Source organism: Panicum virgatum, chromosome 1N (genome assembly GCF_016808335.1).
Source record: "Panicum virgatum strain AP13 chromosome 1N, P.virgatum_v5, whole genome shotgun sequence".
Classification (NCBI taxonomy): Eukaryota; Viridiplantae; Streptophyta; class Magnoliopsida; order Poales; family Poaceae; genus Panicum; species Panicum virgatum.
This window is the reverse complement of record NC_053145.1, coordinates 33,688,016-33,760,104: the sequence shown is the minus strand read 5'-3', so window position 1 is coordinate 33,760,104 and position 72,089 is coordinate 33,688,016. Positions and strand designations below refer to the sequence as shown.

General features: G+C 47.7%; 1 protein-coding gene across 1 annotated transcript; it reads left to right on the top strand.

Moving 5' to 3' along the window:
• Positions 1 to 60,411: 60,411 nt before the first annotated feature.
• LOC120653461 (translation initiation factor IF-2-like) lies at positions 60,412 to 61,150 on the top strand. The gene is made up of 2 exons (XM_039931209.1): positions 60,412 to 60,689; positions 60,772 to 61,150. Exons 1-2 carry the CDS (start codon positions 60,412 to 60,414, stop codon positions 61,148 to 61,150), a joined length of 657 nt encoding a protein of 218 aa, XP_039787143.1.
• Positions 61,151 to 72,089: the final 10,939 nt, after the last annotated feature.

Below are 72,089 nucleotides of genomic sequence, written 5' to 3'. Positions count from 1 at the left end.
CCTTTTGATTAGTGGGGTTACCTTGGTGGTTTCGGTGTGGTTCTCAGAAGTTCTTAATTAATTCTGATTAATGTCTATGTAACTGGGTTTATGGTAATTCATCCACTTGTAGTAATTAGCTTTAATAAAATTTTGCTAAGATTAAAAGCTAATGCAGTTGAGTCAGCCAACCTTAAAGCCTCATAGTTTGTGTTATACTTGTTGAGTACAAGTTGTGTACTCACTCTTGCCTACTCTACTCTTTTCCTCTTGTTCTCTTTGGGACATCCTACTGCTGCTCAGTTCCCGGCGACACGGCGGAGTTCACCCAAAGCTACCAGGAGTACGAGGACTTCTAGGCGGTCGTCTCCCAGTCGACGTCCCTGTAGCGCCCAGCTTCCGAGAGTTCCGTACCTGTTTTACGCTTCCGCATATTTTTGTACCAGACATTTTGTCATTTATGTAATAAATAACTTTTGTACTCGTTTTATTATATCTTTTTACGTGATATGTGCTGTGATATACTGTTCATTCTGTTGTATATACGTGTGACTTGATCCTGGCACGTATATGATTGCTCTGTTTATGTCCTTTTGTAAACTGGGTGTTATAGCCCAGGTGCAATGACCAAGTTGAAAGGGCCAACGGCTTGATCCTCCAGGGGCTCAAAGCCAGAATTTTCGACCCGATCAAAAAGTATGGTGCAAAGTGGCTCCAAGAACTACCCTAAGTAGTTTGGGGACTCTGCACACAAAGAAGCCGGGCTACCGGCTACTCACCATTCTTCATGGTGTACGGTTCTGAAGCAGTCTTGCCATCAGACATAGCTTTCGGTGCTCCACGTATCTAGAACTACGACGAGAACGAAGCCGAAGCAACTCAATGCACCGACATCGACTCGGCAGAGGAGCACTGCCTAACGGCCTCCATCCAGCATGCGAGATACGAGCAGCAGCTCCGGCGCTATCATGATCGCAACGTTCACGAGCGCGACTTCAACGTCGGCGACCTGGTTCTGTGACGAATCCAGTCGACCACCGGTGCTCACAAGCTGTCGTCCCCATGGGGGGGGCCCTTTGTAGTCAGTGGGATAGTGGTTCCAAGAACCTACCACCTACAGAGGCCAGACGGTATAGACGTGGGTAACCCATGGAATATCGAACACCTGTGTCGCTTCTATCCGTAGAAGCGTCGAAATGGAAAGCTATGTTCCCATCTACTCATTCAATAAAGTTTGTTATATTTCAAATATTGCGTTCTACTTACTCTTCGTTCTTTACCGAGTCATTTTCAACACGCTCGGGGGGCTGTGTCTCGGCCATCCAGCTAGCCCCCACTCGGAGTCCGACCAGTCGGACAAGAACAACCTGGTTCGTCTTTACTAAACACAACTGAGTACATTCAGGAAACACTCTGTGTCACCCTGACCAAACGTGGACATTGATGATCTGCTCTCAAGCGCTAATCAAAGGGCTCAGAGATCGCTTTCCACCTACTCGGCAAACTCAGAAAAGAACTCAGACCATGGGCATAAATTAACATTAAATTAAAAACATTATTTATATAAACATTGTTCTTAGCTAGTCCACTCTGACCAACTTTCTTTGCAGCAAAACAAATAAAACAAACTCCTGGAGACCGGCAGCCTACAGTTCGGCTACGACGCGCTCGGTGATCTCCAGGATGGAGGCGTGGTTGGCCTCCCACTCTGCGTCAGAGCAGTCCTCGGGGATGCCGTCTCCCACCAGGTCCAGATCCACTTTCGGGAGGTGGGTCTTCACAAGACCCAGGGTATGCTACACTGCATCCTTGGCAGCTCCCCTGATGCAGGCCTCCAGCCGGTTGCGGGACGCCTCTAGCCTCTCAGCTAGGCTCTCGGCAGCTGTTGGCGCTCCTTAAGTACCCATTTTATCCTCCTGTTTAACTTTAATAATGGCATGAATTTAATATCAAAATCACTAACCATCCTAACCTCGGCCCAATTATTGGTCGTTTTCACATTTGCACGTATATTTTGGAGGTACTTCATTTTTGCAAGTTTCTGGCCAATTTTGGAGCATGAAATGACGAGGCCCATAATCACGCGGTAACACGAAGAAAGACGAAGGCCAAAGCCCAAACAAAGGACCAAAGGCCATGATGACTAGAAGCCCGTTCATGCGCATCCACCCTCCAATGAAGCCCAAAGGACAATGCACACAAGATGAGATCAAGATACTTCGGGGCTAAGCAAAGCAAATAGAGACTTAAGGAAGGATTCTCTGTCCTATCCTTTCCATCGAAGATAACGACATCCAATGGGGTGCAATCGTGAAAGGGATAAACTCCAGAAGACTCTAGAAGACTTGGGGAGAAAGGAGAACGCGTTGCGGCGAAGGAATGGGCCAGGCCGGCCGGCCTAGGGCCTTTCCAAGGCGCCTCGGCCTCCCCTTCCACCTAGGGTTTCTTGGGGCTATTTAAAGCCCCCTCCCCGAGGCTAATGCATCAAGTCATTCGGGAGACGACGCCAAGGAGCAGAGAAGATAGAGAAACACCTTTCGGAGAGCCGAGGGTCGTGCTAGTTGTCTAGGGGCTTCCCTAGCTGACGTGGGAACCTTGCAAGGAAGACCATGTCGGAGTTCTGGAGCTAGGATCATCAAGATCAAGGTAGGGCCCCGGTTGTGATCTTGTGATGTACAATCATTCATGGTGAAGTTACTTGTGATTCCGAATCTTTAGTGACCATGTTCTCTCTTTCGATTTTGTTCTTTTCTTTGGGTTTGCTTCATCCTAGATCTATTATCGAGATAGATCGCTTAGCATGATCTTGTAGTCGTGGTGGCTAGAGGTTCATGGCGGAACTACCAAAGGGGGTTCGACTTGTTTATCATGCTTCGGGGTAGCTTAGTCCAAAAGGGGGTGTCGTGACAGGGCGTTGCTTTAGTAGACATGTTATCGAAGGATTGGATTGAAGAGTTTGGTTTAAAGATGCTTTTCATTGAGATTCACATCTATCTTGCTTCACTACATCTAGCTTTGAACTACAACATGTGCATGATCTAGGTGATCTAGATTGGTTATCTCTAGTGTTTGCTGCTTTTAGTAGATTAGATTCATTTTACACCATCTCAACACAAAGGATTCTCTATGTTAGTAGATTGTTTCTTGTATCTTTGGTTCCATGGATTGATAAACCTTGGGGGAATACACTAAGGGAAAAGCTACATGATCCGTGTGCTTGCGGTATACAAATTGTGGCGCTAAGGAGCGTCAACAAGCTTTTCTGGCGCCGTTGCCGGGGAGCCATCAATTTAAGATCCAATCTTACTTGCATTCGTAAATATTTCTTTTTTTTTATTTTTGATTTTTGACCTTTTTGTAGATCTCTTATTTTTTGTGCTAAACTAAAAAAAGCGGATCTATTCCACGAAAATCAATCTAATCTAGAGTTTGCTTTATTTTTCTTTTATGTTTCAGATCTTGTATATTCATCTTTTATATCTTGTATATATTTTTCTTTTTTTTCACTAACCCCTAATAGGAGATGGACGGGAGCCTCTCCAACAAACCCGAAAATTTTGTGGATGATCCAGGAAAACTTTACAGGCACAGGAGACGCGAAGCACGATCAAGGAAGTTGGAACTAGTAGATCCAAAAGACGAAGCCGACGGTTCGTCGTCTTCACCTCAAGCGACTCAACCAACAAGTCCTAGGGAGGTGCCACTTCACCAAGGGATGGCGCTACCGGAGCCGGAGCGTACGATCGGAGAGCTATGCACTCTGGACGTTCGGGACTTGCCGATTCAAAACCTCGACAACATCGGAGTTCCATTCGAGATCAAGACTTCAATCATAAGGATGGTGCAAAGCTCGCCCTTCACTGGAAAAGAAGATGCTAACCTTCATCTTCAAGCATTCCTCCAACTATGTCGCACCTTTGATATGCAAGGGATGACTCAAGATCAAATGAGAGCGAGGCTCTTTCCGTTCTCTCTACTTTGGAGAGCGTTGCAATGGTTTCATTCTCTACCGCCGCACACGGTGCAAAATTGGGAGTCCTTGATGAAGGAGTTCATGACGGAGTTCTACTCACCGGACAAGACCCAAGTTTTGCGCAACAAGATTGCTACATTCGCGCAAGCCCTGACGGAGACTATTGCGGAAGCCTATGAACGCTTCAACGACTACATCCGCGCCGTACCTCATCACAAGTTCTCAAGGGAGGATGTGGTCCAGAAGTTCTATCTAGGCCTCACTACTGCATCAAGGGGAATCATTGACGTGTCGGCAGGAGGTTCGATCATTGAGCTCATGCCGACTCAAGTTTTCAAGTTATTCAAGAAGGTGGCGGACAATAATGCATGGGAATCATCGGGGCGCCTACAACCACTCCAAGTCGTGGGCGCCGCGAAGAGTGTATTGCAAGTGGAACGTGAAGAAGTGCTAGAAGGGAAGATCGACTCGCTCATGAGGAGGTTGGAGAAGATGGAGGTGGAAAAGAGAGAAGCCCAAGCTATTGATTTGAAGGCGGCCAAAGCAAGGTTTACATGTGAAGAATGTGGAGAGTACGGCCATGTCCAAAAGAATTGCCTGGAGGAAGCCAAGATGCTCGACTACATGAAGAAGGGCGAATGGATCCCGCAATCCAACTTCCGTTACGGGCAAGGTAGACCCCAATTTAATGCAAGCTCTTCCATTAAAAACTCGGTGCCTCTTCTTATACAATTGAAGGAGTTCATGGAGGAGCAAGGCAAGATCAACAAGGACACCATCACCAAGTTCAAGGCTATGGACAAGGTCTTGGAGAACATTGATGACAAGGTGACGGAGGTTGGGAGCTCTAACCTTCAAGTACTCAACATGATGAAGATGCTAGAGACGCAAGTGGCCCAGCTCGCCGGACGCTTATCTAGCAATGAAGGGAAATTGCCCGGGCAACCTTAAAGTCCGGAGACGGCAAAGGCAATTCAAACTCTCTCGGGAAAGGAGATCGAAGAACCCGAACACGCGGCGGGAGCAGGGAAGCCTAAGCCAAGAGTTGAAGTGGAGACCATCATCAAGGAGAAGGCGCTTACTCCTACGCCAGAGATAGTCACCGAAGAGCCGGAGTTTGAGCTAGATGATAAAGACACCAAGATTCTTCCGCCAAGGCCACAATACCGCAAAGGTAAACATGAAGATGAGCATTTCGACAAATTTGTTGACATGGTACACAGGTTGAGCATCAACATGCCACTCTTGGACGCTCTACAAGTTCCAGCATATTCTCGCTACTTCAAAGACATCATGGGAAACAAGCGCGAGATACCGCCAAGCACCGTCAAGCTAACCGAGGAGTGTAGCGCGGCAATCGCTAATGAAGCTCCTGAGAAGAAGAGAGACCCCAGATGTCCTACCTTCCCGTGTTCCATTGGATCTCTTTTGTTCGAAAGAGCACTTTGTGATCTCGGCGCAAGTGTGAGCGTCATGCCAAAGAATATGTTCGAGAAGCTACGCTTACCGGAACCGGAGCCCACCGCCATGTGCCTAGAGTTAGTGGACAATTCCGTTCGCTATCCTTTGGGAATCGCCGAAGACGTGCCTGTGAAGATTGGAGAACACTTAGTCCCCGTTGACTTTGTGATTCTCAATATGGGAGAAGGGAGCAAGGCGCCTCTCATACTTGGGAGGCCTTTTCTCAAGACCGCAAGGGCGAACATCGACATTGGCAAGGGAGAGATCAAGTTCTACATCAATGGCACCACAAGCGAGTTCAAGTTTCGTCCATGCCTCGAGGTATGCAACATGATCAATGTCAAATATGTTCTGCCTCACCGCCGTGTCACAGAGGAGAAGCCGAAGAGAGAGGAGGAGCCGAACAAGAAGGAAGTGAAGAAGGAGAAAGAAGTCGTCGCGCCCATCGCGACAAAGAAGATCGCTGCACCTGTCAAGATAAAAGCTAGAAGCCCGCCTGTGAAGACCAAAAAGATGACTAAGCCGGAGGACAAACCCGCACCAAGGGTTGTGCGGAAGTGGGTACCCAATACTGTAGCGCCATCACCGAGTGTTGGTCTGAAGTGAAGAAGAAGAAAGTCTAGCTATAAACTATAAATGAAGCGCTTTGCAGGAGGCAACCCGTTCATCGAGACAAGAATAAAGCTGCCGGGAGTTCAACTCGTTCGTCAAGTCAAGAATAAAGCTGCCGGGAGTTCAACCCGTTCGTCGAGTCATGAACAAGCTGCCGGGAGGACAACCCGCGAGAGGTTTGGGTAAGTGAGTCGTGAATTTTGCTACGCAAGAACATGATAAACTTTTGAACAATTGGTCGTTCGGTCGAACAATTTGATTTGGATTTTATTCGCTCGGTCATTTCGATTCTGTTTCTTATTTTAAACCAATGACATGAGCCATCATATGATTTATTTGCCTCTTCTTGAGAAAGCCACATCCAAACTTCCATACCTATTTTTGGCGACCGTCCTTTCCATGATGGCCGGACCAAGTTGAGATAAAAAGACACGAGTAGAGCCGCGCTTTGTTTATATTATTTAAATTCTTGATGCGTAGGTTTGCGCAAACAGAGAGAGAATTGTCAGTTTTATTACCATAGCACTAGAATTTTCCTAACTTTAATTGTTCCCTTTTTCAAAATTTCTCTCATTTTGGCAAAATTAGAACCTAAACCCAAGACCCACGGTTGAATTCGAGACTGTTCACTATCAACTCATGAAAGTGAACGGTTCCGGTGCAACCAAAATTAATGTAGTCGGAAAATATTTTTCGACTTACAAATGTAAAGATGTTTTGATTCCCCTCTGATTATTTATTTAAGCTCATTGCATGCTTCGAGTTAATTCTGAAATTTCGAAGATAGAGGAGGATTCAACATCTAAGCATGATTTGGAGAAGGTTTATGTGCTTGATTAACATCTATTGATCAAAGTGAGTTCACGGGAAGAAATTGTGCTCTCTACCTATCACCACATGCAAATAATCCAAAGAAGGGAGCAGCCATGCATGGGAAGGACATGAAATTTTCAGCAAAGATGGCACCATGTGATAAATGATGAAGTATGGGACAAGGTGAATGACACAAAGTGAAGAAGTAATATTGCAAGTGGACAACAAGGACAAGGAAGGAATGGTGCACAGGTTTTGGACGGTGCAAAGTATAAAAGATGTACTGGACAGAGGCAAGGAATCGCACCAGGAAGTCACCAGAGAAATATGAAGTCGAGGAGGGCCAGGAACAACCTAGGCCGGCCGGCCCCATGACCCTAGGCCGGCTGGCCTGGCCTCTTTTTATGCCCTCTGGTGCTCCCCTTTCACAGTGTGTGCAGCAAAGAGTCACCATGAGTGGCTCCATGAAGTTCGTCACCGGGAGGAGAAGGACGCGTTCATCAACATCCGACGCATCAGCAAGTTCTTCACGGAGGCACTCGGTCGCCGAGTCTCCACGGGGCATGGAGGTAGACAACCCCACACCAAGGAGCGACATGTTACTCCTTGGTGTGATGAGAGACCCAAGAAGTTCCTCCATGAGATTCACCGAAGGCGCGCCACCTCCTCCACGGCGTTCGACAAGTTCATCCGCACCACCGCCATACAAGCCCAAGAAATCTGAATACGGGTTTACCATCTTGTCAAAGGAAGAAGAAGAAAAGCTCAAGTTCATGAAGGGAAGGCTGCGATCAAACTATGATTTTGATGATGAAGCATTGGAGAAGTTGGGATTCCATCATGACATCCACAAGCTCTTGGAGAACATCGGTTGAAAGCTATTTTCCGACGGTGTTACGGTAGACATGCAAGAAGAAGTGGCTTTGGAGATGTTGATGACACTAAAGAAAATAACAGAGGTGGTGGATGATGAAGAAGTGCCATGTCTGAAATTTTGGCTCAAGAATGAAGAAAAAGTCACCACTTATGGAGCAATAGGGAGTTTGCTCGGGTTCAAAAGCAATGCAAGTGAAATGGTGGAAGTCGAAGATGGAGAGCTCGATGAGTTTTGGATGAAGATAGCAAAAGATGTCAATCGCCAAAGGAAGAACATAAGTAATGTGATCCTCCAAATATTCCACTCTTGGGTGAGCAAAAGAATTCTCGGGAGGACGAGAGAATCAAAGGTCACCGACCAAGAATTGAATTGGATGTATGCAGCATTGGTGAAAAAGCAAGTGATTGATCCCACCTACATCATGGTTGATAGATGGGTTTGTGAAGCATCATCCGGCACGGGAGAAGTTGGTTCGGGGTGTTATCTTACACTAATAGCCTGAGCCATGAATCCGGAGTTAGGGGTGATCCAAAAATATTATGTCCCAGGAAGGGATATGGGGATTGAACATTTGAGGCAAGGCCATTATATTGGAGGGGATGAAAAGAAGGGATTCATTATTTCCGAGACGGATATTTCCCTCCCCGATCAAAGGCTAAAATTATTCACAAGAGGAAGGACCGATTGGCGAGTTGAAAACATTGGAGCAAAGGTGAAGAAAATAAAAAGTGGAAAGTTGATTGAAGGAACATCGGCATCGGCACAACAAGAAAATTTGAAGGTAAAGCTTCCACCACCAAGTTCCGCTTATTGGAGGAATGAATTTCAAGGTGCATTAAGTGGACAAGGACACCCGCAAGTATGGACGAGTCAATGGGAAGGAAACCAAGATCAAGCATGGGGGCATGGTGTGGCGGCGCCTCCACCGGCGTACCCGGCGCCCCCACCATTTAGCAACTATGGCTACCCACCCCCATCATACCAAGGAGAGATTCCCAACCCGTCATTTGGAGCACAATTTTTTGACCTCCCTCAACCGGAACAAGGAATGAGAATCATGGGTGCCTATGCAAGAAGAAACATGGAAGACATAGACGCCATCCGGAGGCACACAAGCCAATTAGAAGATGGAACCGCGGGAATTGCATATCAAATGGAACTTCTAGGCCTAGCACCACCGGAACAATTTGATGGAGAAGCATTTCAACAATATCATGACCAAGGATACAACGTAAGAGGCAATCAAGGAGAGTGATCGACGACAAGACCATGAATAAAATGCTCACACGTGTGGTTTGGATTTTTCTATTTCTTTTCATTTATTTTCAGCATGTGTGCAAGCTTGTGTGTCCGTAGCAATTTTCTGTTTTATTTTTCAGCATGTGTGCAATTTGCTTTCTTTCTCTTTCATCACCATGATAAATAAATACATCACCCACGCTTTAATGTTATGGTTAGTAATGATGATAGAAAGTTTGTGCCATGTTAAAATATGATGATCGTTGCCGCCTTGTCTACTTTCTTGTGCTTGGTTTAGGCATGTTTAAACTAATGCTCTCTCTAACATGATCTGAAAAATTAATTAAATGCCGGCTAATTCTTTTGTGGATGTTATGATTAATTAAGACCCATATCTTTTTATTCTTGCTCTCTTGCTTAAGCTTGTCAAGGAAAATTTAATTTGGATTTAATTTTGAGCTAACCTTGTCAATGATACCTTTTGCAATTGCTCTACCCTTCTAAAAGCCTAAATGTTATATCATGACAAACCATAGAGCAAGATTTATTTTCAGGTGAATTAATTCAAGATTTATCTTCTTTGGTACGTGACTAAGAAGCTGACCATTTCGTATTTTTGTGTACCTCTCTTTTGCTAGCCATTCTATCCATGCATTGTGAGTTTCTACACCGGGAACATCGCAAACATCGCTGGATATCCACCCTTAACCAAAAACATCTTTTTGTGAAACACCACCTTGACCACAACCTATATATTGAGTATGTATTATTATTTCGACGGCAAAACAGTAGAATCAAGAGCAAATTTTAGTAAAACATAAGATTGGGAAACATCAAAGAGTTCACAGCAGAAAAATACGAAGAAGTGGAGGCCTACAGGCAGTAGGCCAGCCGGCACAACACCCCTAGGCCGGCCGGCCTAGCCCTTTTCCTCCTCTGTTGGCTTCAATATTTTACGAGGAGATGCCCCCTTGAATTCCAAAGTTGAGTACAAAGAATTGATACAAGTTTTGTGCACTCACTCCATCAGATTATCATCACTTCATTGCTTGAGGACAAGCAAACGTTCAAGCATGGGGGGGAGGTGGAGTAAGTGCATTGTGTTGCCAATGGTTCTAAGGAGCAAAAAGAAAGAAAATAAAAAAATAAAAATGAATGATGATGAAAAGCTCCTCGGTTCCTTTAGCTTCATTAAACTCCAGGTACTTTGAAGATTATTCTATACTCAATTATTCCAACCATGTGCAATCCGATAACAAGGACTTCAGCTGTGCCTTGGGATCAACCGTTGCCATTTGCACATGTCCACCATCTAAAGTTTGTGTTCCATTCCCTCCCTCTCCACAAAGAAATTATTTTCCAATGGTCTTTTTGACGAGTCTCGGTAAACCCATAAGAAGTATTTCTTGTTTTGATAATATCTTGATTATAATATCTTTTGTTAGGACTAACCTTTCCAGAGCTCCAGATAAAGCCTCACACATACATATGAGAGAAAGAAAGGAGAAAGTTCTAGCAAGTTTGAGAGACAAGATGAGCTGAGAGTTTCCATGAGCAAATTGCAATGAGGTTTAAATTATTGATCTTGGTTTAGCATTACTTATGGAACTTACTTTCTTAATTCTGAAACTTGTTTAATTTTGAGAGCATGTGCTTAATAATTGTGGGGAAGCATTTAACTTGTATCTACCTTCCACATTGAAAAAGCTGGTTACAACTTGAACTATTAACTGCAAAATATTTTTGGGACCATTGTGTTTTCTCGTGTATGATCAAGTGCAGGGATTGGACACTGAAAGGCAACACTGATTTTTATCAAAGACTTACTCAAGGACGAGCAAGGTTTAAGCATGGGGGAATGTTGGGACTCCTTAAGTACCCATTTTATCCCCTGTTTAACTTTGATAATGGCATCTATTTAATATCAAAATCACTAACCATCCTAACATCAGCCCAATTATTGGTCGTTTTCACATTTGCACATATATTTTGGAGGTACTTCGTTTTTGCAGGTTTTTGGCCAATTTTGGAGCATGAAATGACGAGGCCCATGATCACGCGGTAACACGAAGAAAGACGAAGGCCAAAGCCCAAACAAAGGATCAAAGGCCTTGATGACTAGAAGCTCGTTCATGCACATCCACCCTCCAATGAAGCCCAACGGACAAAGCACACAAGATGAGATCAAGATACTTCGGGGCTAAGCAAAGAAAATGGAGACTTAAGGAAGGATTCTCCGACCTATCCTTTCCCTCGAAGATATCTCGAAGATAACAACGTCCAATGGGGTGCAATCGTGAAAGGGATAAACTCCAGAAGACTTGGGGAGAAAGGAGAACGCGAGGCGGCGAAGGAATGGGCTAGGCCGGCCGGCCTGGGCCCATTAAGGCAGCCGGCCTAGGGCCTTTCCAGGGCGCCTCGGCCTCCCCTTTGACCTAGGGTTTCTTGGGGCTATTTAAAGCTCCCTCCCCGAGGCTCATGCATCAAGTCATTCGGGAGACGACGCCAAGGAGCAGAGAAGATAGAGAAACACCTTTCGGAGAGCCGAGGGTCGTGCTAGTTGTCTAGGGGCTTCCCTAGCTGACGTGGGAACCTTACAAGGAAGACCACGTCGGAGTTCTGGAGCTAGGATCATCAACATCAAGGTAGGGCCCCGGTTGTGATCTTTTGATGTACAATCATTCATGGTGAAGTTACTTGTGATTCCGAATCTTTAGCGACCATGTTCTCTCTTTCGATTTCGTTCTTTTCTTTGGGTTTGCTTCATCCTAGATCTATTATCGAGATAGATCGCTTAGCATGATCTTGTAGTCGTGGTGGCTAGAGGTTCATGGTTGAACTACCAAAGGGGGTTTGACTTGTTTATCATGCTTCGGGGTAGCTTAGTCCAAAAGGGGGCGTCGTGACAGGGCGTTGCTTTAGTAGACAGGTTATCGAAGGATTGGATTGGAGATTTTGGTTTAAAGATGCTTTTCATTGAGATTCACATCTATCTTGCTTCACTACATCTATTTTTAAACTACAACATGTGCATGATCTAGGTGATCTAGATTGGTTATCTCTAACTTCCTCTTGCTACCTTCGGTGTTTGCCGCTTTTAGTAGATTAGATTCATTTTACACCATCTCAACACAAAGGATTCTCTATGTTAGTAGATTGTTTCTTGTATCTTTGGTTCCGTGGATTGATAAACCTTTGGGGAATACTCTAAGAGAAAAGCTACACGATCTGTGCGCTTGCGGTATACAAATTGGGGCGCTAAGGAGCGTCAACAGCAGCCGCCACACCCTCGGGCTCAAAAGCCCCAAGCAGCGCCTCCAGCGGCCTGCTTAGGCGATCCAGCGTCACCCGGCCCTACTGTAAGGATCGATGGACCAAGAGGGGGGGTGAATTGGGCCTTTTTCAAATTCTAAAACAAGGTAAAGCAACCTTATCCTATGCAAAGCTAGTAGGGCACCAATTCACCAACCGGATAACTAAACTACTAACACAAGCTAAGAGAGCTAAAACAAAGTAAAGCCTAGCAAGGTAGAGCTAAGTTATGATCTCTAAGTCAAGCACATGAGTAAATTGCATGAAAAAAAATGCTTGAATAAAAGGAATGGACAAGAGACAACCGGATTTTTTCCCGTGGTATCGATGTGTTGGCACACACCCCTAATCCACGTTGTGACACTCACAAAGAGTATTGTCACCTCCCAAGTCACCGAGACGAGGGCGCTCACTAAGAGTCTCCGTTCACCATCCCGGCATGGTGGAGATCAAGCCACGTACAATCTTCTTCTCCGGGCTCCCACAATCCTTGGCAAGCTCCGCGAGAAACACCTCGATCACCAAGATCGCCTAGGTGATGCCAATCACCAAGAGTAACAAGCTAAGGCCTTCACTTGAGCACGAACCGATCACCAAGAACGGATGCACACTAGCTTCTCTCTACTCAAGTCCTTAATCTTGCTTCTTGATTGATTGAATGCACAAGTATGTGAATGATGAAGCTCAAGGTGGCTCTTGACTATGGTATGAGTGTTTGGATGTTGCCTGGTGTCAAGAGTGGGCGAAATGACCCATTGGAGGGGTATATATAGGCAGCTCACACAAATAGAGCCGTTGGAGAAAAGCTGCCAGAAAACTGCGTAGCGCCGGTTAATCCGACGTCCCTCCATTTGTCATCGTCGGTTTAACCGGTGAATGTAAACTGCCTCTTCTGAAAACTAGCCGTTACAACTTGGGCAGATTGACCGACGTATCATCGGTTTAACCGGTGAGTGTAGTTGTCCACTGATCAACTGAAAAACCAAGTCTCTGGACAACTGCACCGACGTTAACTCAAACCTATCGTCGGTTTAACCGGTGAGAACAACTTTTAAATTCCCTTGAAAAACCATCTCACTGGTCAATTGCACCGACGTCTTGATTCAAACAACGTCGGTTAATCCGGTGAATAGAACTTGAATTTCCCTGGAAAAACCAACTCTGGACTAATGCACCGACGTTAAATTCAAACACGTCGGTTTAACCGGTGTATTGAATTTGTCCAGACTCTGCTGACTTCGTTTAACCGACGTATGGAAAATTGAGAGCGTCGGTTAAACCGGTGTATAGACTTTTTCTGATTTTGTCTTTTCTGATTTGAGTCTTGAATGAAATCCAAATATTCTTGAGATATAGTTTGAGAACCACTTATTTGAACTTCTAGAAACCTGAGTGACCATAGTGTGCATCCATTTTCAAATGATCATGTCCATGCTCAAGTTACTTAGCCTTAACCCCTCTTAATAGTGCGATCACTACAAAACTATAAAACCTATACTAACCTAAGTGTCCTTCTCAACCTTATGACACTTAGGACTAGAAAGATCCTTAGTCTTGACATAAAATTGAGTTGAATACCGAGATCGCCTTTTTGAATAATGAAATTGAGGGGTCTCTTTTGACATATGACCAAATGAGCGATAATGATCTATTAAGCTGCACAAACTCATTAGTCACAATAATGGTTGTCATTAATCACCGAAACATACCTTGAGGGCCTAGATGCTTACAATCTCCCCCTTTTTGGTGATTGATGACAACACAAACATAAATGACGAGAGAGCGAGAAAGATAAAGCAGGATAAACACAAGCGAACTCGAAAAGAAGGACCAAAGAGCTCAACGGCTCAAACGAAATTCATAGATATGTCTCAAAGCACGGTATACTCAAGCGACAAAAGTACATATCCATGAACTAACACCAAATGTGATACAAAGAATCAAAGTCCTGATAACTACGAGCTCTCTCTAGCTCTACCCTCCCCCTAACTCTGTGGCTCCCCCTAACACCTCTCCCCCTTTGGCATCAAAGCACCAAAAAGGCGAGCTACTGGTCCGGCTGTCGTGGTACTGCAAGGAAGCGGTCCGGGTCATCATCGTCGTCGTCGTCGTCGGACGGTGTACCCTCGGTGACAGACGGGAGCTGCTGGTCAGAACTGCCTGCTGGATCTGAAGTGACTGGGGGTGTAGCTGTGGTAGAGGCTCGCGTGCTGGCACTGCCTGGAAGAGGGTCCGTAGAAGTAGTAACCGGCTCAGCAGAAGATGTGTCAACATCTGAAGTAGTGAGTGCTGAAGCTGCCGGCTGTGACGACTGCTGAAGCAAGGAACCCTCTCCTCCTCCCCCTGAAAGTAGTGACTGTGGTACGACGGGGAGGGCGACTGACTGGACTGCTGAAGGAGACTCCTGGAAGAGTGAAGTCGCTGGCAGTGGTGAGAACAGTGGACGACCGGCAGACCCAAGTAATGCGGACATCGAGAACGTGGTCTCCGGTGTCGCTGAGGTGGCTGGAGCTGCAGTAGGGGCTGGAGCTGGTGTAACGGCAAGCTGAGGTGCTCCAACACCCTGAAGGCCTGGCTGTCTTGGCTGCTGCGGGGCGAGTCCGGTGTGAGAGTAAAGCTGTGAGATCATCCCGAACATCGCCATCATCCCCTGCTGCATCTGCTGAAACTGAGCGTCTGTCCTCTGTGAAACTCTGTCAATGAGGCCGACAAAACGCTCCTCGGTCGCAGCCCGCTCTCGGGCGGCCTCTCTCTGTATAGCAGCAAGCTGAGCCTCATGGGCTCTCCTGGCCTCCTCCTGAGCAAGCCTGTCCTCTCTCTGCTGAGTCACGAGCTGCTGTAGAAGTGCGGTGAGCTCGGACGGCTGAGACACCTGGGACTCAGAGACTGTAGTAGGTGCTGGTGACTCTGGAGCTGGCTCTCTAGACCCCCCTGCCTCGTGGTCGTGACTAGCTGGGGCTGCTGCAGGGAAGTACTCTACGTCCTCGGAGGAGTCTGACTCAAGCTCAGACCAGTGTATCTCATCCTCTCCTCCGGGAAGCTGTGCCTCGGCGGCAAGCAGTGCCTCGTCCTCCTGTGCCACACGGGCCTGTGCCTCTGGTGACAACTGTGCCATGGCAGCTCTCTCTGCCTGTCTGCCCCTCCTCCGGTCCTGTGGAGCTGTCGGTCGGTAAACTGGGAACCGGGGAGCCTCGTCGTGACGGTAGGGAGCGCTGATGGGTGACTCTGCTGGCACAATCATAGAACATATATAGCTGATCCAGTGTGCAAAGGGAAACTGTCGCACCACACCCATCCCATCTGTGATCACATCCTCTATCTCAGCCAGAATAAAGTCAACTATGTCAAACGGCTCGTGAGTGAGGATGTGTAGAAGCAGGAGCTGCTGCAGTCCTGTAAACCCCTCTGGGTAGCCACTCCTCAGTAGCAAAGTCCTCCGGAGTGCCATGTGTACTGCGTATGCCTCTGGGGTCAGCAGGCTGGGAACTCTGGCGTAGGAGGCAGGGAACGGCTGGCGGAAACACTGAGAGATCGCCTCATGAGAGGGTGCAATCCCGCCAATCATCGCTCTGCGCGGTGGATCTGCATCTCCGTAAACCATCTCGTGCAGGGAGACGTCAACTAAGTCAACTCCGAGAATCCCTGCTATCGTCGCTCTCGACAAACCAAAGACCTGGCCTCCATAAACAAAGTGTACTGCTCGACGCTCGGGAGCAATCCAGGCCGTGGCATAGAAGACTCTGACCCAGTCCTCAATATATCTGTTCTGCTCAATCTGGAGTAACCTGGGCAGGCCCCTGAAGTGAGCGAAGTGCTCTCTGACATCTGCTCCCCCTGCGGCTGTCCTCAGAGACACCCAGTCAAGCACTCTGTGCGGGAAGATCCTGTGACCCCGCCTCTGGTAGGTCTCGTAGAAACTGGCCTGAAGAAGCGTCCAGAACCTACGGTCGACTCGGCTGTCACGGGTCACGGGGAACCAGTCCTCCTCCTGAACACTCCACCTGAGCCTCTTGACCTTCGCCGCATTGGCCTTGGTCAAGTTCTGGAGCAGCACACCTGGCTCCAGACGCACAACAGTGTCCATACGGAACACTGCGCGCTCGGCCTCTAGGGCCTCGGCTCTACGAGCTACTGCTGCTGCAGCTGTGGACCTGCGAGGCTCCTGTGGCTGGTGACCTCCTCGCGTCCTTGGTCCAGTGCGACGCTCGGTCGCTGGTGAAGTCTCTGCTGCTGGGGATGTCTGCCGAGTGCGGCCAGACCGTCGTAGAGTCGGTGACTCCTGTGTGCTCTGCCCCTGAGACTGCTCGGACTGCTCTGCCTCTGAATCTGAATCTGCAGCTGTATCTGACTGATCTAACTCTGCTGCTGCTGCCGTCGCGGCTCTGGTGGCCCTGGCACCTCTGACTCTACCCATGCCCCTGCCTCTGCCTCTGCCTCTGGGGTCCTCCCTGATCTGGAACGGACGAGCGCGGTCTGATGCCTGCTCCTCGGCGGCCTTGGCCACCATCTCGGCCCTCTCGGCCTCCTTCTCTGCACGAGTCCGCTTGCGAGCGGGCTTCTCGACCACGACCTCCTTTCCCTTTCTCTTCTCGCGACCCATCTCGAACAGGCAAACGATCGAACACTTGGCGTGCACGGATCGGCTGCGGCTGCGGCGTGAAAAAGCGAAGGCGGCGCGGCTGCGTGGGCTGCTCGATGTGTGGAAGCTGCGGCTCTGAGCACGTGGATGGCGTGGAGTACGGCGGCACTTGGCGATGGAGACTTGTGCGGGCGGCGTACGGTGCAAGCGGCGGCGGCGGCGGCTACGCGCGCAGGCGGCGCAAGCGGTTGCGCGGGCGGCGCGGTGAGCGTGCGAGACCGGCGCACGGTGGTGGCAGCGCGAGCGCACGGCGGCGGTGCGGTGGTTCGGCGGCGGTGCGGAGGGAAGGCGACGGCGCGATGGGAGCGAGTCGGGCGGCGGCGGCGTGAAGGAGTCGGGCGAAACAGAGGAGGAAGGAAGCCAGGCGTCCGCGGGCAAGACACATATATGACAGGTGGGCCCGCGATTTTCCTTAACGCCGGTCGATCCGATGCCTAGGGTTTGAACGCCGGTTGATTGCGTCGGTGTAGTTCACCCGAGACTCTACCAGATCTGTTTTTGAACGCCGGTTGAACCGATGCTGCCAAAAGTGACCTCGTCGGTTGATTGATAAAAACACCGGTTGATTGCTAGGTCTGATTTGTATTTACTATCACCGGTTGATCCGATGATGTGACTTTTGTATACGCCGGTTGAACGCCTGAAACTTGACTGAGCTGAGACAAACTTTAGTAACGCCGGTTAATCCGATGGGTATAGATCCTTTGAACGTCGGTTTAACCGGTGAAGGCAAAAACCCCACACTCAGCTCACTCTTCTATGCTAAGTCCAATAAACTTATAAAACTCAAATAAACTCAAGTTAATGGACTTGCATAGGCGACTTTACCCCTCAAAAAAAAAAGGATAGCACACTTGCTTAAATAAATTTCTTTTTAAACACAAGGAAAAGCCGCAAGAGAGACAAAGCGCCAAATGAAATGTATGAGCCATGTCATAGGAATATTGAAGATAGAAAGCTTCAAACTCATCATGACATTGCTCACTAGGCAATAACGCACCTAACACTTTGCTCTTTTCACTTTTCATGAATTAAGATCTTGTATATGAAACAAGTCTCATTTTCATCAAGTGATCTCCTTTGTGACCCTTACGCATGCAATGATGATGCAAACTACAATCACATGCGAAAGTAAAATAAACATGAAGTGCACATCTATATGACAAGAAATGCATAACAAGAAATTAAGATCTACTTGTCAAGTTTGAACCCACGGGAAGCTTCTTCATGATGAGCCTTTCTACAAGCCTAGAGGAAAACAAGTGGATCACCACCTCTAGCTAAACCCTTGCTCATCACTATCTTACCATGGTTAGACAAGTGTCCTATATGTATGCATTTTTCTATATGACATGGCAACTTACATGACGTTTGCCGCATCTAACACATTAAGCTCATTTCTTAGCCTAACAAAGGTACTCTCGTCTAATGGTTTTGTGAAGATATCCGCCAATTGCTCCTCGGATCTCACACCTTGAAGAGATATGTCTCCTTTGGCTTCGTGATCACGCAAGAAGTGATGGCGAATATCAATGTGCTTTGTGCGAGAGTGTTGAACCGGATTCTTAGCAATTTTTACGGCACTTTCATTGTCACAAAGGAGTGGGATCCTATCTAGTTTCACACCAAAGTCCAAAAGGGTTTGCTTCATATATAGGATTTGGGCACAACATGCACCGACCGCTATATATTCCGCTTCCGCGGTGGACAAAGCCACGGAATTTTGCTTCTTACTCGACCAAGAAACTAGAGAACGCCCAAGCAAGTGGCAACCCCCGGAGGTACTCTTGCGATCCACACGGCTTCCGGCAAAATCCGAATCCGAGTATCCCAAGAGATCTAAACTAGCGCCTTTGGGGTACCACAAGCCTATGCTAGGAGTGTGCTTGAGATACCGAAGGATCCTATTCACAGCCGAAAGGTGTGACTCCTTTGGGTTAGCTTGAAAGCGGGCACACAAGCACACACTAAACATTATATCGGGCCTAGATGCGGTAAGGTAAAGCAAAGACCCTATCATAGAACGATAGAGGGATTGATCAACCGGTTTACCGTCCACATCCAAGTCGAGATGCCCATTGGTTGCCATGGGTGTCTTGATTGGCTTGCACTCATCCATCTTGAACTTCTTCAAGATATCTTTAGTATACTTTTCTTGATGGATGAATGTCCCTTCCTTCATTTGTTTGACTTGAAAACCAAGGAAGAAGGTCAATTCGCCAATCATGGACATCTCGAATTCCCTAGACATCATGGTAGCAAACTCATGGCTTAGTAAATCATTAGTTGAGCCAAAGATAATATCGTCAACATAAATTTGACAAATGAAAAGATCCCCGTTGACGTCTTTTGTGAACAACGTGGTGTCCACCCTCCCGATCTTGAAGCCTTGCATGATTAGGAAGTCACGAAGCCTCTCATACCAAGCCCTTGGAGCTTGTTTGAGCCCATAGAGTGCCTTGTGCAACCTATAAACATGGTTAGGATTCCTCGGATCTTCAAACCCGGGAGGTTGCTCAACATAAACAAGTTCGTTAATAACGCCATTTAAGAATGCACTTTTCACATCCATTTGATACAACTTAATGTTATGATGTGAAGAGTAAGCAAGAAGGATACGGATAGCTTCAAGTCTTGCGACCGGAGCAAAAGTTTCACCAAAATCCAAACCTTCGACTTGAGAGAACCCTTTTGCCACAAGTCTTGCTTTGTTGCGTATCACCACCCCATGTTCATCTTGCTTGTTTCGAAAGACCCACTTGGTGCCGATGATGTTCTTGTCTTTCGGAGGAGCTTCGAGGACCCAAACTTCATTGCGGGTGAAGTTGTTCAACTCATCTTGCATGGCCATCACCCAATCCGAGTCCTCAAGCGCTTCCTCTATGCTAGTGGGTTCAATACAAGAAACAAACGAGTGATATTCGCAAAATGAAGCATGTTTAGAGTGAGTTCTTACTCCTTTTGATGGACTACCAATGATTTGACCAATTGGATGATCCTTGGAGATGCGACCATGCTTCACTAGCGGTACTTGCGTGGATGCTTGTTGGGGTGGATCATGTGTGACTTGTGCTTGTGGTGGAACACTTTGCTCTTCTTGTTCTTGAACTTGGGGTGTTGGCATTGGCACATCTTCTTGAGGTTGTGTATCATCTTTTTCTTGATCTTCATCCATTTGGGGCGCCGTGGAGGTGCTTGGTGTAGATGAGGAAGATCCTCCCCCTTGATCATTGCCTTCATGCACCTCTTCCGGCTTGATATCCCCAATGGACATCTTCTTCAAAGCTTCATCAATCTCCTCATCACCTACATTTTCATAGCCAACAACCTCCTCTTGGGAGCCATTAGATTCATCAAACTCCACATCACATGTTTCTTCAACTAACCCGGAGGTTTGATTGAATACTCTATATGCTTTGGAGTTTGATGCATAACCAAGAAAGAAACCTTCATCACATCTACTTTCAAACTTACCGAGCCTTTTCTTCTTGTAGATGAAGCATTTGCAACCAAAGACTCGAAAGTATGATATATTTGGTTTCTTCCCGGTGATGAGCTCATATGGAGTTTTCTTGAGGAGTCGGTGAGGATACACTCGGTTGGATGCATGACACGCCGTGTTGATTGCTTCCGCCCAAAATTTCTCGGACGTGCCATAATCATCCAACATTGCTCTAGCTAGGGTGATGAGAGTCTTGTTCTTTCTTTCCACCACTCCATTTTGTTGAGGCGTGTAGGTGGCGGAAAACTCATGCTTGATGCCCTCTTCATCGCACCATTCTTCAATCTTCATGTTCTTGAACTCGGTGCCGTTGTCACTCCGGATCTTCACAATTGGGGAGTTGTACTCCCTTTGAGCTCTTCTTGCAAATGTCTTGAAGAGTTCCGGAGTTTCACCCTTATCGCCTAGAAACATAACCCAAGTGTAACGTGAAAAATCATCAACGATTACTAGGCAATAGAGGTTACCACCAATGCTCTTGTATGTAGTTGGACCAAAGAGATCCATGTGTAGTAGCTCGAGCGGCTTGGAGGTAGACAACATCGTCTTGATGGGATGATGTGTTGCAACTTGCTTCCCGGCTTGACATGCTTTACATAGCTTGTTCTTGTCAAAGGTGACGTCCTTCAAGCCGGTGATCATCCCTCTCTTGTGGGCTTTCTTGAGGTTGCTCATGCCAATATGAGCAATTCTTCTATGCCAAAGCCACCCAAGAGAAGACTTGGTGAAGAGGCATGTCATGGTGCTTGTTTGCTTTGAAGAGAAATCCACTAAATAGATGTTGCCATGCCTAAACCCCGTGAATACCATTGACTTGTCTTCTTCAAGAGTTACTACAACACCATTCTTGTCAAAGGTACACGTTAGTCCAAGATCACACAATTGAGCAATAGAAATGAGATTAAAACTAAGTGCTTCTACAAACAAGACATTAGAAATAGATAAATCTTTAGAGATTGCTATTCTACCCAAACCTAAAACCTTTCCCCTTGAGTTATCACCATAGGTGACATGTTCATGATCGCCGGGGTCTTCAAGGGAGGTGAACATGCTATCATTGCCGGTCATATGTTGAGAGCAACCGCTATCTAGTACCCAATGTTTTCCACCGGCTTTGTAGTTCACCTACACACATGAGAATTCACTTTTGAGTTTTAGGAACCCAAACAAGCTTTGGGCCTTGCACATGTGTGACAAGAGCTTTTGGGACCCAAAGTTGCTTGGGGAGCTTTTTCTTTGACTCCTTAGTGAGTTTGCCAATGAATTTGGCCTTCACCTTGCCCTTCACTTTACTCAAGAGAAAATGGTTATTTTGAAACATTGAAGAGTAATTCTTGGGTAATTTAGGAAGAGGACGTGATGGTAAAGTGCACTCCCTAGTGTGGTGCCCGGTGACTTGGCAATGTTGGCAATATGAACCAACTTCCTTGATGAAGCTTATCTTGATCTCCGGAGAAGGAGTAGTGCCTTGATTTGGCTCCGAAAATGAACCAAGACCTCTCTTGCCATAGTCACGTGCATTGTTGAAGAGAATTTCCTTGTGGATGTATTCTCCTCTTGAGAGCTTCTCCACACTACTCTTGAGGCTTGCAACTTGATCCATCAATTCCTTTTCCCTAGAAGGTGCAAGCTTGGGCAAAGCATTAGTAGCATTTGCATTAATGAGTAGGTCATCACATGAAGTAGAAGCATTGACCTTCTCAATAGTTTCATGAGCAAAGTTTTCAAGACTTGGGTCAATTGCTTCATAGGCAAATTCAAGTTCTTGATACTTATGAGCCAACTCCCTATGCTCTTGTTTAAGCTTTTTGTGGCTCTCTTCAACTTGCTTAGCAAGTACAAGTGACTCATTGTGCTTTTTGAGCAAGTCATTGTACTTGCCAAGCAAATCGGAGTGGGCAAGCTCTAACTTTGCACGAGTGCTCTCAAGAATCTTGACTTTGCCCTATTCCCTCTTGATGACGGATGTATACTCATTAATGAGGTTAGCAAACTCATTAGGGTCAAGCTCATCATCACTATCATCTTCACTCTCACATACCTTAGAGTTACCTTTGGCCATGAGGCACATTGGAGGTGGAGGTAGTGATGGTTCTTCATTTGTGAGGGCGATGGTGACTATGTCTTCTTCATCACTTGAATCTTCGCTTGATGAGACATCGGTCACCCACTCTTGTTTTTCCACCAAGAAGCTTCTCTTGGTGTGCCCTTTCTTCTTTGGGAAGAGCTTGGTCTTCTTGTCATGGCTCTTTTTCTTCCCAAGTCTCTTGTTTTTGTTCTTCCTTTCTTCTTCTTCATCATCGCTTGAATCATGGCGATGCTTGCTCTTGTGATCCTTGTTTCTTTTGTCCGGCTTGGGGCAATTTGGACGGATGTGACCTTTTTCTCCACAATTGTAGCAAATTTTGTTCTTGACATCCATTGGCCGGAACATTCCCTTCTTAGAGTCAAAGTTGAACCCCTTCTTGTTGATCTTGTCATTCAAGCGGGTGAACTTTCTCATCATAAGAGCAAGCTCTCCATCATCTTCAACATCGGATGAGCTTTCATGATGATCATCTTCTTCATTGCTTGAGCTTGAATCTTGCTTGATCATCTTGAGCTTGCGGGCTTTGTTTGCCTTGGTCTTTAGAGCAATTGATTTGCTTGAAGTTGGCTCTTCGGACATACCAAGGATACTCATCTCATGAGCGCGAATTTCGCCCACAAGTTCTCCTACTTCCATTGTGTCAAGATTCTCCTTTTGAAGCATAGCATTGATGATGTTATACTTGGGCTTCGGGAGGAGCATGAGAATCTTGCGATTGATGGAGGCACTGTCAATTTTTGATATTTCAAGTGCATTAATGTCCTTGACAATGACATTCAAGCGAGAGTACATATCATTGCAATTTTCATGAGCTAGCATTTTAAAAGAATCATACTTAGCTCTAAACAAGTGATATTTTTGTTCACGGACTTTTGTGGAGCCTTCATGAATTTCAATTAGTTCTTTCCATATATCACTTGCTAAGTCCATGCCATTAACTCTAGCAAAGACTTCCTCACTAATGGCTTCGAAAATTGCATTTCTAGCATTAGCATTCCATTTTAATTGTTCGGTGGTGGGAGTTCCGGTGAACCCGGTCTTAGTTGCCAACCATACTTCGGGGGCAATCGCATCAAGGTATGCGGCCATGCGAACTTTCCAATAGGCAAAGTTCTTGCCCTCGAAGTGAGGCGGCGAACCACCCATCTTGGCCATAGCTCTAGGCGGTGAAGCCTAATGATCCAAATGAGCAACGAGGCTCTGATACCAATTGTAAGGATCGATGGACCAAGAGGGGGGGTGAATTGGGCCTTTTTCAAATTCTAAAACAAGGTAAAGCAACCTTATCCTATGCAAAGCTAGTAGGGCACCAATTCACCAACCGGATAACTAAGCTACTAACACAAGCTAAGAGAGCTAAAACAAAGTAAAGCCTAGCAAGGTAGAGCTAAGTTATGATCTCTAAGTCAAGCACATGAGTAAATTGCATGAAAGAAAATGCTTGAATAAAAGGAATGGACAAGAGACAACCGGATTTTTTCCCGTGGTATCGATGTGTTGGCACACACCCCTAATCCACGTTGTGACACTCACAAAGAGTATTGTCACCTCCCAAGTCACCGAGACGAGGGCGCTCACTAAGAGTCTCCGTTCACCATCCCGGCGTGGTGGAGATCAAGCCACGTACAATCTTCTTCTCCGGGCTCCCACAATCCTTGGCAAGCTCCGCGAGAAACACCTCGATCACCAAGATCGCCTAGGTGATGCCAATCACCAAGAGTAACAAGCTAAGGCCTTCACTTGAGCACGAACCGATCACCAAGAACAGATGCACACTAGCTTCTCTCTACTCAAGTCCTTAATCTTGCTTCTTGATTGATTGAATGCACAAGTATGTGAATGATGAAGCTCAAGGTGGCTCTTGACTATGGTATGAGTGTTTGGATGTTGCCTGGTGTCAAGAGTGGGCGAAATGACCCATTGGAGGGATATATATAGGCAGCTCACACAAATAGAGCCGTTGGAGAAAAGCTGCCAGAAAACTGCGTAGCGCCGGTTAATCCGACGTCCCTCCATTTGTCATCGTCGGTTTAACCGGTGAATGTAAACTGCCTCTTCTGAAAACTAGCCGTTACAACTTGGGCAGATTGACCGACGTATCATCGGTTTAACCGGTGAGTGTAGTTGTCCACTGATCAACTGAAAAACCAAGTCTCTGGACAACTACACCGACGTTAACTCAAACCTATCGTCGGTTTAACCGGTGAGAACAACTTTTAAATTCCCTTGAAAAACCATCTCACTGGTCAATTGCACCGACGTCTTGATTCAAACAACGTCGGTTAATCCGGTGAATAGAACTTGAATTTCCCTGGAAAAACCAACTCTGGACTAATGCACCGACGTTAAATTCAAACACGTCGGTTTAACCGGTGTATTGAATTTGTCCAGACTCTGCTGACTTCGTTTAACCGACGTATGGAAAATTGAGAGCGTCGGTTAAACCGGTGTATAGACTTTTTCTGATTTTGTCTTTTCTGATTTGAGTCTTGAATGAAATCCAAATATTCTTGAGATATAGTTTGAGAACCACTTATTTGAACTTCTAGAAACCTGAGTGACCATAGTGTGCATCCATTTTCAAATGATCATGTCCATGCTCAAGTTACTTAGCCTTAACCCCTCTTAATAGTGCGATCACTACAAAACTATAAAACCTATACTAACCTAAGTGTCCTTCTCAACCTTATGACACTTAGGACTAGAAAGATCCTTAGTCTTGACATAAAATTGAGTTGAATACCGAGATCGCCTTTTTGAATAATGAAATTGAGGGGTCTCTTTTGACATATGACCAAATGAGCGATAATGATCTATTAAGCTGCACAAACTCATTAGTCACAATAATGGTTGTCATTAATCACCGAAACATACCTTGAGGGCCTAGATGCTTACACCTACGCCACCTGATCCTCCGCTTCTGCAAAAAGCACTCGACTGGGTCAGCCCAAGCCAAAGAATATGACAGAAAGAGCATAGCATATGATCTCTGGGTTGTACCTCACCGAGACTCCCATTCCAGGCAAAGCTTCTCCTTGGTGGCGGCCTCCCGCGCCTCGGCCACCTCTCGGAGCTTCTACAGCTCCTCGTCGGCCTTGGTGCAGGCCTCCAGCTCTAAACAAAAGAAAGTCAGAGACAAAACAACGCGCAAAGAACTCGGCAGACATGACTCCGACTACATACCGCGCTTCTCCTTGCGCAGAGCATCCTCGGCCTTAACCTTGTCGGCCTCCAGTTGGCGGCTCCGCGCCTCCAGCTCGGCCACCCTGGCCTCGAGCCCCGCCACCCGACCGATGGCGGTGCTCCCCTCGGCCACCTCCTGTGCGGCCTGCTTCAACAGCTCTACAAGAGCATGACGAACAACTATGTGTTACAGTCAGCGCCTCCAAGAACAAGTTAGCTTCAAAAATGGAGAAAGACAGGAGACTTACCTCGACCCATTCATGGGTCAACTTGGCGCACTCGACCATGTGGCTGCCGAGTGACTCGCCTTCCTCGGCCTCCTCCAAGACCTGACCCCCTCGGTGGGCTCGGCTCGGGTCCTTTCCGCCTCGGTGGCTGGGACCTCCGTGGTCCTGACCACCTCGATGGATGGGACCTCCAAGACCCCGACCTTAACACCCACCACCCCTTCTTCACGGGGCGGATCCTGCATCTCCACGTCACGGGGAGGGGGGAGACCCTGTTGCTGGCCTCCTCCCCCTCCTTCTTCTCCTCCTCCTCGCAGTGGGTGCGGCTCTTCGTCGCGCTCGCCCGCCGCGAGGTAGCTTCGCAGCATCACTGGAGCCACCCTCATTTGACAACCCCTCCGCGGCTGAGCGTCACCCTCGTACACCATCAAAAAGGGCGCAAAGAATGACTTCACGAAACAAAAATCAAGATAGAACGGGATCAAGATTCCGGAACTTAACCGCCGCTGCGACGCAGTGGGAACTTCAGCCTCAGCGGCGCGGCCGGTGGAGTACCGGAGCCGACGCGTAGGGGCGTCACCTCCCCGCGCATTTGGCCCAGCACCTAGCTTGCCTCCTTCTCGACTTGGGGGCCGGCAAATGCCGACCCCACCTCAGCAGTGGCAGGGGGCACCGTTGCTCCCCGGACTTTGCTCGCCCCCTTCCGGGTCGAGCTCCTCAGCGTCTGCTGCGCTGCCGCCAACCCAGCCTTCGACAGCTGGATCTTCTTGACGGCGCGGCGCATCTTCCTCCTCAGGGCGGGCGATGGCGGCGGCCCCAAGGCTCCCGTGATCTCCACCTCCGGTTCACCCCCCACGGAGGAGTCGGAGGAGAACTCGGCCTCCTCCTTCGCCGGCTGGCGCAGCTCGGCGGGGGGGGTGCATCCTTCCCAGGGTCCCCCTAAGGCAGAGGAGCGGGGGACCAGTACTCCAAGACCTTAGCCTGTAGAAGACCCGAGTTGTTATACAACCCAACGGGTGTACTTAGAAAAACAGAGCAAAAACAGAGGAAACAACTCGGAATGAACAAAACAACTCAGTAAAGTTCAAGAAGACTTACGACGTCGGTCGGCCGCTTCAGGCAATGGGCTTTGGGACAGCCCTAGTCCCGGATCTGCCCTGCCATGATGCGGGCGACCCAGTTCGCAATCTCTTCCCCCTGGGACCTTGCGCTCATGTCCCCGGGTTGGGTCCCGATGACCCCAGTACTCGAAGGCCGGGTGGACCCTCTCCTGGCTCAGCTGCGTGAGCCGCCTGCAGAAGGAGATGGCCACCGCGGCCCCTGTCAGGCCTTGCGCCGACAAGTCGGTGAACTCTTTGAGAAGGTGCTCCACCTGCGCCATCTCCTCGGTGGTCGGCGGCTCCTCCCAGCACACCTTGTACTCCGGCGCGCGGATGGTGCACGCCGGGAGACAGGGAACCGGGTTCGCGACCACAATGTTGGTGTCGCGGAGCTCAAAATTGGGGTAGACGCTCCCCTGGCGCAGCGAGAAGGCAGCCCCGCCCACAATGTTCCGGCGAACATTGGACGGGTGCCCCTTGAGGCGGTACAGAGCCTGCCACATATTGAAGTGGGGAGCGATCCCCAAGTACCCCTCGCAGAGGTGAATGAAGATGGTGATATCTGCAATTGAATTGGGCTTGAGATGAGTTACCTCGAGCCCTTAGAAATGGAGAAGCCTGCGGAAAAACACCCCCGTGGGTAGCGCAAAGCCCTTCTCGTAGAAGGACTTGAACACGACCGCCTGGTTCATGTCCTCCGATGGGAACTCCTCCCCGTAGCAGCACCGCCACACGGAGATCTGCTTCTCCGGGAGGAGGCCGTGCTCCATAAGGTCCTGGATGTTGCTCTCTAAGAGCAAGCATTTCTGCCATGACGATGACGGCGGCGGGGCCTCTCCGGAGCTCTCCGAAGTCGAGGACGTAGATGCAGTGGGCGAGGCGGCCATGGCGACGGCGGCGAAGCTTAGGCGAGGGGAAGAAATTGCGAGGAAGAAGAAGGCCGAGAGCTCTGGAGACTTGCCGAGTTGGCTAAGGCGGCGGAAAGCTCTGGAGCACTTGGGAATAGGGTGGCCGCTCCGTGCCGCCTCCTCTGTTTAAATATAGGAGGCCCCACAATGGGCAGATCTGAAATTAACGGCCGGATTTGATTGGGCCGGCGATCTCACGGCGAATGAGGCGGGATAAACAATAACTTCCTTTTTACCATTGCCTCTAACAACCCCGCTCCCCTGTCAGCCGCGATAGATCCGCGCAGAGAATAACGGTTGGATTTTCAGCCTGATGCGAATATGCTTCAAATATTCCTAGAAACGACCCGGCGTGTCTCCGTGACCCAGCCAGGGCCTCAGGACCCGGACGCCGTTATGACTCGGCGCGTCTTCGTGACTCCGCCAGTGACCCTGCTCGGGGGCTGGGCGCCACCTACGACCCGATGTGTCTCCGTGACCCCGCCAGGGCCTCAGGACTCGAACGCCGTGACGACTTGGCGCGTCTCCGTGACTCCGCCAGCGACCTTGCTCGGGGGTTGGGCGCCACCTTCGACCCGATGTGTCTCTGTGACCCCGCCAGGGCCTCAGGGCCCAGATGCCGTGACGACTCGGCGCATCTCCGTGACTCCGCCAGCAACCCTGCTCGGGGGCAGGGTGCCATCTACGACCCGATGCGTCTCCGTGACTCAGCTAAGGCTTTAGGGCTTAGACGTCTGGACTATTTGGAAAGTCTCAGTGACTTAACCCAGGGCTTCAGGGTCAGGGTAACGGAGATAGGTTCGATCATTGTGGCAACCTCAGGGTGGCCAAACACTGATACCCTTAGGGGAGCAGTGTGACGAAAATATCAACTGGATATTTAGGCATTCGAACAGACAAGTTAAAGGTCATTTCTTTGACCCTCGAAAAGCTTCTCTGAAACCTTCCGAGGCTCAAGGGCTACACCCAACGGGTGCATTCTGGATCTGCAACCACGATGGACAACCTTAATGAGCACCTAAGGACTGCGCTCAAGTACCACAAAGTTCGACTCGGCCCTCCGGTGCTCGGGGGCTTGACGGAGGTAGACCTATGTACCTCCCTGCTGAGTGGGGTCCTCGAACCCGAGAGACTACCCTGCTCGGTGACTCGGCTACAACTACTCGGTGTGCAGGACTCAGCTGTGCGTAGAAGGGATCCCCAGAGGATTAGGATGAGATGCTCCAATTAGAGGCCCGGATATCTAGGGATCTTAACCGACCTCCTTCCTTGTAAAACAACACGAGTATATCATTCCTTGTACCCCTACGGCTCCTGGTCCGCGACTTTGCCATCTTTTTTCTTTTCGCGAGCTCTTTCAAGCTGATCAAGGATGTCTCACATTTGAGCGACTTGGTTTGCTGGTAAGTTTTCGTCTACCGAGTAAATCTGAGCTTTAGCTTCCGGGTGCATCGATGTCGCTTCGTTCAGATCTATTCAAAATTTACCGAATTTATCTAAGCTTTGATCTCTGGGCGTATCGCTGTTTTCTCGTTTAGATTAATTCACAAACTACCCGTCTTGGTGATCTGTTTAATCGGCTGTAAGTTCTTTGTTTATCACAATAAACCTTGTAAAGCCGATTAGATTGAATCATAAGCTTAGTTTTGTCTAGATTCATACATTCGTGGGTTTGTACATTGTTACCCGACATGTGTCGGGTTCAGATCCAGCCGTCTGGTTGCTTATCGGCATCGGCAGCTCATTCTCAATCCATAGTATATCATTTTTATTACACACTCATCTTACATGATCTTTTGTCGCCTTCTGTATCGGCAGGGTCTTGCCGATACCCCACGTAAGAGTGATTCGGAAATCTAGCCGATATTGTTTTGAATTTGACGGCACGCCCAGTGGGACAAGAAACATCAAGATGTCAGAGAAGGCAGAGGTGTCTGAACACAATCAGACCCCGATCGATAAGGAAAAGTTGAAGGAAGAACACAAGGCAGAATTTAAAGCAATCACAGATGCTTTTGAGCAGCGGTGCCTTTTGTCCTTCAGCACTAATAGAAGTGGAGAGGTAATGGAGAAATTCGATTTGCCCACTTTTGTATCACATGAAGAGTCATAGAAGGAGGACATGATGATTCGACATGCATTCGTGAATCATGCTCCACTCATGGCCAACCACATCCACAATGTTGTGCTCAAGACGCTACAAGATAGAGGGACACCTAGCTTTATGGGACCAGCTTACTACCAGGGTAGTCAGATGGTCTTCTCTCCTATTGGATCGGCTCCTGGAATATCACAGATCCATCCTCAGGCTCCGGCTGATGAGGGTGTCATAGATGCACAGGTGATTAGTACTGTAGCGTCAACCTAGATTCCTCCTGTGTACACCAATTCTACGCCGATAGCTACATATGCACAGGGGAATTTCATGTCAGGATACCCAGCTGTTTGGGATCCAACTACTAGACTTGGTATGCCTCCAGAATTCATGATTCCATCTCCATCAAAGCAGCCAAGTACATCGGCTTCTCAGCCGATGAATCAGCAAGTCAATGCGTCGGCTTCACAGCCGACTCAACCTCAAGATACCGCACCAGCGTCACAACCAGCGGTTACACCTACGTCAGTACCTTCGCTAGCAAGTCCAAGCAACGTGTCGACTCCATAGTCGACACCTCAACAATAGTATCTGGCGATGATGCTGCAACCCAAATCTCCTACAGAAGTCCTTACAAATAGATTTCCTCACGCCATTGGAGTCACATGGGTTTTCCATGATCTTGCGACTGGCGGCTTGCGCCATGTGGATGTGCCCAATGTGCCTAATATTACACAGCGTCAGCCTAGTCAGAGGGCAACACAGGGCAATCATAGCAATGAGATGGTGCTATACCAATCACCATCCAATCAACCCCCTCAGCAAGCTACATAGACTGCATCGGCTGCTTAGCCGATGACCTCGCCAAACGTCTAGCCAGCTTCGGCAGCCTTGCCGTTGACTCCACAGGCAGCATTAGCTGGTGGCCAACAGATCGACTGGGCATCCAAGATTGCTGAGGTGATGAGAGATCAGTTTGGTTTGAAGCCAAAACAGCAGAATCTGATGTACAGAACTCCATATCCAGCTACTTATGATCAACTGCCATTGCCCCACAAGTACAAGCTTCCAGATTTCACCAAGTTTTCTGGACAGGGGAGTCTCCACCATGGAACATATCAACAGATTCATTGTATAGTGTGGGGAAGTAGCTCAACATGACGCATTAAAAGTGTGTTTGTTTTCTATGTCTTTGTCTGGATCGGCCTTTACATGGTTCACTACGTTGCCAGCCAATTCTATTATATATTGGGCTGATCTGAAGAAGCAGTTCCACCAGTTCTTCTACTCTGGTGTAGAGGAGATGAAGCTGACGGATCTGACCAACCTGAGGCAAAGAAATGATGAATCGGTCGCTACCTTTATTAAGGGATTCATAGATGTCAAGAACCGGTGCTTTAGACTGGTTCTATCTGATCAGCAGCTAGCAGAAGTTGCCTTTCAAGGACTCTTGCCACACATCAAAGAGAAGTATGCTTCTCAGGAGTTCTATAGCATCAGTCAGATGGTCAATTGGATGACAGGGGAGACAAGACCGTGTGAGCAGAAGAGAAGTAACTTTCAAAAGAAAGTCAATTTTGTTGACTGCTCAGATTATTCTGATTCAGACGATGATCAGATGGTGGGATCGGCTGAATGGGTTCAGAACAATAAGAAGTCAATCTCATGTCCTTTCGGTAACAAAGAACCCGAGAAGTATGGGTTCGATATTACCAAGGCTGACAAGATCTTCGATTTGTTACTGTCAGAGGGGCAGATCAAGCTAAAGCCATACCATAAAATCCCGATAGACCAGAAATTGAAGAATATCAAGTACTGCAAGTGGCACAATGCAACGTCTCATGACACCAATGAATGCAAAGTGTTTCGGCAGCAAATACAATCGGCTATAGAGCAGGGTAAGCTCAAGTTTGAGACACCTAAAAAGCCGATGAAGATTGATGGTCATCTGTTTCCAGCAAACATGGTAGGTGTTGGAAAGAAGGGTAATGCTTTACAAACAAAGATGCTCACATCGCAATCGGCCAAAGAATCTGGTGCTGTTGATCCCAAAGCACAGATAACGGCCGATGAAACTAAAGGCAAAGGGCTACAACAGTGAGAAGAATCAGCGGTGCCTAAGAAGTAGGTCACATCTCAGATGCTGTTGAACAAATTCCAGCGTGATCAAGAAAGAAGACAGTACCGGGAAGAATCTGCACGATGACGAGAAGGGCATTGGAAGTGTCATTTCTTTGTGTATTGTTGGGAAGAAAGGTTGACTCTGCCGACAGTGGATAATTGTCCGGAGTGCAATGGTTTCTATCATGAAGACCGATCGTACAAGAAGCCACGTTTTGACCAGAGGCCTCGAGGGCCGATCATTAGAGAGAGAGGTGATGATAGATGCATTTCTGTACATGATCGGCTGGGGGGTAGGGTTTCTGTGCATGATCGGCTGGGGGGCAGGACCATGCTACATGATCCTGCAGGAGGAAGGATTTCTGCTGATGAGAGAGTTGAACAAGCTGCTGCTGCTCAAGTCCCTGATGAATACCCACACCGTAGAGATCCAGAAAGAGTGCCTGTTCATGATAACATTGATCGGCCTCGATGGTGTCCGGGAAACCTGACGAGATCGCAGAAAAGGCGAGTTCAAAGGTTGCGTCAGACAGAGGCACTGGAGGAAGAGGAAAGAAGAGAGGCTCCTAGAAAGGGAGTCAGATCTGAGGTTTGGCATGTCAAGCCAAAAGCCGATGAAGGACAACAATCAGAATCATTGGCTACATCTGTTAATGTAACTTCCATGCTTCTACCGATCCAAGCAGTCGGTTCTCCCAACTGTTCCTAATGGATGAGTTCCTAGAAGATGAAGGGAAGTTGGGGCATGGGTTCACATCGGCCAATGCATTGGAGGAAGTAGACATTGGAGATGGAGATAGACCAAGGCCGACGTTTATTAGTGCTAAGTTAGATCACGAGTACAAGCAGGAGTTGGTGAAGTTGTTGAAAGAATTTAGAGATTGTTTTGCTTGGGAATATTATGAGATGCCATGTTTGGATCGATCTATTGTTGAACATCGTTTTCCTATCAAGCCTGGGTATCGGCCACATCAGCAAGGTTCTAGGCGGTGCAATCCTAAGATTTTACCAGATATAAAGGCTGAGATCACAAAATTAATAGAAGCAAAGTTCATCAGGCAATGCAGATATGCTGAATGGATATCCAATGTGGTTCCTGTGTATAAAAAGAATGGGAAGCTGCGTGTGTGCATTGACTTCAGGAACCTCAACAAAGCTACGCCGATGGATGGTTACTCAATGCCAGTTGCCGACATGTTGGTAGATGCTGCTGCAGGACATAAAGTGATCAGTTTTATGGATGGGAATGCTGGATACAATCAAATATTTATGGCTGAGGAAGACATTCATAAAACTGCATTCAGATGTCCAGGGCATGTTGGTTTGTTCGAGTGGATCGTCATGACTTTTGGGTTGAAGAACGCTGGAGCAACGTACCAAAGGGCCATGAATTATATTTTCCATGAGATCATCGGCAAGATTGTTGAGATTTATATTGATGATGTTGTGTGGAAGTCCAAGGGGTACCAAGAGCATTTAGCCAATGTCAGACCCGGGGCAGCGGGACTGCTTATAGGCATAGAATGTTCTAGAGTAAGGGATAGCTCATGGATGTACCTTACCTCTTTTGTAACTACTCGGATAGGCATAGAACTAGCTGCAGTACAAAGGAAACTATCCGATCGTGTTGTAGTAGGATTCAAACTGTACTCGACTAGGACTTTCCATGTAACCCTGTCCCTCCGAATATATAAGGGCGGGCAGGGATCCCCTCCAAATAATCATCAACACCTAAGGCAATACAAACCACATAGGACGTATGGTATTACGGAAACTTGCGGCCCGAACCTGTCTAAATCTTTGTGTTCCTTATACCATCGAGTTCTAGAGCAGTCAATCCCAACCTACAAACCCTACTGCTAAGGGTATCCCTGAGCAGGCTTGGCGGTAAACACCGACAGCTGGCGCGCCAGGTAGGGGATTCGGCGAGTTCACAAACGAATTTGATGGCCGGATCAAGCAACACCAACAGCGTGCCAGAAGGCACGACCCTCGTTTTCGGTTCCTGGGCTTGCACGACTGACGGAACGGGAGACTTTTCCAGCCACCTTGTCACGCCTAACTCGCCTAGATCAAAAACCCGCTCCCAACTCGCCAGCATCCGCGAATTTGCAGATCTCGACGAAAAGAGAGTTATACCCGAACTCGACTCGAACAACCCGAAAAACGTGACAACTCAAAACCTAACTCTTGGTTCGGTTGAGTTTGACACAAATCCTGATTCCGAAAAGCCTTACTTTTCCAAAACTCTCGGAAAATACCTGGCTCATCTCAAGACGATCAACCGCCCTAAGATAAAAACACAGAACTACTCGTCGGAGTGGATCAAGTTTCACGATCGATAGAGGGCTGCATCAAACTTGCAGAAACCACTCTCAGCCCATCTGCGCCACAGCAAAACCCTAAAGCACTAAACCCACCGCAGAAGAGGTCAAGCGATATGCTCTTAGGGATCGATCAGGTAAATTCGAAGCTTGCCAACTGCATTAAGGTGGCTGAAAGCACTCTGCAAAAGAAAGAGCAGAAATCGGGAGGAGGAATCTGCGGGGGGAGATGGTGATACAAACCCCCAGCTTGTTCAGATGGGACCGTCTATCTCTAGGATACCTCAGAGCCCTTCACTGAAACCTACTCACACTCGGACTCCGAAACCAGTCGAGTCCAAGTTTGATCAGGACTTTGATCGCTTCATGAACGGTCTCGAGAACTTTGAACCGTTCAACGATCTTGAAGAGTGGTCAGACAACGTTGAGCTGTTCATGGACGCTATGGCCAAACCAACCGAGCATGCTGACGCTCTTTGGGAACTGGCCAAGCTTAAAAAAGGAAAAGCTAAGGCTCCAGAACAACCCAGTGATTCAATCTATGATAAACCCTGAATCAAGGAGCCTGAGGGGCTGACTCCTGCCCAATCATGGCTACACTGGATGAACGAGAACGCCCTCCGTGTTGAGATGGGCATCCCGCTTCTCACTCACCCAAAGCATACATACTCTAAAATCGGTGGCCTAACCGATTCCGAACCCGATTACTCTTCCAACTCGGAGGATGAGCTGGATAATCTAATCCAGTACAGAAAGCAAGTCGAGTCCAACTCGGCCAAGAATTCCAAGTCCGATCAGGACTCTCTCCTTAACCTGATCATATATGCAACCCCGCAAGGACGGATAGTGCATCTAGGGAAGGCTCAAGATCCCAACGCTTCCGCCCCACAGCCAGCGGATCTGCCCTACCAACAGAGCACTTCATTAGACCTGTCCCGAAGCAAACAAAACCAAGAAGTCCAAGACCTTTGCCGTGAAATCCTCATGGTTCGTATCGCCGAAGAACCTGAGGGCGATCCCACGGAGCGTCTCAACCTCGACGACTACAATTCCGATGATTTCGATGAGTACCTTTCCGACAACATGGAAACCACTCCTCCTACAATCACAGAAGCCCAAGTTACTACCAAGGAGAATCTGCCTGCTCCTCCTCCTCCTCCAGCGGTGACCATCACCGTCCAACTGGACGAGCAGCATCCAGCAGAAGATCTCTATGAACGTCGTCGCCATCTCAACCAGAAGAGGTCGTTCAGATGTCAGCGCCTCGCTAACAGCCTATAGGAACAACAAGGCGACCTCCACAGTGTGATCAACATTGGGCGCGATGCGCGCAACATCGTCATTGCAAGGAGAAAGGAACGAGAGGAAGTTGAGGCGTACAGCCCTTCTTCCAACTACCGCATCCCGCCAAAGGCTTCCGTATCCTTCAAGAAGCACAAGCCGCCAACTATCAGTACCCGTCCTTAGGGTAAACCACGCGCCCCGCATCAAGATGAATCATCTCAGGGTGGCAACTGGATCAACAAAGTACTGCTACGCAAGTGCTTTATCCTCCCAAAGAGCTCTCACACGACCTTCCAGTGCGACTCACTCCGCAAGGCCCTTGGGGCACCTCTCCTGAAGGAGACCCTACCAATAAATCTAGTCGACCTCTGCATTGACTAGTTCTACCTCGAATTTAGTCGACCATCACATCGACTAAGTTCTTTTCTTCGAATAAGTTTTATTCAGTCATGTAAACCATTGCTCACGTCCAACGAGCAAGGGGTAGGTCTTAAGAGTCAGAGTCTGTCATTTTACAGTTATCGTAATTTCAACAAATCCAAATAAAGTTGATTCCTCATATATCGACTACTTGGCTCTCGCTCACACAACCAATACCCCATCTCGAAAGTCTTGCTCAGCTTTAGAGTAGCTATCGAGTATTTTTATGGTTCATACTCGAGTGCTTTTTGGGCATTTACGTCTTGGGCAACCCGACGGGATTCGTACCTAACAGTTCTGTCCTAAAAGACACTCTAGTCCTCCAGAAGGAAAACCTACTTGCCCTGCTCGAGTAGGTCTTGGATACTCTTTTGGCACCTTCATCTTGGGCAATCCGATGGGGTTAGTACCTAACAGACTTGCCCTAAGAGTTACTTCAGTCCTTGGTTAAAAGGACACCTTACTCGCCCTGCTCGAGTAAGTTTTGGATATCTCTTCGACATTTACGTCTTGGGCAACCCGACGGGGTTCGTACCTAACAGTTCTGTCTTACGGATTACTCCAGTCCTTGGTTAAAGGACACCCTACTTGCTGGCTCGAGTAGGTCTTGGATATCCCTTCGACATTTACGTCTTGGGCAACCCGACGGGGTTAGTACCTAACAGTTCTGTCTTATGAATTACTCTAGTCCTTGGTTAAAGGACCCCCTACTCGCTGGCTCGAGTAGGTATTGGATACTCTTTCGGCACCTTCGTCTTGGACAACCCGACGAGGTTAGTACCTAACAGACTTGCCTTAGAGTTACTCCAGTCCTCAAGTAAGACACCTTACTCGCCCTGCTCGAGTAAGTTTAGGATGTTTCTAGAATATTCACGTCTTGGTTAACTCGACAGAGTTTAATCCTAACAGTCCTATTCTAGAAATCAATCCAGTCCATTAATGGGACATACTACTCGATACGATCACGTAGTTTGGATATTCTCGCAAACAGTTGCATACTATCTGGGTAACCAAACAAGGTCTATCCTAACCGGTCAACTACGTAAACCCTTCAAGGAGTACAGATGAGTTCTTGATACTCTAAAATAAGTCGGCACAAGTTTCCCGCTGGCTTAGTTTACTATGGGAATCTTCGATATAGAATCTTTTTGCCTCGGGTACTTGACGGGTACTACCTGCTTACTTGAGGAACAAAAGGAACTCCTGTCTTCCATCAGTACTCTAAGTAGTTCTCGAGAGCTACCTGTCTTCTTACCTATTGAGAAACTTCTTAAAACTCCTAAATACTCAATAAGAGTTCTTCCCCCATTTGGACAACAAAGTCCTCTTTAGCTGCGTGCTAATTGAAAATTTTTCCTCCAAAAAAGGAAATCTACTCTAAGCTATGGCTTTTTTCACCTTCTAAATGCTATTCCCACTTGGTTAATCCCGAGGGATTCAATCCTAACCGGTTAGCACCACGGATTCAGTCCAGAATCATAAAAACTCGACCCTAATCGAGAATGCCTTGCCTATAAAGGCACCCACGGATACAATTCATCGTATCTACTATTATGACTGAGTGAGCCCGATGCTGCCTACACTCAGAACCCTCAAGTACAACTACTCGACACATCAAAGGATTCCATAATCCAAATACTAAACGAGTACTTAACATTACAACAAATATCCAGTATTTGTTTCACAGTACTACCGGCCCACACGCCATTTCAATTACAAGAAAAGATCAAGGAGACTTAGCCTTGCTCAAGGACTCTACTATCTGATCAGCCACCCTGGAAGTTTCCGCCAAATACTGACGGAACTGATCCTCCGTACAGTCAGCTTTAGCTCCTTGTCCAAGGGCGTCCAGATGAGTGGTTGGCCAATAAGACTTCACCAGAACAAGTTACGTGTGTGATGCCAATTGTGACTTGTAGGGGTAGTGTTCAAAAGAAATTTTGACTCATGGAGATAGCTCTAGATGACTACAACAAATAGCACTTGCAAAGCATATTAGTCACACAAACATAAGTTATAGAGTTAGCTCCCACTAAATGTGTGCATTAGTGTTTGAATTACTTTAAACAAATGTATGCACTTGATATCAAAAGCATTTTTACCACGAGTATGAGAGATATCAAAAGCATTTTTATCAAAAACATTTTTACCACGAGCATTTTTACCGATAGGGCTCCGTTTTTTGATGGCACGGGTTTTCCTCGATGGAAAGTGCTTATGCAAGCACATCACCAAGCCCGTGGGCTTGATGTTTGGCGTGTCACCGAATTAGGCAAGAAAAATGAGACTAAGGCCGAGAGACAATATGATGCCATTGCAAAATCAATTCTATTGTCTTCTCTATGTGATAGTATGTTTAATCGTGTATTTGCAAATGAAAATGCTCATAAGCTATGGAAGAAAATTGTCGAGAATCATGAGGGCACAAAGGATGTTGCCAATCAAAAATATCATATTCTCGGCGAGGAGCTTAGTAGCTTTAAGGAACTTCCCAATGAAAATGTTCATGACATGTACTCACGATTAAATACTCTTGTCAATGAAATTAATGCCTTAGGTCTCAATCAAGTTAAAGATGAAGAAATCAACCACAAGATTCTACGAAGCCTTCGCAAGCCCGACTATGACATCATCAATACACTCTTGCAAAAGGAAGACATGGTCAAGCTTACACCCAACCAAGTCATCAATCAAATCATTGCCCATGAATATAGTATGGGGATGACAACGAAGAAAGAGCAAGAGTCCACCTCTTCTTCAAGAAAAAAGAGTCTCGCCGCCAAGCACTCATGCAAGCACCAACCAAGGCGATAAGACTCATCAAGCTCAAGTGAACAAGAAGAAGAGGATGAGGAAGATAGTGATGATGAATCAAGTTCAAGTGATGAAGAATATCCAAGGGCCGTGCTATACCACCACCACAAGATTGCCGAGCATGTACGTGAGCTCTATGAGCTTGGGTAGAAAACACTCATTAGAGGGAGTGTGGTTGGGATGGAGAAGATGGCGAAGAAAAAAAAACAAGTCAAGATCCCAAGCTCTCTCCGCCATCTACAAGCCCAAGAAAAGTGGTGAAAGCTCAAGTCACAAGAAAAATTCCAAGAGCTCCACCACCATCGCCCTCGGAGATTATCACCACGACCCATGTGTCTTATGGCACTAGGTAATAACGATGTAAGTGATGACTCCTCCTCAAATGATGAATCCGATGTTGAAACCGATGAAATTAGTGAGATCATGACACTCCTCCATAATCAACAAGAATATCTCACTAAACAAAATGAAGAAATCAAAGCTCTCAAGGCTAAAGAAAAACTTCATGCTTCATTTGTCTCAAGATATGAGAACTTGCTAAACAAATTCAATTTGTTAGACAATGAGCATAAAGAACTTAAAATAAAATATGGGAGCTTTGAATCTAAAAGTGAATCATCATCAGATAAATCATTTCCTTGCAATATTCCTTGTGCAACACCTATCATCAAGGTAGATGCGTCTACCTCTTGTGATCTAACCCCTTGCAATGAGGATGTGATTGTAGAAACATGTGATGATCTCATTGCTAAGGAAAATGATGAGCTCAAACAAGAGGTAGAAAGGCTAATGGCAGACTTGAGGCGGCTCAAAGGAAAGTACACTCAAGAGCAAGTCCAACCTTCTCAAGATAACACCTCCGCAGGCGTGAAGAAGCTTGAGAAGGGAGAAACCGTGACTTACTTCAAGTGTTGCAAAGAAGGCCACAAGTCCTACTGTAACACCCTAACTTAAATTCCAGCATTTTATAATAATTTAATTGGGATTTATTTAAATTTCTAAGGTTATTTGTGTTTAGTCTTGCATTTAATCAAAATTTTGTTTCTTAAGTAATTAAAATTTAGCATAGGGTTAAACTGTGTTGTTGCATTCATGCTGGTGCACTTCTTTATTTGGTTGTGTGCTAGGGTTTTGAATTCAAAATTCGAATTTGAATTCAAATAGTTTTGTGTTGAGAGTAATTAGAATCTAGAAAAGAAAAAGGGAAGCAAACCCAAAGCAACTCAACCCAAAACTCAGCAGCCCAGACCACCTCCCCGCGCGGCCCTCACCCGCGGCCCAGTTTTCTTCCCCGTGCCCAGCCCAGCAGGCCTGCTCTCCCGCACTCAACTCACACGGGCCCAGCCACTCTCTCTCCCCCCAGCGCGCTCAGCCCGCCTGGCGTGCAGCGGCCCAGCTCCTCTCCCCGCCTCCCGTTCGGCCCGCCCGCCAGCGACTCCTCCCCTCACCGACAGCGCGGCCCCTCTGGTCATCCCCTTCCCCGCGCCCTCCGCTCATGCAACGGCCGCGCCGTGTCACCCCGTAATCCTCGCCGGAGATTCCCTTCCCCAAATACACCCGCGATCCTTGGCACCTCCCCTTTAAACGCAGCTGCACCCCTACGCCCTCCCCCATCCACAGCCGCCACCAAGAAAACCTAGCTCCGCGCCGCTCCGCCTCGCCGCGCCTCTGCTCCGCCGTGGCCACACTGCCCCGCTACACCGGAGCCCCGGCCAAGCCTCGCAGCAGCTCCGCCTCGGGCTCCGGAAGTTTCCCGAGCCCGCTGCCCTCGGCCACCACCACAACCTCACCGGAATCGACCTAGCCCCACCGCCGCAGGTGAGGCTACCTTCGAGCAACTGCTCGCCGCCGGCAAAGTTCAGGCCATCCTGACCCCCTGGTTCGCTTCGCAGCTTCGCCACAAGTGGACCCGTGGAGCCCAGGAGCCCGGAGCACCGCTGCATCATCTCTGTCCACGAGCACCACTGTGGCCCACCGAATCGACCTCGCCGCCGACGTCCCGCTGCGTCACGCCCCCGCCTGATCCTAGTACTCGGTGAGCATCACGTCGGCCCCTCCTTTCTTTTGCGTTGGATAATTAGGCCCGTAGCCCACATCCACGCCTAGAACACCGCCCGCCGGCGAACCACGGCCGCCAATGCTGCCCTGCATGGCCGCACGCCACGCCAGTGCCCCTACGTGCCTCCTAGTGCCCCTGGACGAGTTCGCCTTGCCGCGCACTCGCTCCTCGACCAAACCCCAGCCGCATCCGAGCCCCTGAACCACGCGAACATGCGCGCCGGTGATGCGCCACCATGCAGAGCCGCTGCCGCCTTTGCTAGCACCGCCACGGCCCTCCCCGAGGCCCGCAATGGTCCCAGGTGGACTACACGTGCCGCGTAGGTCACCCCAGATGCCAAATACGGGTCGATTTGACCCCCAGACGGCCAAGTTTGGCCAAGTTCGGTGAGCTCCTGCGCAGCGCTGCCGCGGAGCTTGGTCTCCGACGAGTCCCGCCGCCGCTCCCGTGCGCAAGGCCTCCCAACCGTCCGATTCTAGACCTACGCCCCAGATTAGATCCAAAGGTCACCAAATCCAAACCCTCAGATCCGAATCCAACGGCCCACAACCTTAGATACCGGTTCGGCCTGTCACATTTTTTAAAGAGACCCTGAGTTTTCTCAGATTCAACCCGTCGTCCAGGTTAGTTCAAAATTAATTACAGTTTGGCCCAGTTTTTAGCAGTTAACCCCCTAGCTTTTCTCAGAATAGAACCTGCCGTCCAGCTCTGTTGTTTTTGCGAGTTAGACCCCATAGTTTTAGTTTAATTATGTTTTAGTCCTCGGTTTTGCCTAGAAACCCCCTGGAACTCCAGTTTTCTTACAAACAGGTCCCTGGAACTTGTTTTTGTCCTAGATTTTGCGTTTTAGCTCCGTTTTAGGCGTTCTTTATGTCCATGTGATCGTTGTAATGCGTAGAATAGTTCTAGCTTAGGTTTTCTTGCTGTTTTTATGTATTGTTGTACTGTTTCTTAGTTATGCTATTGTTTGCATGTATGTTTATGTGGTGTATTGTTTTTGACCATGTGTTCGTGAGTAGACGTTGATCCATCTGAGGAGCCCCAGTACCAGTACCAGGAGCCATCTTCTGAGCAGTTCGAGCAGCAGGAATAGTTTGAGGAAGGCAAGTATAACATGAACACCACCTATCACTTTAAATACATTTTCATACTGCATTTTAATACTGTATGCCTATAAGGACTTTCCTAGCCACTTTATATCCTTTATATATATCCTTTGGGTTACATTTTGGTTAGTTGTGTTAGGTGCCGCGCTATAACACACTTGGTCCTTTTTAATTAATTTGATTAATGGTTTATGCAACTTAATTCTGAGAGTGGCCCGTTTGAGGGGCTCACGTCTCATTAAAATTGGTTTGGTTTGGTATGGTTCTCAATAGTATCATGATTAATTTTGATTAATTACTATGTAACTGGGTTTATGGTAATTCACCAACTTGTAGTAATTAGCTCTAACAAAATTTTGACAAGACTTAAAAGCTAATGCAGTTGAGTCAGCCAACCTTAGAGCCTCATAGTTTGTGTTATACTTGTTGAGTACAAGTTGTGTACTCACTCTTGCCTACTCTACTCTTTTTCCTCTTGGGGATACTCTACTGCTGCTCAGTTCCTGCCGACGCGAGGGAGTTCACTCGGAACTACCAGGAGTACGAGGACTTCTAGGCGTTCGTCTCCCAGTCGACGTCCCTATGGCGCCCTGCTCAGCTTCCGACGAGAGTTATCGTGTATGTTTTACGCTTCCGCATACTCTGTATCAGACTTTTGTCATTATTGTAACAAATAACATTTGTACTCGCTTTATTATACCTTTTTACATGATATGTGCTGTGATATATTGTTCATTCTATTGTATATACGTGTGACTTGATCCTGGCACGTATATGATTGCTCGGTTTATGTCCTTTTATAAACCGGGTGTTACACCTACCAAAGCAAGGAGAAAGAGGGCAAAGCAAAGGGCAAAGAAAATGGCAAGCCCAAGAACTTGGACAAGAGCAAGATGGGACACAAGAAGGCTAAGGAGATCAAGAAAAACACATCTCCATACTTGAAGGCTTCATACATGTCCACCAAGCCCACCCACAAGAACAAGCAAAAGAGCAACCACTACTTACTTGAAAAGAAGAAGAATGGCAAGGTGGTGGCTCATGTCATGGGGTGGAGAACATATGGATGGAACCGGCCTATTTGGGTGCCCAAGGATATTATTCATACCATGGATAGGTCTCAAAAGGTTTGGGTCCCTAAGACTTAGTCACCAAACAAGTGCATCGGGGAATTTGGAGGCTTGACAAGGTTTGGGATGCATGAGTAGGGATGCATCATGCAAAGTTGAATTAAAGCCAAGCTGTGGATTAAAGATTAGTGACCCAAATTCCCCTCCCTTACATATGAGGTAATGAGCAAGGTAAAAGGATAATCTCAATTTCATTTGATATCCTTCATGCATCATTGTACCTTTCTAGGATTGCATGATCTTATCTTTACTATTGGTCTTTCATTTTATATGCTTTCCTAGAAATTTCATATGGTAGGTTGTCTATGCTTTATCATATCTTGTTGCAACCTACATGAGCTTAATTGTTTCCCTCACATGGCATATGTCGTCCATAGCATATCTTGCAATTTGATATCTCTCATACTCGTGGTAAAAATGCTTTTGATGCCAATTGTGACTTGTAGGGGTAGTGTTCAAAAGAAATTTTCCTTGTCAGCATGCTAGTTATGACTAAGGTTTATCTATGCTACTCTCTACTTACCCCTAAAAGACTTGCAACCTATAGCCACACCTAATCAAACTAACTAGGAAAGAAAGCGATTAGCGACCCTATTCACCCCCTCCCCCTCTAGGGTCGGACACCCCGGTGATCCTTACAACGTGACCTGCGTACTGGTGGGTGATGTGGGAGACAAACCTCTCGAAGGCTCCAGGCACCCTGCGAAGCCTCACAGCCAGCGTTAGCGGCTCACCTCCATCCTTTTGTGGGATATCCATGGCCTCCGTCACCTCCAGGGTGGCATCTCTGACTTCTTTCAGCTCCACGAGCTCCTGCTGCATCGAGTCTCGGGACTCTGATAAAGTCTTGAGTTGTTGCAGTATTGATGCTGTCTCTCGGTCAGAGTCCTCCTTAATCTTCTTAAGCTTCTCTATCTCATCTGTGTTTTGGTACATAAGAATCTTTAAATCCAGTACCAAGCTTTCCTGAATCTCTAAAGATTTGGCACAAGCTGTGTACTCAATTAAAAAGAAAATCTTATAAATACCAAGCGGATCTACTAGTCGAATGCATATTCAATGCTAAAGACTAACCTTTCTTTGATTGGGAGAGCTTCTTCAGCTTCCCCTCAAGAGCAGTCTTTTCAGACGAGAGTGTTTTAACCCACTCTTTCAGGGCATTTAGCTCTGTCTCATCTTGGGACTGGCCACCCTTCCATCCCAGCTCTTCCTACAAAACAAAAAGATCAGTATACCACTCGATCTACTACAAAAAGTACTTAAGGTATTCGACTACTTACTTCCAGCAGCTTGAAAGCATGCTCCACCTTCTCTCGCAGCAAGCCACTTCCTGATGTGACTTGGGAAGTACTCGCCACAACAGCAGCCTTCTTGGGCACATCTTCAATTCTCCCTGCAACATCCCCTGTGGTTGGGGAATCTAAAGGAAGAACGAGCTACTTAGTCACATTAAGAGCAATAAAAAAGATATCTTTTCTACAAGGTATTATAAGCTTACCTGTAGGGGTCTGCTCGGGCTGTCTATCACCGCCTCCCTCAGGAAGTTTCTAACCTTCCCTTTCTCCTAGAAGCCTGCCGTTTCTATCATCCTCTGGGATTTCCTCATTGGCCCTCTCAGGATCAAGCAATGGAGAATCCAGAAGCATAGCGCTGGCCATCACCTCCGCATCATGAACACTCATCTCAGGAGTACTCGAGGGCTTCTCCAGCCCCGGCTGAGAAGCCGAGTGGCTCTACGCCCCCACGTCCTCTCCTAGGACCGCATCTCTGCAAAGACAAAGTAGTTACAAACTACTAGATTCAAAACAGATCCTACACATACAAGTTCTAAAGAACTTACGAAGGAGCTCTTATTAGGGTAAACCCCTTGATGCCAAATTTGCGGGCAGGCTTTGTGATCACGGCCAGCTTACCCGCATCGATGGTCTTATCCACATCGGAACTACTCGCTGAAGGAGTAGCTCCGATCCCACTTGATGGGTCCACTGTGGTGGAGGGGACAGTTTGTCCCACCGCAGTATCATCCCCAGATGATGATATCCACGGCATTTTAGCCGCCGGACTTTGAAAAAATAAAGCACAATTAGCAAATCAATATCAAAAGCACTCGATTCTAAAGACAACCAGCTACTTACCTATCGGCAGTAGTTTGGGAGGAACCGCGACGCTTCCTTGCCGCAGTTCGAGTACTCCTAGGCTGCACAGATTGGGTATCAGTGCTTGGAGTAGGGCTGAGATCCCTATCACTCTTCCCTTCAGCTTCCTCCTCATCTGCATAATCAAAATTATACATAAGTATTGTTCGTATGAAACTTCATATGGACATATTTATACTTGATTAACAGATTGAGAAATTCGGAAGAACAAAAGGGTGAATAAATGCCTGGTAGTGAAGGACTACTTTTAAAGTGCTCCACGTCCTCCTACAGAAACCAAAATCCTATCAGGTTCACACTAAGGTAAAGTACTCGATTTGTACGCATCGACTACTCTTATCAAGTACCTGCTTCGGAGGATTCATAGCAGAAAATGCATCAGGAACAACTGGTATCTTCTTTACATTCCTTAGCAGTCATTGTACTCGACTAAATGCTATATCATCCGAGATCTCTTCCTTCGAGTATCTTGACGGATCAGTTGTTCCTTGATACTGAAATCCAAGCGATTCCCGAGCCTGTAATGGCTGGATTCTTCGCTTCATCCAGTCAAACATGATTGCTTCCCCAGTCAACATATTTTGTCTCAGAACGGCAATTCGCTCAAGAAGTTGGGGGATCTAACTCTTGTCGACTGGTTTTTTATTCCATTCAGGCCACTGAATTGGAGCGCCTGGAGTAATTGATGGAAAGCTTCCTAATCGGTTCTCGATAAAGAACCACTTGGGCTTCCACTCGATTACTTTATTGATAAGTTTATAAGAAATATATTTTCTATCTTTCCATTGCCTAAGTTGGTGACCCGCACGTCCTACTACATCTAAAACAAAGGAGTCGGGATGCGGCTTCAAATGGAAAAGGTAGCGGAAGAGTTCAAAATGGGGCTCGATGCCCAGAAAAGCTTCGCATAAATGCACGAAGATGGAAATATGAACAAAGGAATTTGGTGTCAGATGATGCAACTGGATCCTGTAGTAGCGCAGGAGCAAAGAAAAGAAAGAAGAATAAGGAAACCTCAATCCTCGTTCCAAGTATGAGGTGAAAGCAACAACTTCCGCCGTATTTTCATACAGATGATCTTTACCCAAGGCAGGATACCATTGGATAACAGATCTGGGAACTAAAAGACCTTGCGACACTAGAGATTCCAAGTCAGATTGGGAACACTTACTTGTGTTCCACTCGTCATTGCGGGTTGGCTCCGCACCCACACCCTTCCCCTTGGTCGCTTTCTTGGGTGCCATCCGGAAATCCACAGAGCGCTTCACGCGCATAAACTGGCGGAAACCTTAGGAGGAGGATGGGGAACGACAAGGAGCAAAAACTTTGGATTTGGGAGCTTGAGTGCGACAGATAGATCTAAAGCAGTAAAACATGTGGCGGCCGGTGGGGTAAAACCTAAGTCACCGTTACATTTTATAATGACAGTGGCAGCATGGTAAAACTCCCAATAGGCCAACAGTCCGTTGTAAATCGTGGAAAAAATGGGATTTTAAAGAGACATTCCTTTTTCTGAGATTACATTCTGGAAAAAGAAAACACTCACATCCCTAGTCAACTACTTGACTCTCTTTTCCTTAAACTGGGATTACATTTCAGAACAAGGAAAAGTACTTGACACAGTACAACTACTCGATATTACAACTCAAGTACTTTTTTCTACTTAATTTTACAAACGACTCGGGTCTGCACACACACTTCTTGGCTTCTTGAGAAGCCTACTGCAGCTAGATCGGCCCGAGGCAATGACAAAGTACAAACTTGTTATTCCCATCAAGGGAATAATGATACTCGTATTCTGGGAGAAAAGTTTCAAGAGTATGGAGGCAGATTACAGTCATCACCTCGCAAGTCCTCTTGTAGCATCTTCTGGAGAAACTTCTCCTTCTCCCAGAATACGTTGTGGCAAGATTAAGCTTCCCCGCCAGAGATGTCAGTTCTTGGGCACCCAGAAACAGGCAACCCCAAGGATGTGACACAACAAGACTCAACCCAGCGACTCCAAATCTACCTCATTGGACGATGCAAGGACATGATGTCGAAAATGGATTCGATGAGAGCATTGGGGATGCAGGATGAGGTAGCAGGGACTTTTCTTGTCACTCGCAAGTTCTCTTCTGGCATCTTTTGCTAGAACGAACTATACAAATCTCAGGAGGGCGAGAGCAAGAACACTAAGGATAAGCCATGGCTGTTACACTTTGGTGCTTCTGGCAAAGGTCTCTTCTCTGCTTTTTATAGCCACAAAGGGGCTTACTGAGGAGACCCCATGAATCAATAGTGCGCGTTTCAAGGATGCATTCATGGCAGCATTCACGGACGCAGTCAAAGATGCAATAATGCAGATTCTCCAAACAGTAACGTCCCACGTGAGCACTGAATAAAGAGCTATACATCCCGGGTTCTATTTCTGAAATTATTTCAGGTGCAATCAGTGTGGCGGATCCAATTATATCATTTTTCTGGGATTTTACCCGAAAAAGAGGTCTTTTCAGATTCCAGATCTGATGAACCCTGCAAATAATCTGAAGGATAAAATCTGATGCCATGACTTAAATCCTTAATTCCAAATCTACGCTCGGGGGCTACTCGCAGCAAAAGGGATTTTGATTTAAGGCTCGAGGGCTACCGGATATAGGCATCAAAGATTTATTTTTCAATTTTTTTGGAAAATAGACTGAAGTGACCCTCAGCCTGATTCTGCGATTCAACCTAACACGAGTACTTCGCGCACCATATATAATCAAGATTTCGGGGCTTGAGCACCTCATAGCCTCGAAGCAAATGGAAGTACTTGAAGGACTACTCGACGTATCTAAAGGAAGGACCAGAAGCAACCGGAAGGATGTTCTGACTACTTGAAGTACTCGAAGACGCCCAGCCAAGTACTCAACTCCAGCAGGACTCGGCTACGAAGAGCTCGGGGGCTTGTCAGACATGGGGCAGCGGGACTGCTTATAGGCATAGAATATTCTAGAGTAAGGGATAGATCATGGATGTATCTTACCTCTTTTGTAACTACTCGGATAGTCGTAGAACTAGCTGCAGTACAAAGGAAACTACCCGATTGTGTTGTAGTAGGATTCCAACTGTACTCGGCTAGGACTTTTCATGTAACCCTGTCCCCCCGGATATATAAGGGCGGGCAGGGATCCCCTCCAAATAATCATCAGCACCTAAGGCAATACAAACCCCACAGGACGTAGGGTATTATACAAACTCGCGGCCTAAACCTGTCTAAATCTTTGTGTTCCTTATACCATCGAGTTCTAGAGCAGTCGATCCCTACCTACAAACCCTACTGCTAAGGGTATCACTGAGCAGGCTTGGCGGTAAACACCGACAGCCGACTTGCGCAGGGCTTTGGAATGTACCAAAAGACATGGGTTGAAGATGAATCCTAACAAATGTGCATTTGGTGTGTCGGCTGGATAGTTGCTTGGATTCATGGGGCATGAGAGAGGGATCGAGATCAGTCAGAAGACTATTGCAGCCATTAACAAAGTAGTGGCTCCGGAGACAAAAGTTGAACTTCAATCGTTGATCGGCAAGATTAATTTATTCAGAGATTTATTGCTAATCTATCTGGTAAAATATAGCCGTTCAGTTCTTTATTGAAGTTGAAGGCCGATCAGAAATTTGTATGGGGAGAAGCACAACAGAAGGCGTTGGATGAAATCAAGCAGTATCTAACATCGCCTCTGTTGACGCTCACTAACGATCATTTCCAAGCGTCAACTTGATCAGAAAATCATGAGAGTTTGCATTTCTTACACACATCCTTATCCAATAAAGTCCCTAAACCACACTTTACCTTTTAGAATATGCAAGTTGTTTTTTCAAGCTAATATGCAGGTTACAAGCACACTTTGGCCTGACATAAAATCACAGAAATTATCAGAGCACCGATTCAGGCTCAGATGGACCAAAAGTGATGCAAGAACCCGATTCAAACAAGTCAAGACAGACCAACCCCAGCGTAGATCAGACAAAGAGGCCCAAGACAGCCCACCAGAAGAAGTTGGGGGCGGTTGGTCGCCTGGGCAGGCCGACCGACCTACCTGGTCGGCCGACCTGGCCCGTGGGCCCCACCACCTCAACTAGGGCACGTGGCGTTTCCCCATTGGTCCCCTACGTCGGTTGTGCTGGCTTCACCCCATGGCTCCCTGCTATAAATACAAGGGGGATGGAGAATAGGACACACACACACACACCACACACCACTCACCTCTCCTCTCTTGCATTCCTTGCATAGTCTTTAGTCTTAGTGGAGTTTAGGAGAAGTCTAGGAGTCATCGAGTCACTGGTGTTTCTCGAGAGTCTGGTATGTGTTCATCTCTAGCTCTCTCTTGTAATATTCGGTTGTTTGTAACAGGATTAGACTATGGTTACCGATATCTGCTTGAAGTATATTCTGAGTTATCGAGTATATGCTTCTTGTCATGGTTGCGTTATCATTCTATGCTTGCATTGTATGATCGCCCTGTGCTGGAGATGGTTAGTCTTTTGTTCTTAGAACTCTATCAACTGCTCCAATATTCATATGATTGCTCTAGTGTGATGTATGTCCATCCGGAGGGTGGGGGCTCCGCGCGGTACACTAGAGTATCCCTTACTAGTGTACATATGGTGTCTAGATTAGCTAAGTGTTGCTGGATGTCAACTATACCCACGGTTTGTAGAGGTAGCCGACAGGTGGTAACAGCCCTGTCCGAGCCTTTTAGTAATCCTCCACGTTCGATATGGGGGGTAGGAGGTACATAAAGTCATCGGGGTGTACGGGCTCCTCCCGTCGCTTCGATTGCAATCTCCCTGTTGTGTAGTTTAATCTCTGATGAGCTAACCAATGAGAAAGTATAGATATAGCTAGCATAACACAGCTGACTCGAGCGCTGACTTTTACCTTGCTCCCGGCCTGAAGCATCTTTTATCTTTCTTTTATTTATTTATCCAAGAGGGTAGTTTGTGTGTGTGTCACACTACCTCCTACCATGTTATTATCTTACCCCTGTTTATGCATGTGAATATCCAATCTAGATAGAGTTCGCCCACTAATCTATATATTCTCTCACTCACCACCTTCCCTGCGGAAATATAAATGACACCCTGGTATACTCCCGGGTAAAATGCTACAGTGGTATTCCGTGCGCTTGCGGATTCATTCATGGTTCATGAAATTCTGCCACCCCAAATTGGCATTTGCAGGCGTCATCGCTGGTGACGTTGGTAGGCGCCAACAGCCTCCTGTGTTGGTTCCACCGCAAAAGCACAAGCCGTTTAAGTTATATTTATCGGCTGATGAACGTGCTATCGGATCGGCCCTTATTCGAGAGTTTGAGGGAAAAGAACGTGTAATATATTTCGTTAGTAGAAGACTCTTGGATGCTGAAACCAGGTATTCTCCTGTTGAAAGATTATGTCTTTGCTTATACTTTTCTTGTACCAAGCTTAGACATTATCTATTGTCGGATGAGTGTGTTGTGGTGAGCAAAGATGATGTTATTAAATACATGTTCTCTTTGCCAATTCTGAGTGGAAGAATTGGAAAATGGATTCTGGCCTTGTCTGAGTTTGATTTGAGAAATGAATCGGCTAAAGCAGTTAAGGGACAAGTTATGGCCGATTTTGTTGTTCAGCATTGTGGGCCAGAATTGGGAGTTGTTGATCTAGTTCCATGGACATTATTCTTCGATGGTTCATCATGTGGAGTTGGATCTGGTATTGGGATTGTCTTGGTGTCGCCACGGGAGGCAACATTTGAGTTGTCTTTTCCGATAGAAGCTACTGCTACAAATAATCAGGCTGAGTACCAGGCTTTGCTTAAAGGAATTCGGCTATTGCAAAAAATCGGAGCTAATGCAGTTGAAATATTCGGGGATTCCATGTTGGTGGTTAATCAGTTGATCGGCATATATGAGTGTAAAGATGATATCCTACGAGTCTATCATGAAGAGTGCTGCCGGTTGCTAAAAGAATTCAAGAAAGTAACCATCGAGCATGTACCCAAACTTTACAATGGAGATGCTAATCGGCTGGCACATCATGCTTCTGGTTATAGGCAGATGGAAGGTGTGATGACTTTAGAGTTGCCTGCCGATGATTGGAGGAAAGAGATTGTGGATTATTTGGAAGATCCGTCCAAGAAAGTAAGCCGAAGGATTAGATTTCAAGCGTCTAAATATGTGTTGCCTGAAGGAGAACTTTATTACTGGACGATTGATGGAGTTTTACTCAGATGCCTTGACAAAGAGGAAGCTAAAGTCTTGATGGGAGAGATACATGAGGGTGTCTGCGGTTCACATCAATCGGCGTACAAAATGAAGTGGGTAATCAGGAGGAACGGATACTTTTGGCCAACCATGTTAGAAGATTGCTTCACTTATTACAAAGGTTATCAAGGGTGTCAGAAATTTGGAAATATGCAGAGAGCACCAGCATCGGCTATGAATCCTATTATTAAGCCGTGGCCTTTCAGAGGGTGGGGAATTGATTTAATTGGACAGAATTATCCATCATCCAGTAAAAATCACAAGTTCATACTAGTAGCCATGGATTATTTCACCAAATGGGTGGAAGCAATTCCTTTGAAAACTATGACATCCAAGGAGATGATTGAATTTGTGAAAGAGCATATTGTTTATCGGTATGGTACTCCACAAACCATCACGACCGATCAGGGCAGTATGTTTATTTCGGAGGAATTTGGAGAATTTGCTGCGAGTATGGGAATTAAATTGTTAAATTCTTCTCCATATTATGCTCAAGCCAATGGCCAGGCAGAAGCTTCCAATAAAGAGGAAAATTGAAGAACAACCAAAGAGATGGCATACGACTCTTAATGAAGCTTTGTGGGCCTACAGAATGTCTTGCCATGGGGCTACTAAAGTGTCTCCATATCAACTAGTTTATGGACATGAAGCTATACTTCCTTGGGAAACTAGACTCGGTTCCAGACGGGTTACGTTCCAGGATCGGTTGACAGCCGATGATTATACTGCACTGATGAAGGATGAGTTGGAAGATTTGGCTGGGCATCGGCTGAACGCTCTCATCAGTATCGTGGCTAATAAAGCTAGAGTGGGCCGATGGTATGATAAGAAGGTCAAAGCCAAAACTTTTGACCAGGGAGACTTGGTGTGGAAACTGGTCTTGCCGATAGGAACAAAAGATCCCAAATTCGGCAAATGGTCTCCAACATGGGAAGGGCCATACAGGATTAGTAGATGTGTTCCTGGAAACACATACATTCTGGAGACATTGGAGGGAGAAGAATTTTTTAGTGCACTTAATGGCAAATATTTAAAGAAATATTACCCAAGTGTTTGGGTAGATGCATAGCCGATTACATAAGAAGATCGGTTGGGTTCAGAGTAGCTGATCCAGAAAATGTATCGCCTTTAGTGCAAAAATAAGAAAAAGCTTGATCGTATCGTAATGCGTTCGAGTATTTTCGTGGCCAATATGACATATATTGCCCTTAGATCAAAAATCAAATCTAAAACATGTGGTTCAGATTTGATTTGGTTTTCTGTTCAATTTTGGATAGTAAAGAGTTGTTGGTTTGTTTGGCGCAATTGCAAGATAGAGATCGGCACAAAATACAGTGAAGACAGGGAACAAAAGCAAACAGAGGGAGCCAGTTCATTGATTATATTTACTAAAAAGCCAGATAGTCTGTTACATTACAACGTAATCTGACTCTGCTCCGAAGAGGTTGCTGACAACCGCATCCAAGCTGACACCACCGACGACGGCGTTAGCTGGGTAGTAGAGGCCATCGACAAGCTCTTCGAAAGCCTCTCGCCGCAGGCTCGGCTCGGGGAAGACCGGCTCCCACTGCTGGAAGTCCACCTTGGAAATGGTGGAGATGATGGCGATGGCTCTGGCGGCGCCCTCGTGAGCTCCGTAGCGGGCGACCTCCGTGACACGTGGCGGGACGTTCCGGAGGCATGCGGCGACGGTGCTTCCCCTCACGTTCACCGAGTCGATGGCGACTCGGGCGGTGTCCAGAAGGTTCTAGACCTGCGACTCCAAGTCTGGGAAAGAAAGGATTAGAGCGAAAGATGTAAAGAAGAAATTGCTGAGGAAAGACATGGCTAGGAATCTTACTAGCAGCCTTGGTGTCGGCGTTGGTAAGCTGGCCGCGGACAATGACCTGATCCGTCTGTGCTCGGTCAAGATCGCGGCGGGCTTCATTGGACTGGCGGAGAAGGTCGCGGATGTAGTCCTGGGTGCCCTCATCTAGGGCCTGGAAGTTTGGGGGGAGCTCCATGGCGGCATACCTATAGAGAAGAATAGATGGTCAAAAGCAAACTTGAGATGCAACATTGGCGGAAAAAAACGACGTCTTACCCCAGACGGGGACGGAGCGACGGAGGAGCATCGAAGGAACCCTCACCAACGCACTTGTTGCTGGCCATTTGTTTTTGGTGAAGGAGAGGAGGCTAGGGTTTTTGGGGCTTGAAGAGGAAGAAGGAAAGGAAAGCTCTGGCCAATGAGGAGACTACAGTGCCGATGGGGCGATTTATAGCCCAAGATTGGGAAGATGAATCGGTTGCGTGCACCGGTGCGGCCTTTACTCCTGGGTCTGATCGGGGGGCATATGGGTAAAAAGACGGAAGGTGAATCGGCAGATTCCCATTGTGCGGATGAGAAGGTAAAGGGTTGAGTGCAAAGAAGAGATTTTCACTTGCCACCCGCACGGAAAGCGAGACAGCTGTAAGTGAAGGGACCGTTCGGCAGCGTAATCATGACAGGGTTTAATTTCAAAGTAAAAAGGACGTTTTTACTTAGAAATTGGGGGGCATGTGTTGACACTAAATTTTGGCACATGTCAAGGAGGCGTGTTGAGGAGGAGAAAAAGTTTTGCGTTGTACGATCGGTGGATTTGGGAGGATGATCGTGTGCCACAGTCAAAGATCTTGCTGACCGAAGGGGAGGAAGTTGACTAGATATTTTGGCTTCGATTTGGCAAAAGTTATCTTATTTTTAGAAGTAGTTTTTATTCCCTAGAAATAGAATCTTGCTTTGCCATGATCGGCTAGTATTGTGTTAGCGTGGGGTATAAATATAAACCCCTGGCCATTGTAAAAGATTGATACACATCCAAACAAACAAACTTTACTACTCGCAATTTACTTTCTTGTCGGCGGCTTTGCCATCTTTTTTCTTTTCGCGAGCTCTTTCAAGGTGATCAAGGACGTCTCACAATCGAGCGACTTGGTTTGCTGGTAAGTTTTCGTCTACCGAGTAAATCTGAGCTTTAGCTTTCGGGCGCATTGCTGTCGCTTCGTTCAGATCTATTCAAATTTTACCGAATTTATCTAAGCTTTGATCTTTGGGCGTATTGCTGTTTTCTCATTTAGATTAATTCACAAACTACCCGACTTAGTGATCTGTTTAATCGGCTGTAAGTTCTTTGTTTATCACGATAAACCTTGTAAAGCTGATTCGATTGAATCATAAGCTCAGCTTTGTCCAGATCCATACATTCGTGGGTTTGTACATTGTTACCCAGCACGTGTCGGCTTCAGATCCAGTCGTCTGGTTGCTTATCGGCATCGGCAGCTCATTGCCGATCTGTAGTAGATCATTTTTATTACACGCTCATCTTACATGATCTTTTGTCGCCTTCTGTATCGGTAGGGTCTTGCCGATACCCCGCGTAAGAGTGATCCGGAAATCCAGCCGATACACTCTTAAATTTGACGGTTTGCTATTTCCTTATCAATTTACAGGTCAAATTGTCTGGCACGCCTTGGTTCAAATCAGTGCAGTCCGGGCTTGGCGTACGGGGCTCCTGGGCTTGGTGTGTGATCATCTCATGTCAACACTTACAGGATTCACCAACTCGAGGCGTTCAACGCTTCGCAGTCAAAGGCAAATTAGCACCTCGCTACGTCAGACCATATGAGATAATTGAAGAATGTGGACCAGTGGCTTATTGACTGCGACTTCCTTCGCGACTCGCAACCATCCATAATGTTTTCCACATATCGATCAACAGGAAATCTTGGTGGAACCCGATCTCTCTTATATTGAATATCCACTCAGAATCTTGGATCAAAAAGAGAGAGGTACTCGTTGGAAAGTGGTAAAAATGTATAAAATTCAGTGGTCTCATCACACTAAAGAGGAAGCCACCTGGGAGACGGAAGATTATCTCAACCGACAATATCAAGGTTTTCTTAGCTCTACCCCAGGTACCTTACTCTCTGTCCCTAATTCCAATCATCCAATCTTAGGATGAGATTCTTTTTAAGGGGGTAGACTGTGACACCCTATATGTTTAAAATTCAATAATAGACACACTAGAGCAATTAGTGGAACTAATGAGTGGACAAACAATTATTAAATGGCAACTAAAGACAAATGAAATTCAAATTCAAATATTGGTTTCAATTTGTGAGTGCAAACAAAGAAAGTCCAACTCTATTTCATGTACAAATCACCTCACCAAAATATTGTACACTAAATCTGGTACCATTAGTAACATGTGCCTAATAACTAATGGGCCCAATTTCAGCCCAATTAAGCAAATTAAAATGACCTTTTTATAGAGTTTTTGAATCTTTAGAATTAACTCACAAAACACTACTCAAATGAACAAGTGCATAACACAAAAGTTGTAGATCTCGAAAAACTGAACAAAAATGGTATTAAAAAAATTTTCATTTGAAGCCAAGAAGGAGAAAAATTGAAATTACGAAACTGAGTTGAACTTTGCCTTATTTACGAAACTGCCCTCGCCAGATTTTCTTCACGGCGTTCCTACGCCGGCGCGCCGGGGACGGCAAACCCCTTCGGGTTTGCTTGATTCAGCCCCTGGTTTTGCCCCCTGGATGCTGCAGCTGGCCTCACGAGCTGCCCACACGCGTCCAGGACCACTTGGCCATCCGCCACGCCGCCCCGACGCCGTCGTTGTTCGCCGTCGAGCGCTTCCAGCCCAGATAATCCTCCCCCAGAGCACGTTCGCTTCACCTCGAAGCCTCCTCGACTATAAATAGAAACCCAGGGCCTCGGTGTCGCGCGAGCCGCAGTTTCTTCCATCTGCCACCCGCCATTGATGGTGAGCTCGAGCTCGCCGTGGTCGGCCCGTTCCCGACCTGCATTGCCCAAGCCGTCACTGCCACTAGCTTCGCCTCGCTCCACTGAAACTCCAGTGCCCGGCCGCCCCTTCCAAATCCCACAGGAGCATCACCGCCGGCAAGCAGAGCCATCACCGGCTGCGCCCTCTCCATGGAGCTGCCGCCTCGGGCCACCATTCTGCGCTCCAAGACCGCCCAGAGGTAGAACTCGAGCCCATCTCCATTTTCTCCTACCTTTTCCCCACCTCCGGTGACTCTCCTCGCCGGGAACCACCGTGCCAAACCTCCCCTGCTCTGTTTCAGTCCGCCCAGGGACCTCCATTGAGAAGAAACAAAAGTCTAGGGGCTAGATTGAAAAATATACATGAACTCAAGAACCTGAATCAGTAAACTTTAAAAATGTGTAGAAATTCGTAGAAAAATCGGAAAAATACAAATCCAAATGTTCTAGAATTCTTATAATTAAATATACAAGTTTTGTTACATGAAAATCATCAGAATCTGTCAATATTTTAATCTAGGGATAAGATTAGATTAAATAGCACATAAATATTCTAGGAGTTTGGTTCAGTGGCTAGCCTTGATTTTTGGATATGATGATCCGAGTGTTGTTATAAACACCTGGTAAAAATGTGAGGTCTGTTTGAAATTGTTTACTTGCTTAAATTGTAAAGATTCCTATATCTTCTAGTGAACTTCATATATTAATGCCGGTAAACCTGGACATGGTTTAGCTCTGAAACTTTTCCTAGATGAACATTTTACTGAAATCTTGCTGATATATAAGTTTGAGAATTTTTAGATCTAGTTTGCTATATATTATGTTTAATGTTTGTTTGATGAACTTAATTCATTATATATAGTTCCTGTGTGTGGAAAAATCTAGATTTATTTCTGGAACTTTGTTTTAGTCATTTAATCATGTCTACAAAATTTGAGCTACTGTTACCGAGTATTTCTATGGTTACCATTCATGCTTGGTGTATCATGCTTAGATTTGTTATTTTTGTTCTAGAAGCAATATTTAATATATGCTCTTAATCTTTAGACAAGTTTTTAGTTAGAATGAATAATTTTCAAGGTAAAAAGTTCATATGCAGTACTGGTCTACTTGAATCCTGAACAAATATGCAAGTTCATATATAGTTTAATGCATAAGTAATTAATCTGGTAGAAGTAATGCTTGATAATTTTTCTGAAGCATCTTTAGACCATTTAAAGGCTCTGGTAAAATTTTGAGACCCTTAACCTTTGTATAACTCCCTGTGGATTTTATTTTTGTTGCTACCATGTTAGTTTTGTTAATTTTATAACTCCTGTTACATGAGTAATTAAAATCTGGAAAATTTAGAGTACTGAATATATCCTATCTTGATGTCGCTGTAAAATTTTTAGTTCCAGAAACCTTGCTCATCAACCTGTATAAATTTGTGAATTCTCTAGCTTAATCTGTTTGCATGATTTTTCATGGTTAGATACCTTGTATTAAATGCTGAAAAATTTACAGTAGATGCTAGTCTGTATAATATGTGCTACATAAATTTTTCATCACCAGATCATGCATATATTTTCTGCTATGAAATTGTGAACTTATGCTTATATTTTAAGTCTAGGAAATTAAGCACCCACACACTCATTCATGAAGAAAGTTCATTATAAGTTCTACTCCATAAATGACTGCCCAAGAAATAAAATCACAAGATCATCATCGAATTAACATTTTGTTGAACTGCAACTATATCGTGAAGGAAAGAAATCTCATATCATGTTGTAATAATGAATCTTTGCATTGCATATAAATTCAGTTAATCTCGCTGATGGTGACTACGAGTTGGTTCTTTCGGACTCTCTTGCTGCGTCGGACGTTAATCTTAATTGTACTAACTTAGCTCAAGACCTGGGCCAAGCCCCAGAAGACTCTCAGCCTGACAGTGCCCAAGAAGGCAAGCCCTAGTGCATAATCCTATTATTTTCCGTGTTATATTCATCTAACTATTTGTATATGTTTTAATAATTTTATTTGCACATTTACGTTTTCTAGGCATTGATCGAAAACCTTAGATGCATGATCCCTTGGTACCTATGTTTGTTGTCCAGATCTTTTTATCGACTAGTTGCCCCGCTAACTAGGAACGGTAGAAGTCGAGTGGTTTCTTGCCTCTCGCGAGAATATAGGAATTGACTTACTTTACCTTCCGCTGAAATATAAAGACAACGGGCGGGGTTGTGTAGTTGTGATACCCTGCTGGTGTAGTTAAAATTGGTTAAGGTCGCAGTGTGTGGCTCATTTCGTTAAGCATTTGAACGTACTAGCCACATGCCGAGAAATATGGTAATCGGTAAGCTTAAGTAACTGATTGGACCGGCGAGTGGAACGATCATTCACCCTCTTGGTAGAAGTAGGTTTTATTTTTGTCCGGACGTACGGGTGCAGAGTGGTCGGACTCTGTAGTCGGGGAGGGTGACCCAGATCAACGAACTGGAAAGAAAGGGGAAAAGTAGCATGGGAGAAAGCGAAGTCGATCCCCATACGTGTGCGTTAGGTTCCCCTGGCCAGGTTGAAATTCGATTCGGAATCGTCCGCCACTCACGGCATGAGACTGCTTAACGTTTTCGGTCACATAGAGTAACAAGTGGAACTTGATGATGATAATACTACTGGTTGATTAAATGGTTGCTTTACCATGTTTGTATAGAGTTAGATGCAAACTTAGAATGGTTAATCCAACTAGAAGAAGGCTAAATTAAAATATGAAAATAAGGATCAACTCTTAGTGGCATTTTTGGCAAAACAAACCCCACAAACCAAAAAGCCTTGCATGTCTAGTTATCGGACTATGGTATATCTGGTGATGGGTAAGTCTTGCTGAGTATTAGTATACTCAGCCTTGCTTGTGGCACTGTTTTTCAGGTACTAACTTTGAGTGGGAGTTGCCCGTGTACTTTGCCCCCGGGCTGGTCTGTCGAGTGGGAGGGTGGTCAGCACCAGTGGGATGGCCCTTCAGCTGGTGCTGACCACCCTCCCACTATGTGACGCGTTTCGTACGGGCTTTATCGATGTGTCACATGTTTCCGCTAGATGTCTTTTACTGCTTCCGCTGAGACTATGACACTTGAATAATTTGCGTAGTTGGAACTCTGTAGTACTTTACTATTCTGAACATGGTTTTGTAATAAATTTACTTTCTGCTGCAAACTCTGAGATGTATTAGATTATTTGTATTGTAATATCTGGGCTCACCTTCGTGTGGGTGTTGTCTGTGCGATCCAGGAATAGCGTGGCCTTTATCGAGGCTTCACTCCAGGAACTACCGGTGCGTGCCGAATTGGGTTAGAGTTGATTAGCAATGAAGATCAGTGCACCCGGGTCTAGTCTTTTAGGTGGTTCCACCACACCGCAACATCGCACTGTCGGCGGGGTCTTCTTCAGGCGGCTCAGCACTGGCTTCCTTCCCCTTGTCTGGCAGGACAAGTGGGAGAACTGGGAGCGGTAGTGGCTGTACATGGAGGTGGACAATCCCTCCCGCACCTTCATCTTCCTCAAGGCTCATCAGTGAGCAATGCCCGGTGCACTGAGCTGCCGGTGATGGGAGCGGCGTGGTCGCCGGTACTGGAGCGGATCAATTCACTCCGGGCTGTGGGGCTTAACGCGACCATGGTGGCCGCAGACTTCTTCGGTCGCCGCATCGACCCACTCCAGGCCCGCCCCACCTGGCCTGGATCTAAACATGGTGTAGTGGTTGGATCAGATCCTGGAGGAGAGGGACCCGGCGGTGGTGTTCCTCCCAGAGGGGGTGATGCCCCTTTGCGAGGATCCGGCTGCGGCGGCCGTGATCGGCAGTCTTCCGGTGACAGTGGGGACTAGCCCGGCTGCCGCCTCCTCCTCCTCCCGGCGGTGGCGATGGTCGTGCCTAGGCCCCAAGAGGAGGTGGTACTGCTGGAGCCAGCAGGGACGTGCCGGAGTCGAGCTGGGGAGGGGTCAAGCCTGTGCGTGATCTTCCCCATCACGGTTGACTCGCCGTCGGCGTCGCCCTCGTCCTCGCCGTTCGCGAGGAGCATGCTCTCAGGAGGTGCTTTCTCAGCTGTGGGCTCACCATCCGTTGGGGGGGCGGGTGCCCGCGCCGAAGCAGCAGGCGATCCATTCCCGAGTTGGCGACAGGTGCACCAGCTGAGTACCAGGTACGTCCCGGTCCTGTACTTCTCTTCTTGGTTTGCTTTCTTCTAGGGCAACACTTTGACGTGTCTCCCTTGTCTTGGATAGGAGCGCCGTCGGCGCCACATCTGCCGCGCCAAGGATGGGCCCTCCAGCGGGAACACTATCTGCACCCATCACAGCACCCTTGGTGCCGCCAGTCGTGGTTGACGTCGAGACCACCGACACAGGCGCGCCGGCCAATCCGGCGCCGGCAGCAATGGCGGACTCTCCCGTGCTGGCGCTGGGCTTGGAGCAGGTTGCGGCGGTGCCTGACGCCGATGATGGGACCGGGCCCCTGGAGGTCCGTCCTAGCCGAGCGTTGCCGCTCCAGCCTGCCGGGGTGCCGGAGCCAGAGGACGCGGGGGCCACGCAACCCCAGAGCGAGGCACCGCCGGCCCCTCTGTCCATGGCGCATGTCGTCGCCGCGGTCGAGGCAGTGCTTTAGGGTCTACGTGGGTTTCAGGCGAGCGGCACCGCACTCGGCGACTCCTCCCGCCTGGAGGCTTGGGAGTACGACCTCCGTGAGCTTGAGGCGGAGCTCCAGCGCCGCAGCGAGCAGCTGCAACTTGCCTTGATCGACGCCAACTACCAGGAGGAGGCCGCGACGTCGTAGGAGCAACACCACATGGCGGAGGCGGCTGCCTGCGCCACCTGGGAGGCCGAGTTTCTGAGGAAGGGGACGGAGGCTGCCTCCTGGACGCGCGCACCCAAGCCCTGGCCGACCGGGAGGAGGCCGCTCATTGGGAAGCGGCCGCCGCCACGGTAGCCAAGGACAGGCGGCACCCGTCGAGCAGCAGGCTCGCAATCGCGCCTCGGCGGCAGTGCTACGAGAGGCCACCCGTCGCGTTGCGGACATGGAGGCGGTGGCCACCGACGCCGTGGTGCACACCATGGTCGCCGAGGAGATAGCCGTCCGCCTGGAGGGGTGCTGCAAGAGGCCCTTCATGCCGGCCAATGGTCGGGGGGGAGGGCGAGTACTCGGAGGCGGCCATGGTCTGGGGCCAGATGCACCAGCTCGCCAATGGCGTGCACACCTTGGAGTGCCGCTTCAAGGATGCCTGGGAGGCGACAGGCCTGGGAGAGGTCGAGCTCCCGCGCCAGGGCGAACTCCCCCCGGGCGAGCTCTATCTCCTCCCCAGCAAGGCCATTCTGGGTGACCTCCTAGCGGGGCTTGATGGTGTCCTTCGGCGGGCCGTCGAGGACAGCTCTCGGGCGCTGGACACTGAAGCAGTGCAGTTCGGGCTGTCAAGCCCTGGGTCCTGTGTTCCTGACCTCCCCTTGGAGGAGGTGCTGGAGCGCGTCATCCCGGGTTACGAGCGCGACCGCATTCGGGGCGTGGCGGAGGGCGTGGTGGACTCCTTTGCACTGGCGGCCACCGCTGACCCTCCCGTCGGGGATGACGCTGACCCGGTGGCCTAGCCTATGGACCCGGCGGAGGGGGCAGACGCTGAAGTACCTTTCTTATGCGGCAAGCGGCATGGCCGGCTTGCCTAATTTTGTTGTTGCTGATCACTTGTCGACGTGCTTCAAGCGTGGTGCGAGTCCCTCGCCGCGCCGGGCGGCCTGGGGGTGCTAACGGTGAGGTCCGCACCATGCCCCTTGATGTGACGGGAGAGATGGGTCAGGGCAGCGGCCATCGTGGCGTGCATGCCCCGGTCCCGACCAGGTTCTTACGCCCTGTTTAGATCGTTTTACATGTAAGCGCAAAAAAATTTTGCGTGAGAATCTTGCCAATTTGAAATACTAAATGATGTCTATTTACAAAACTTTTTGCACAGATGGGTTGTAAATCGCGAGACGAATCTAATGATGCTAATTAATCCATGATTAATCAATAATTAGCGGATGGGTACTGTAGCATCATTGTTGCAAATCATGGATTAAGTGGGCTCATTAGATTCGTCTCGCGATTTACAGCCCAACCATGCAAAAAGTTTTGTAAATAGACTTCATTTAGTACTTCAAATTAGCAAGATTCCTTTTTACTTTTTTGCGTTTACGGCTTTTTGCGTTTATGGGGTGGGAACTAAACAGGGCCTTAGCCTCCCGTGGCGCCCATGTCCCGTCGCATGTCTTGTTGACTGGGGCGCGTGGCGGGGTCGGAGTAGTTGTCGTGGTCGCCTCGCCCTACCACCGCGCCGACCAAGGGACTGAGCGAGAGCAGAGGGCGCACCAGAGTGGGGGCACTTTCTTGAGACTGGTGGATCCTTCCAGGGTCCCGCTGGGAGAGCCTGGTCGGACCGCTCGTGACCCCTGCTAGGCTATAAATAGCCAGTCAGGGATCTTCTCCTAGCTTGAGCCCAAAGATGGCTAAGCCACCAGACTTGAGTTCCATGGCCGGACCCCAGAACTCCTCCCTGGGGTCGCCCTTAAAGTCGCGCTCTCCGCCACCGGCAGAAAGCCCGGGGTGCTGCTACCCCCATCCCTCCAGCGTAGTGGAGTTGGGTCGAAACGGCGCCGTGGGCCTGTGCACCCGCGCTCCTGAAGCACGGAGGAGGCGGTCCTCCGAGTTCTCCGGTGGCAGCCCGGGAAACTCTCCCTCGCATGCATCCCCCTCTGACTCAATTGTAGTCGAGTGGAGTCGAAGGTGGCTTGTTTCCCGGGAAGAGGAGGAAGTGCGGCTGAGAGCTCTTTGCGTCGGAGTGTTCGTGCCTGCTGCATCTGCCTCTGCTACCGGAATCCATAGCGCGCCCTATTGAGGGAGCTGTTGCTCTGCTGCGTCGCCGGCTTGACTCTTCCTCCACTATAAGGGAGGCAGGCATTTGCAGGCTTGCACACGTGGTCGGAGCGGCGCCCTCAGGGCCATTGCTGCTGCTGCTTGGGGACTGCTAGCCTCCAGCCAGTTGGTCTTCGATGGAGGTTGCCGTCGGCCGACAAGGGATCCTCATCATTCTCATCAGCTGGCGGCCTCCTCCCGAATGTTGGAGCTCGCTGCTACTGGTGCCGCCGCTGGGGCCGGGCCAGTTTATGCTACTGGCTCGGATGAGGGGCTCGAGTCTTTCTCATCCTCCCCAGTGCGGCAGTTCCTCCGGTTGCACCTCATGGTGGGGCATAGCTTGCTTTGTCGTCTGCTCAGAGTTCATCAACTTCCTCCGACAGCAGCTTCTGTGGGGGCCACTTCTTTGTAGCAGTTGCTCCAATTTGCTAGCTCGAGATGCACGGGGTGGAGAAAGTAGTTGAGCTTATCTCCTCCCATGTCCCGGAGCCACAGTTTGGCCCCGCTGTCCTTCCTGCTCGCGACAGTGGTGGGCGAGGCCTCCTTTGCCTTGCTGTAGTCCTGCCCCGGCAGCGGCGTGGTACTCCTGGTGGACCAGGAAGTTCTTCGCAGTAGCTTCATGTATCCAGATCTGTCACTTGCACTGTGTACATACCGAATAAGCAAAAGTTCTTCTTTTTTGGGATCCTGGGATCCCGGTCTGTTCTGACCTTTTTTGTTTTGTAGAAAACTTTACTTGTTCCCATTGTTCCTTTTATGCAAAATTTTGTCCTAGGATGTTTTGCCTGTTCAATACTCCGGAGCTTCCCGGCGTGAGGTGGAGTGGTGGGGGCGTAGGGTTCCCGACGGGCAACTAATCCTGCCTCTTCTTCGTGGAATCTCTCCTGTATACTCAACAGAACATATACCAAAATATAGCTCTATTGAAAAGTTTATGAAATTACCTTTCCAACAAGTGGTCATTCGCTTTAAACGGAGTCCAAACGAGAGAGTTATGACCGTTTTACTTTAGCGCTGCGTGCTGTTCAGAAAATTTCACAGTGCACGACCTTCGATGTTTTGGCTATAACTTCTTGTAGGAAACTTCTATTGACTTGGTTCTTGATTCGTTGGAACGGGAACTTCATGGAGCTTTTGAATATCCAAAAAATATGCTGCTATATGCTTCTGAGGTCGAGCTGGACATTGATGAGAACAATATCTTCTTGTGAATTCATCCGAAGATGTTAATGATCTCGATCATGTGGCCTTCGGAGTGTCTTGTTGTGCATCCTTGGCTTCAAGGTCATCACCATTGATTCACCAGCGAGTAGCATAGATCCAATGGTCTGTCTCCATGGTTCTTGCTTTGCCTAAGGTGTCGGGATCGAAGGAGGCTCACATGCTTTGTGTCGATGATCAGAGCGGTCTCTTTCTTTGATTGCACTCGACTAGAAGCTTCTTGAGCATCCCATGGAGAAGATGGGTGGCATCATGGTTCCTCTAATCTTGTTGCCTCAAGCGTTGGTCAACTTCGAATAATCAACTTTTGTGCACAAGGTCCTCCAAACATCTTGCGACATCGTCATCACTTTCTCAATTGTTTGTTGCTGCCTCTTCTTCGTTGATTTCCTTGATCATCCTGCACAGAACATGTACCAAAATTCTACTCCATGGAAAGACTTATGAAATTACCTTTTCAATGAGTGGTCATTGATCCCAAACAGACTCCGGATGAAAAAGTTAAGGTCGTTTTACTCCGGCACTACACTCTGTCCCGAGACATTTCAGAACGCGCAGCGTTGAAAGATTTTACCATAACTCTTCAAACCGATCTCCAAAATTCACGATTCTTGATGTGTTGGAAAGAAGACTTGATGGAGCTTCAAAATGATCTATTATTTGCTCATGGTACTTCTCTGATCTTGGATAAAAATCTCATCATAACAGTAACACTTCATAGATGATGATGATCGCACGATTTTCTTCGCGGGCATGCTTCATACCTATTGCTTGAACAAACAATTTTTTTCCAAAAACATCAGTCTTTAAAATCAATTGACACAGTGGCGTACCTTATTTATCATCTTTTGCTTTGGGGAGTGGGGACTCGATAGCGGATGCTGGGCCACTGACAAATGTTAGCACCTACCACTAAAGAGCGGGTCTTCACGTAGCCTTCAACTTGCTTGAGTGAGATTGGACTTGTCAAAGTACGGACGTTGAGAACTTTTCAATCGCTTTGTGTCTAGGGTTTTACCTGTATTCATGGACACAAACAAGAAACACAGGATATATGCAATAATAAAAATTAGGGTTAGTCCAAAAAAACTAGATAGATCGCCCTAGGGTTCAAGTTGCCGATCCCCGGCAACGGCGCCAGAAAAGCTTGTTGACGCTCCTTAGCGCCCCAATTTATATACCACAAGTGCACGGATTGTGGTAGCATTTCTCTTAGAGTATTCCCCCAAGGTTTATCAATCCGTGGATCGACAATGAACTACCTAAGGTTTTCCATCTAATCTAATGGATCTATCCTAACATGAAGCATTGATTGCATATAAAGGGTAAACCTTTGATAGATATGAGTGATGTACAAAGGTTGATCTCATCCATGAACATCGGTAAGGATAAAGCATGACCGAAGTCATGACTAAACCTATTACACGCATTCTAGTTGTAGTTCTAGCTAAACGAGTAAGCACAACATGCATCTCATCCAAAGCCTCTTTAAACCAAAACCTCCAATCCGACCCCTTAGGAACCCCCCTACTCAGGCCACGCCCTGTCACAACACTCCCTTTGGACAAGGGCACCCAGAAGCATGCTAGTGTCGAACCCCCTTGGGTAGATCTGGTATGAACTCCTAGCCACCATAGCTACAAGAACACCCCGTGCAATCTATCTCGAAAATAGATCTAGGAATAAGCGCACCAAAGGCAAGAACGAAATCAAAGAGGAGAGACATGATCGCTGAATAGATCGGATGACATGAAGACATTACTCACATAATAGATTCGTTTGGATCGTCACCACCGCGTATACACCATTGATGACTCCAACTAGCTCATGAACTCCACCATGGCACAATCACGCAGGGAGGCCATGGCGGCTAGGGGTGGCCTAAGCCATCTCCTAGACAACTTCGAAGACTTGTGGCGGCCGTCGTCTCCCTCCGGTCTTAGCCCTAGGTTTTTGTCGAGTTCTGGGTGGATGGATGCCCCGAGTTGAATAAGGTGCAAGCTATTTATAAGCCGAGGAAGCCACCGGTCGAAGGGGAGGCCGAACCACCTCGGAAACAGGCTAGGCCGGCCAGCCTACCCTCTTTTGGGCCCGCTTCGGTCTCATCTTTCGCGTGTAAACTCCTCGCATCTTCTAGAGTTTATGTCCTACACGATTGCACCCCTTTGGACGTCGTTATCTTGGAAATATCTTCGAGGAAAGGATGGGATAGGGAATCCTTCCTTAAATCTTCATTTGCTTTGCTTAATCCTGAAGTATCTTGATCTCATCTTCGTGGGATTGGTCCTTTGGGCTCTCTTGGAGGATGGATGTGCATGGATGGGCTTCGAAACAACATGGGCTTTGGTCCTTCCTTTGGGCTTTGGCCTTCACCTTTCTCCGTGTTGGCGCTCGATCACGGGCCTCGTCATTTCATGCTCTAAAATAGGCCAAAAACCTGTAAAAACGAAGTTCCTCCAAAATATATGTGCAAACGTGAAAATGACCAATAATTTGGCCGGGGTTAGGATGGTTAGTGATTTTGATATTAAATTCATGCCATTATCAATGATAAACAAGGGATAAATGGGTACTTAAGGAGCACCAATAGTACCTGCATCCCGTCCTTGTCGGTGAGCTGAAACACGCCAGGCCGGCGTTCTTCCATCACACGGAATGGACCTTCCCACATAGGTGAGAGTTTATTCATCCATTCTCGCGATTGGAATTGGCATAGTGCCAGGTCTCTGACTTGGAGGGATCTTGGTTGTACATGGCGCTGGTGGTGTCAGTGGAGAGCTTGCTGATAACGAGCTGCTTTCAGTGCCGCTCGGCAACAAACTTCCTCCAGATAGAGCATATCTTGTTGGTGTTGTTGATCTTGATCTTCTTCTTGGTAAGCCCAAACACGGGGACTTCCTAGGGTCACTTCGGTAGGGAGGACTGCTTCGGAGCCATACACAAGAAAGAACGGCATTTCCCCGGTTGCTCTACTCGGGGTTTTGCGATTTGCCCATACCACCGCGGGGAGTTCATCTATCCATCCAGATCCATGTTTCTTGAGCTCATTGTATGTCCTGGTCTTTAACCCATTGAGGATTTTTGCATTGGCTCGCTCCTCCTGCCCGTTGCTACGAGGATAAGCAACGGAGGCGAAGCATAGTTTGATGCCCATGTCATCGTAGTAATCCCCAAAGAGGTTGCTGGTGAACTGGGTCCAGTTATCAGTGATGATCCGAGTCGGGATGCCAAAGCGGGCCACTAGGTCTTTGATGAACTTGAGCACCGAGTTCTTGTTGGCTTTCACGACTGCAGTTGCCTCGAGCCACGTACAACCATTCATAACCCCCGGTGGCTCTTGGGAAAGGTCCCAAGATATCGAGCCCCCAGACCACGAATGACCATGACAGGGGTATGGTGTGGAGTGCCTGTGCTGGTTGGTGTATCTGCCTCTTGTGGAACTGGCATGCTCTACAGCGCCTAACCAGTTTGGCTGCATCCTGAAGAGCTGTTGGCCAGTAGAAACTGTGACGAAGGCCTTTCCAACCAGCGTGCGGGAGGATGAGTTACTCCCACACTCGCCCTCGTGGATGTCGGCGAGTATCTCGCCGCCTTCTTCCTGAGAGATGCATCGGAGAAGGACCCCGTTCGTGCCTCTCCGATATAGATCCTCATCTACCATGGCGTAGCGTTTGGACTGTCGTGCGATCCGTTCCGCAGTGGCATCATCATCGGGAAGGAACTTTTCTTTCAGGTAATCGCAGATGTCGTCCATCCATGACCGGACCTGAGGACATGTTGACGCCAAGTGGTTGGCTTCAGCGGGTGGCAATGCCTGGGTCCCCCCGCTCGACGGCGGGCTTCCCCCCTCGTCACATTCAGGAGCGGTGATGGTAGGCCGCATAACTTCTCTTCGGACACCTCGGGGGGTAGTGGAGCTCATGAGGAAGCGAGCCAGGATGGATCATCAGCCTCAGTGTTCTCTTTCCTTGGAACGTATCGTAACTCCAGTCCGTCAAAGTGCCTTTCCATGCGCTGAACCTCGGCTACGTAAGCTGCCATCTAAGGGTCGATGCACTGAGATTCCTTGGAGACCTAGTTTATGACAAGCTGGGAGTTGCCCTACACGAGCAGGCGGCGGACCCCCAACCCAACTGCGGCTCGCAACCCAGCAAGGAGACCCTCGTATTCTGCCATGTTGTTCATGGCTTAGAAGTCTAGCTGAACGGCGTACTTGAGGGTGTGACCGTCCGGGGAGGTTAGGACCACCCCGGCGGCGGCCCCCTGAAGGGTCAGCGATTCATCGAAGTTCATGCACCAGTACTCCATGGTCCAGGGTTTGTCGCCGTCGGATGTCGGGATGGTAGTCTCCTCTGTCAGCTCTGGGTCCGGGACGGGAGTCCATTCCGCGATGAAGTCGGCGAGCGCCTGGCTCTTGATGGCATGCCGCGGTGCGAACCATTGCTCGAATTCGGCCAGCTAGATGGCCCACTTGACCGTGTGCCCGGTACCTTCCCTGTTCTGGAGGATTTGACCCAGGGGGTACGACGTGACGACGATGATCTTGTGCGCTTGAAAGTAGTGGAGCAGCTTACGGGATGTCATGAGAACGACATATAGCATCTTCTGCGCTTGAGGGTAGCACTCCTTAGCATGCCGGAGCACCTCGCTGATGAAGTGCACCGAGCGCTGCACCCGTCGGGGTTTTGTTGGTGTAGCCCCCGGCATTGCGCCGGGGTCCGTGGTGACATCGTTGGAACATGGTGAAGTGGATCCGGGGTGCTCCCTAGGTGGGGCCAGCTCAGTGTCGTCCCGCGCTTCTTCTCTTTCCGCCACCAACACCGCGCTGACGACTTGCGGGGTGCCAGAAATTTACATGAGGAGTTCCTCCTCGTCCCGGGGTGCCACCAGGACTGGAGGACAGGTGAGGTACCTCTTGAGTTCCCAGAACGCTACGTCAGCTTCTTCTGTCTAGCTGAAGCATTCAATTTTCTTGATCAACTTGAAGAGAGGGAGACCACACTCCCCAAGCTTGGAGATGAACCTCCCTAGTGCCGGCATGCACCCCATGAGGCGTTGCGCCTCCTTTAGATGCATCGGGGGTTGCATGCGGTCGAGTGCTTCCACCTTGGCTGGTTTACTTTGATGCCTCGTCTCGACACCAAGAAGCCCATGAGCTTCCCTGCTGGTACCCCAAAAACACATTTTTTGTGTTTCAGCTTGAGCCGGGTTGTGCGTAGGCTACCGAAGGCTTCCGATAGATCCCGCATGAAGGTTTCCTTCTGCCAGGTCTTGACCACAATGTCATCAATGTATGCTTCGACATTGCGGGACCTCAAGTTCTGTAGAGTGATGCGCGTGGTCCGCTGGAAGGTCGGACCAGCGTTCTTGAGTCCAAAGAGCATGCGGACGTAGCAGTACGTTCCCACCAGGGTGGTGAACGATGTTTTCTCCTCGTCCTCCCTTGCCATGCTAATCTGGTGGTATCCAGAGTACGCATCCAAAAAGTAAAGGAGGTCGCACCCCATCGTGGAGTCGACGACTTGGTTGATGCGGGGGTAGCGGAAAAGGATCTTTTGGGCAGGCTTTGTTGAGGTCAGTGTAGTCAACACACATGCGGAGTTTGCCGTTAGCCTTGGGAACAACGACTGGGTTAGCCAACCACTCAGGGTGGATAACCTCTCGAATGAAGCCGGCTTCCAACATCTTCCGCACCTGGTTGCGGATGAAGTCTTGCCTCTCCGGGGCCTGATGCCAGATCTTCTGTTGAACAGGTCGCACACCGGGGTGCACGACGATATTGTGCTCGATCACCTCCCTAAGGACCCTGGGCGTATCTGATGGTTTCCACGCAAACACATCGGTGTTTGCCCGGAGGAAGGCGATGAGCACGTTTTCCTATTTCTCCCCCAGCTCTGCCCCTATGGCAACGATTTTCTCGGGATCATCCCCGAGGCGAACCATTTTGGTGAGGGTGGAGCTATCGAGAGATAGGCGTTGCTTTGCCGATGGATGGGCAGATGGCTCGGAGCATTCCACGGCGGAGGACGTGGTTGCCACCGCCTCGTAGAGCCGTTTGGCATAGTGCACTGAGCCCTTCACATCGGCCTTGATGGAGATGACCCCGGGCGGACCCGGGATCTTGAGGGTGTTGTAGGCGTAGTGGACCGCGGCCATGAACTGTGGCACCCTAGGTGTCAGTATAGCCAAAGTCAGGCAATTAGCATAACCTCATACACAAATGAGCTAAAAAAACTTAAATAAGAACCCCATATCTGATTTTTACAAATTTGTGTGTACATGTACGTGTGTTTGAGTGCAATGTGCATAAAAAACAATGTTTGGTATACTTTTAAAACTTGACTTGTCATGAGTGGTAATAAGATACTAAAATACACCTTTCGTAATGATCTATAAACTTTCTATGCAAATCAAATTCAAACTGGAAAACCATCAAATGAAATGATCAATGGAACTATTCTTTGATTTGTGAAGAGCTACTAGTTCAAACAAAACACTGAAATAAGGCCACAAAGATTCAACCAACAAGTTGTTTTGAAATCTTGAAAATCTTTTTTTTTAAAACGCATGAAACATTCTTACCTCGGAAGTCCAATAAGAAAATATTTAGTTATTCAGTTGTTGACGCAAAAATCAACACACTGGAATCCGAGGGCAAGTGTTCGCCGAGTCACAGAAAGTCAACCAAGCGTGCCAGTCAATTTGACCTGTAATTGACAAGGGAGAAAACAAAGTCAAATTCGAGAATGTATCGGCTGGGATTCCAAATATCTCTCAGTTGGGCATATCGGCAAGCTTTGCCGATACTATAGATGACAAAAAGATAATAAATGCAAGAGCGTAGTGAACGAGCGTATCGGCAGGATCAGCCGATACACTAAACGACAAAACCGGCTTTTGGACAGCCGATCATGTATGTATGACAAGATCTAAGCTACGAATGTGTAACTTAGATGATGCGAAGCTAAAACAGATCTAAAACGGCTCTTGAGATAACAAAGTTGTCACTCCAAAACCTAAAGCCGATCTAGTATGTTTTTAGATGTGATAATGGCCAAACAGCATAGGAAAACCTACAAATCTAGCCGATATCGATAATTGGTGAATAAATCTAGACGAGACGACAGCGATATGCCTGGAAGTCAAAGCCTAGATAAACTCGATAACTTTTGAATAGATTTTAACGAAGCCACAGCGATGCGCCCGGTAGCTAAAGCTCAAATATAATCGGTAAAATGAAAACTCACCAGCAAATCAAGTCGCTCGAATGTGAGGCATCCTTGATCAACTTGAAAGAACTCGTCGAAAAAAGAAAAGAAAAGGCAAAGTCGCCGAAAAAGTGCAAAGGAATTGTAAAGTTTGTTGTATTGGATGTGTATCAAGCTTTTCCGATCCCTTACAACTGATATATATATAGCCTAGCGCTATCAAGTCCTAGCCGATTACG

What these genes read in the sequence shown, in the direction of transcription:
- LOC120653461 (XM_039931209.1), top strand. Translation starts at nt 60,412, where the DNA reads ATGGTCGTGCCTAGGCCCCAAGAGGAGGTGGTACTGCTGGAGCCAGCA. An exon ending in GTGCACCAGCTGAGTACCAG is followed by an intron (nt 60,690 to 60,771) that starts GTACGTCCCGGT and finishes TGTCTTGGATAG; the next exon opens with GAGCGCCGTCGGCGCCACAT.